Raw genomic sequence first — 72,089 nt, 5'->3', positions numbered from 1 at the left:
TAGGTTTCCAGTCTTATTTTATTAAAACCATATATAATCTCTATCAAACTTTTCTTTAGGACTAGGTAGAATTAATAAAACTTAATAATCAACATATATTCCTTTCCCCATTTTCTAAAGATTCTGGAATTTTGATTGCTACAGAAAAAAAAGAACTACACAAATAAACGAAAACAGAGGTTCAGAGAAATCATAAACTGGATAATTAATTCCTAACTAGTTAATACATCTGGAATTTAAAATGAAATTTGATAAGGGAGGTTTGATAAGCATTCACTGCTCTTTGCAGTAGCAACAAAAGTAACTTATCCCATTGGAGTAAACAAGCTTTTGGCCCAGTAACCTCATTCAGAATATCACAAATTTAAAGGAATTACATGTTAAATGATGTTTTTCTGAGATAATTTTCTAATAGTCCAAGAGCAATTAATACCTAATTTTCAAGGTCAGTGACTTAATGATAAATTCAGTTTTTAAACAAGGCACCACACCACCTAACAAAGACTTATTTGATTTTTTTTCAAGTGTGCAGAGTGTAAGGAATTCATAATAGCATAGTGATCACTGTACATTTGTATGTTAATGTTACCAGGTAATCATCTTGAAAGACTGGAAATGATTAACATGTTGGAGCATATACCAGAGAAAATGTTCAACACTTTATAGAGACAGGAACATTTAAGACAATGCAAAAACGTCTGCCCAGAAAATTGTCTTCCAAACACTGAAAATTATAAGCAATTATCAAGAAATTTACCTGACTATACTCATGACTCTGACTTAGTGACAGCCTAACTGGTATTAGGCTTCATTTTTCAGCACTAGGATTTTGGATAATCACTGTGTGCCTGTAATTTATATTGCTTCTTCTTCCTTTTCTGTACATGCAGAAAATATTTCAGCAATATATTTTTGAGAGGGTAATTAGGTTGGAGTATAAGGTTGGTCTTATTTATTTAAACTGGTGAAAAGAAATTTCGTGTTACTGTGCTTACTTAAAAGTTTAATAACATAAATATGCTCATTTTAAATTTTATTCTTTTATAAAATAATACCAAGCCAATCACTTATCAGTATCCAATGTGTATAATTTCAATTGCACACGTTTGTTAATAGTAATATATAAGACTAGTAAAAAAAAAAAGAAAAATAGAGTGAAGAATCGTATGACAAAGTATAGATTTTGTACCAGACAAACTAATATTCAAATCTTAGCTTCATCACCCACCACATAACATCTCTTAATCTCAGTCTTAGTTCCATCTGTGAAATGGAAAATATTTCTGCTAGAAGAGACAGTGAGATAGTGTATACAAAGTGTTTATTAAAGTGGCCAGCACATGGTAAACACTCAATGAGTAGTAATTACTACTGTTGGCCAACAATGCCCTTTTGAAAAATAAAGGTTATATTCATTCACTATTATTCTTACCAGGACATAATTTATCTGGTGTTTTATTTTCATTATTATACAAACTTTCCATATCAAAAGAAAATAAAAGAGAATAAGTGGTTAATGAAAAGATCAATGAAATATGTGAAAGTAAAAGAACAGAACAACAATCGAAAATATCTATGAGCTTTTAAATAAAACTCAGTGGAGAACACAACTCAGCATCCTTGTGTGTAATGTATTTCCTTTCCAGTTCTTCAGCCTACATTTGAAAAAGTAAAACACAAAGTATTTTTGACTTGAAGCTACATTCCTTCCTCCAATCTGCACAGAGGGAAATTGCATCTGGATAGCAAACAGCAGCATATGCACTTTAATCAAAATGCTGGAGTACTGGTGACAGAGTCCTGAAGGCTGCAGAAAAGGATTTGATGCCTAATACATTTTGAAATTTAAGTCTCAGGAAAAGATAAACCCTAACAAAAATAGATGATACAGCTGCTTAGTATTTTATATCCATCAGGGTTTAATGTCTCTAAGCATAACTCCATACTCTTAATTTTAATTTAATATTACAGAAATAATATGTTAAATCTCCAAGTAAAATGATAAAAATGACACAAAATCAAATACACCATACCTATGAAGCTATTTCATTAATCTGTACTTTCCTGGGAGTCTCTTCTTCATTTGTTTGATACACCCCTGAAACTACTATCTTTATATTGTATTTCAGATTTGACACAAGGGCAAATCACATACAAATTTCAAAATTTAAAACTATACTTAATGATCTGTCATTTATTACAGAATTAAGTTGATTACAAATGCTATTTCCAATGTCAGGAAACACTGAATACATTTTTTGAACAGCAGTATAGTTTTGTAGTTTCTGTTAATAAGGAAAGAATCTGTATAAAGAAAGAGTTTAAACAACTGAATAATACACAACCATCATTATCATCATGATAATAATCAACAGTACCATTTCTAATAACTTATAGTGATATGTATGCTATTAGGAAAGAAAAATATCTGTTTTATTGATAGATAAATTAATATATTGAATGTCTGCAAAATACTTAAACATATTTTGAATCTAAATCTCAAATAAATAGAGTACAAATTATATGACTGAAGCACAACTTAAAATATTTAACTACCTCTCTTCCCATCTTTAGGTGATAACCACTTTATGTATCGCTACAAGAAGAACTAGGTGTGACAAGTATAATAACTGTGATTTTTTTTCTTAATCCCCATTTATTTAATTTTTTCTCAACTTTGAGAAACTTTGGTAGTTGAAAGTGACAGTTGAGGAAGAATGTTACCCAACCAATACTCAATGTATTGGTTGTCCTCTTCTGGAATACAGCTAAATATAAGTAAGTAAGTAAATAACTGAATGACTATACATTTGAATCCTATTAGCTTTAGGGATCACAAAAGAGTCAGCTATAATGTCACTTTCATTGAGCTGCACTTTATGGTGAGAAACTTCACACACTTTTTTTTTTAAGAAAGAGGTAAGTGATAAAAAGAAAATGGGAATACTATTATCAGCAGACAATAATATATTGTTATATTATACTATTATCAACAGATAATAATATATTGTTATATTATACTGCTTTCATAAGGTATTTTCAAAACAATATATTTCTGAACTTTTCCATATATCCTTTACAGTTCAAGTTTAATATCCTAATTATTTTGCTTTACATTAGGAAAATTACGTGTATTTGGGAAATAATATGGCCTGAATGTTAATGTTCTTTTGTCATCAAAATTGTATCTTTCATAGAATATACCTGAAGTTTATCTTACTATATATTTGCATAATTAGTTGACAGAAGATACACTTTCATTCTAATGAATTAAAATTATTTCCACTGCCAACTAGAAATGAGAGCATGGTAGTAAATATGCTTTATTTTTCATGATTTTCCTTTGAATTAGTCTAGTAATAATCTAAACAGCAGCATTTGTTCTCTGAAAGCTGTACATTCTGCTCATAGCAAAATTTTTCTTCAGAATTTTCAAGATCTTCATACTGAAAAATAACCCTGAGGCATTCCTGGAGTTGACAAAGTAACTCATAGTCAAAGGCAATTATATAAATTATCTGATTTGAAGAGATACTATCCTGAAAATATTACCTTACTAAGAGACACCTGACCCTTTCTACAGTCCTTGATAGATTTTGGTGGGAAAATGGTGGGGAGCAGAAAGATAGTCCCCAGTGGAATAATATCTATTGAAAAAGAGTGAATAGAAAAAACCATTTAAAACACTAAACCTATTTGGGAACTTTAGAAAGTTCTTGCTGGCTGACCAGAGACAATTAACTGTTTATACCCTGCAAGTAGACAGGAATGCTGGTTTTTATTTTGCTGCGTGAGGAAACGAGCCAATGTGCCGTGTGCGGACTATTAAATATCTGCATTTCTGTATAAAGATTTCTTGTGTTAGTAAAGAAATGCTGTTTGTAGAATCCCTTGTAGAATACAGAGAAAGGAGACAGAAATTCCACTCAATTTTGGTTGCTAAGAGCCAGATGATCAATATCTGAGCCAAAATAATGACCATGAAAATGAACTGGAATGGCTATACATGACAAATGCTTGAGGACTGATTGTGTGCTTAGATGTCATGAAATCTAATTTAAAGACATGGTGTTCTTTATTTGTCTAGACTCAGTCTATCTTTTTTCTTTCATGCTCTAGTCCAAGTAAGTATTTTGTTTCTGTTTCTCAAAGATCAACTCATTCTATCCTTTAGCCTCTAAGACAATGTTATTCTAGTTTAATGCAATTTGGGGCATTTTACTTATTCTCTCCCTCCATCTTTTTTTGCCCTGGATGCGCAGGCCCATTGGCCATGGCCCACGGGCCCAGCCGCTCCGCGGCACGTGGGATCCTTCCGGACCGGGGCACGAACCCGCGTCCCCTGCATCGGCAGGCGAACTCTCAACCACTGCGCCACCAGGGAAGCCCTCTCCCTCCATCTTTTAAAAAAGATTTTATAAAGATGTAAATCCATTAATGAGCAACTAAGTGTATAGCCCCACTGCTATATGTTGCCTTAATTTCTGAATGCGTTATCAATGACAACATTTTATCTTTGATAATCACAGTCTTTCTTGAGTTTGGCTATAGGATGACGTCTTTTTTTTTTTTTTCCCTTTAGAACTTAAAAGAAGTATCTTTTCCAAAGCCTAATTCTATTCAGTATTTCTTTCTCTGGCAATTATGATTTATGAAATAAGTTAAATCCAGATTGGCATTTTCTCTGATTATTTTCTTGGTCAATGCCTACTGTCTTAGCAATCTTATCTAGCCCCAAGGTGTCAAACCCCCTCTACATGTAAGTGGATCCCAAATTTACATCTCTACATTATTAACATACTGATTTACTTCTCCACTTGAATATCGAATATAGATAGCATAAATTACAACATATTCAAAACTAAATTCCTGATCTTGCTCCAACCCTGTGCCACATGTAGTATTCCCCATCTCAATTGATTTCAAGTCCATCTTGCATTTGCTCAAAACAACAACTTTGGATTCATCCTGAATCACCCTTGATTCATCCCCTCTTCCAGCTTTTACCCAATGTGGCAGCAATTCTCATGGATCATACTTTATCAACATATCCAAAATACAAACACTTGTCATCAATTCCATAGCTACTGTGTTTGAATAAGCCACAATCATAACTTATCTAATTCAACATAGTAATCTCTCTCTCTACCTTTGTTTCTGTGATGCCTCCATCTCTGATTCTGATTATTCAGCCTCTCTCTTATAAGGACCCTCTTGTTAATATGCTGGACTTACTAGGATAATATAGGATGATATTCCCATCTCAAGATCCTTAACCACGTAAGCTAAAATGTTCACATTTTCTTGTGATTAGGATATGGACATCTTTAGGGGAAGAGCACGATTCTTTCTACCACAGTCACCTAGATTTGTTATTAGCCCAATGCTTGAAAATGGACCAGAAAGAGAATAGCTGTGTTGGGGTCAAGAGAGAATCCTCCAGGGATCTGTCATGTTTCTGCATGTCTTATAAAGGAAGACACTGAAAACCCTTTGTTCTGGATTGTTTTGAAGAATGTTTATATAGGAAACAGCTGACACCTTGATTTTGAAACCTGTGAACTTTAAAACTAATAATTTTTTTTGTTGTTTAAAGTCATCATATTAGTGATAATTTGCTATAGTACCAATAGGAAGCTAATGCAGTAATATTCAGAAAGGAGGTAATACTGTCAACCAGATTTTGAGAACTCCCTGTCTGCCCCCTATATATTGAATATCTAACTAAATATGGCTCATAACAATCTACACACACTACAAACAGCACATTTTCCAACCTCATCACCTAAAGCAAGCTCAGCAGATGCATATTTATTTTAGCCATGTCACAGGCCAATGTGGGTTGAGGACCGAGGTCTCTGCTCCATGCATTCATTCAAAGATACAGGCTTGTCTATCTAGTGATTTTCAAATGTATTGTATCTAGCCTCATAAATGGAAACTACTGAAGAGTGTGCATGGAATATTTTATGTAAGGTTTGGAAGTTATATATAAAATTTCTGGTCACGTTGTATTACCCATCATAGTGTCACATGATCCCACCTATCTGCTAGGTTATTAGAAAATATAGTTTAGAATTATTACTAGATAAGAAAGGAAGAACTTGGGTATTGCTGAATGTTAGCGCTCTTTGCCTACAGCCAAGCGTTTTGCTAAGTAATTCATATATATTATCTTCTTTAAATCAAACTACAAACATTTGAAGCAAGGTATGACTTGTATTTCTATTTTACAGTGGAGTACTCTCTGAGAAATACATAACTTATTCTACGAAAAATAAGTAACATTTCCAAATGTTCATAGCCGATCCAATAGAGTGCCAAGGTTGCAATCCAGACAGTATAACATCAGAGTTGCAAAGACTGAGTTTAGAAAGACTTTCTTTTGTGTTTTAGAAGTTAATAGTTATTGTAAATAGAGTCTACTCTATACCCTATATGTTCCATTGTAAATAGTATAGTGCAAATGATATACATTCCACTACCACCCTAAATTCAACTGAGTCCTTTAGTGATTCTGTATGCCTGCTTTGTCATTCCACATATTTGGTCTGTTGGGAGTTGGTGATACTGTATTGCCCAGAGGCCTTTTTTCCTCACCCCCTTTTTCAACTAATAACACTGGATCTCAATAGATATCATCTATGTTATTTCATCACCCTTTGTGAGTAACTCTTGAACCCAGTAACTGGTTATTTTTATTAGCAAAGAACTCTCCAAGCCTTCATTGAAGATTATGTGTCCAAGTTTGTTTATTTTCTTTATGCAATTTAGTGACATAGGAGGAGACCTCCATCATTTGTGTGATAAGTACAAGTATGTGTTTTTTCCAAGACAAAAATCAACCAACTGAAACCAAAAATAAATAAAAGAAACAAAAACTAACTAAATAAATAAGAGTTAAACTACCTTATAAACATATCAAACTCATTAAGCCAGAATGAATTATAACTAAATTACATAATGGAGCTTATTATAATTTAGGTGAAGGGAACTTCTATTATCTCTTACAAATTTAAGGGGCTACAAATTTGGAGGACTCTTAAAGGGCACATTTTCACCAGGATGTTCTGTCCTTATGTCCAAGTTGGGGTTTTGTAACTTTCCTATGTGGCCTCACAATACCAAAGAATTCTCCTTTCTTAGCATTTATCACACTGGATTATAATTTTGTTTACTTCTTTGTATATTACAATTACCTGGTAAATTTCAAAAGGACAGGGGCCATGGGTCTTCTGTTTATTTCAGTATCTCCAGCATACTAATAACTGACAGATTTACATGTCCAATAAATATTTCTTGTTTAAGTGAATTCATGGAAGAGTCACATAAATATCCCTGGACTGCACTCAAACATTTTACATTAAATTTAAGGAAACAATTTTGAAAGATGATGTCTCTTTTCTTAAATACAGTGCAAATCATCAGAGTGTCATGTTTATTCAGTGTTTAATATGTATAAGGTGTTCTGTTGGACGGTTATGGCCAATGAAATACATGTAACTTGACAAAGAAAATACAGCTATACTGGAAAACAAGGAAGGAATCCAGAATCAGCCACACCAGGTATTATAATTCTTCTTTTGGTAGTTTAAAAAAGCATCTAACTCACTGTGAGTTGAAATCTGTCCCTTGACCATTAATTCTAGAATGTGTTCTAAGTTTATCTTTTATTAGAGAATATAGGTTGTATTTATTTAGTTTACCAGATTGTACTTCACTATTCTGAAGTATAGGACACTTTTTCCTTGGAAAGTGTCCTAAATCTATTGACATACTCCATGATCTGTCCAGATTTCAGTTTTGATGGATGATAACCCCCCAAGTCTACTTAGTTGATTTATATGTGTGGATCATGAAGTAACATAAGTACCCTGATGTCTTCTCTTCACTGCAGATCTTCCTCCATCCTTCCCAAATAACCTCATCTTCCCATTTACAAAAATGCTTAAGTCCTTATAGAAAGTTTAAAAAAGAAAAAAGAAAAAAGAAATATCAGTCTCATTTAATTTATAATCCAGATGGGAGATGATAAAAATACTACGGAAGTATAATGTATAATCATAATATACACACGTTTTGTTGAATAGTAATTGAGCCTGGTGATCAGAGACATGAAAGGAAAGAAACTTTGAGTGAGTTGACTATTGAGGAAAAAAGGAATGATCGTAAGTGTAGAATAAGAAATAGCAGTTCAAGAGAATCAATGGAAATAATGAAGCTATCCAGAAAAGAGTGTTTTCCAAAATTTAGTACTAATAAACAACCATTATATATATGCCAAGCACTTATAAGTATCATAATTGATAAAAGAAAGACCTTTTCTTTACCTCTTCCTAACCCCTCAAAGAAAGGAGAAGAATAATTTGGGGTCCAGTTAGTTCTCCACCCATATTTAAAAGATGTCATGTATATCTAAGCTGCCAAATAGTTTTCACTCAGTAATTAGTTTGAGTGTCCTTTTGGATGAACAGCATGGAATTGTTGCACCTGCCTTGCCTGTTAGAAAATCTGTGGGATAAGAGGAGTATACGTGTGTGCAAGTCAGTTATCTGAGGAGAAATCCCTTTGAATACTTTTTATTCATACCACAGACAGCAAAGTTAACCTCTTGCTTTCATGAGACATTTGCTTTTGCAGATCTATTCTAGGTATAATTGAAATCATACCTTTTCTAACATCATACTTAAGGTGGTAGAAAAATTCCTCCTAACTCTTGAAAATACATAAGAAGCAATTTAAAATACTTTAAAAATTGAAGAATAACAAATACGAATTTTAAATATTATTCTCTTGTTTTTAACACATATCTTCTCATTACTTCATTCTTAAAAGCAATTAAACCTGTGAGTGCAAGGCAATAGATTTGACGGAGTAATGGAAAGTTCATCCCTAAATCATCTCATTTTAATAAAGTTGTCAAACTCAATTTTCATAGGTCAGAATATTGCTTCAGTTAAAAAAGATCTGGTGAGAGATTTGTATGTTCATGACATGCATTTCGTAAGTCACAAAGTTCTTCAGTAAGAGGTTTTACCCATTAAATCAGTAATTTTGAGAATAAATGGAAATATTTAAACTTGTTCAAAGCTTTTTTCAAATCAAGTGAGTGTTAGAGGATAAAACTAGCTCCAGACCTGACTTGATTCCATAAAATTAATTCTTCTCAATGGATATTTATTTATATACATTGCATCTGGAAGTGTGAAAATAAAATGTTTATATGGTACTAAGACAGTCTTACAGTGTACTTTGTCATCAGTATTATGATCATCATCTTTGTATTATTAAGGGTGTTTCTTCTTACTCTTGGAATAATCACAATTTTTTCTGGAAGCTTGCCCTCCAAGAAATTTGCTATGGTGATAATCAAATTTAGACTGGATGCATATAGTTAACTTCTCTCATTTTCACGCCTCCTGTTTATATTTAAACATCTTCTGAAAGTGACTTAAATGTGTTTTTGGCAGAGACATCTACAGCTAGCATTTGGACAATATGGAAACCAGGGCAAGCCTGTATGTGGGGCTAAAGTGATACAGGTGGAGTCAAGGTAAATAGACTCTATGAGTATATATGACTTAATGTGTACTTGGTCATGAGCAATTCCCTGAAGTTCCTTTTTTTTTTTTTTGATGTGGACCATTTTTTTGAGTCTTTATTGAATTTGTTAAAATACTGCTTCTGTTTCATGTTTTCTTGTTTTTCTGGCTTCAAGACATGTGGGATCTTAGCTCCCTGATCAGGGATCGAACCAGCACCCCCTGCATTGGAAGGCAAAGTCTTAACAACTGGACCGCCAGGGAAGTCCTTCACTAAAGTTCTTGAGCTTCAGTTTCCCTATGTGTAAAAAGGAAATGTAAATAAATAAATATTTGTTTGGGTTTCAAATGAGATAATAAAAACAAAAATGCTACGCTATGTTCTAAACTTTTTTGAATGTATATGAGAATTTCAAAAGAGGTAAAATGACCACCCATTAATTCAAGTAAACGTGCTATCTCTGATATGCTGACTTTGAAAGAAGAGAGAAAAAATTTAAATAGGAACAGCTCAATATAAGACAGACCTTAGAGACAACCTACCCTTATTTTACAAGTAAAGAAAATGAGACCACAACAGGTAAGATATTTGCACAAGGTCACAGAACCCTGGGGGGGGGGGCATAACTGCATTTAAAAGCCCTTGACCAGAGCCTGAGCCATGATATTCCAGTTTAGAATCATAAATGACTTACTAGCAAAAAAAACCTACATAATTTGTTCAATGTTGTAATTAACATATTACATTTTTCACGTTTTTTTTACTACACTGGCTTGACATAAATTTTGCTTCTGTGCTGATAACTGTTTTATGTGATCTTTTTGTGAATTAAGCCATTTGAAGCCTGCATTTTTACCATTTGTGGGTTTCTAAGTTCTTCTTATAGTCTAAAATCAATGTTTTAGTAATTATAATGTCTAAACTTCCTCCTCTTTGATCAGGAGATGTATAAAAGAAATGGAGTCTTATTCTTGTAATTTAGCAATGGAGCAAGTGAAAGTTTAGTCAGGAAATGCATAATGAACTGATGATATACAGAAACGAAACTAGAACACATTAATGATCTGCTAAGACATTATTCTTCTAAGCTCCCCTCCTTATTATAGAATATGTCCTAGGCTTTTATTTATGGCAGTGAAGCACATTCAAGAAGAAATAAGACATTGTTTTGAAGTGTAAGCAATGTATTTTACAGTGTATTTGATGAGCTCATTTTAAATTTTTAACAAAAATTGTCTTAGAATAACACTGTAACTCTATATCTTTTTTTAAATTCATTTAGTGGATATCTGTTATGTGCTTTGGGCCACACAAGGGCTGAAGACAAAATGATGATGAGCCAGAGGTGGCTCCAGTTCATAGAGCAAGCAGTCTTACAGACAAATCATGATGTGAATTAATTATAAGCCACATTCATGGATTTCAATTGTATCCCCAGAACCACAGGAAGGGGTTGAAGTGTTCTTTCTCTTCCAGGACTTCAGGTAAGTTTCTCCACATCTTTTATGACTGATTCTCCACTCCTTAAGCCTAGAGTACATTTGCCCTTCTCTGTGCTGACACGCACATAGACTAGCTAACAAAACATATTGAAATGTGTCTGGAACACTTGGAGAGATACTAAGTTGTGCTTGTTGCTATAAAAGAATCATGGAAAATAAGAAGCTTTTTATTTTTTTTTATTGGTTTTAATTTCCCTCTTCCAGCTATACTTTCCATCTACCATCACCCCAAAAGAGGGAAATACGGATCTAATTTAGTCAGAGTTTTAGGTTTTGAATTCTTAGAGTTTCCTTTGTGTCAAGAGAAGACTGAACATGTTTTTTAAATTAATTTTTGCCCTAATATCTTAAGTCAGTTATACAAATTCAAATGCCAACTGGAATTAGGTAAGTAAACCAAATGAGTAAATTTGGTCAGATTTAAGAAATGAATAAACAGCTTAAATAATTAACTGTAAAATATATTTGGGGGGGCTTCCCTGGTGACGCAGTGGTTGAGAGTCCGCCTGCCGATGCAGGGGACGCGGGTTCGTGACCCGGTCCGGGAAGATCCCATGTGCCGCGGAGCGGCTGGGCCCGTGAGCCATGGCCGCTGAGCCTGCCCGTCCGGAGCCTGTGCTCTGCAACGGGAGAGGCCCGTGTACTGCCAAATATATATATATATATTTGGGGGAACACTTGGAGATTTTGAATATAGCCTCAGTATTAGATGATATTAATGAATTATTGCTAAATTTTAGGTGTAATAATGAAATCATAGCTATACAGAAAAAATTCTTTTAGTTTTTTTAGAAAAGCACACTGAAGCATCTAGAGATGAATAGCATGATATCTGCATTTCACTTCAAAACATTTTGTCAACAAAGGTAACTAAGGATCAAAAAGAAAGGAATAAAGGATGTTAGGCACTGTGATTAACTGAAGAGAAGTCTTATAAATTAGGAAGTCATTACTCAGCACTCTTCGCATGAAGAAATGTAGGCCCAGTGTTGGCCAGATGTTTAATTTTTCAGAAGAAGCTATAAATCCAGATTTTTATATGAAACCATCTGCATTTTAAATGTTGGCACTTAATTAATCAATCTTTAAACATTCTTTATTCCAAACAAAACAGTCTTAAGACCCTTAAGAGAGTTTGGGGGAATCTCTAGCCTCAGCTCATACACAAATGTGGGAGAAATGGGTTCTGGGATTTGGAAAGTGAGGAGGTAAAAGCAACCGTCCAAGGAGAGGTGTTGAATGAATCCCTCTAAACTGGGACGCAGACTTGAAATGTTCAAGTAGTACATGCTCAAGACATGATCCCATAGAGAGATACGTTTCAGAAAGATGTTAATTTCAAGCCCTCTTTTCTCAAGAATCCTTATGGGTGGATACAAATATCAACCTATGTCTGTCCACTTTGGGATTGTATATGACCCCTAAGACCTTTGCCTGAATTTGGTAGTAGAAGTTTTTCAACAACTTCACTGAGTTTTATACTCCTCCGGTGGGATAAAGTATAGAATGAATTAAATTTTATTAAGTGGCATAAAAAAAATGTGGCATTTATTAAAAGCATTTTGTTGTGTGATGCTCATAACAGAAAGGCAGGAGAGAAGCAGTAAGATAGTCCTGATGGAGTTCCATATTTCAGTTCCACTTTTTCTCAAAGCCAGTTTTTAATTGTCTTGATTGGCTTAAATAAATTCTAACCCAATATTTTCATTTCTAAGAAGTTAAAATATGTAGAGGACTAAAGGCATGAGATCATAGATTCAGGGGCAGAGGGTGGGTTTGGGCTTAGAAAGAGGTTTTTTTTTTCATATGTATATTTATTTACTTTAAATGTAGAAAAAAATAAGGTATGTTTAAATGCCTATAGGAAAGATTCAATAGTAAAGAGGGAATTGTAGTGAATCAAACTAAATCTGTTAACACTCATTCTTAATTACATAACTTACAAATAAGAAATGACTTAGACTTACAGTAATAATAGTTTATCTTTAATATATAGGGCTGTTTTATCAAAGTAATCATAAAAGAAAACATATTTTCCAAAAAAAATGACTCTAAGTGTTCAAAATGAGGAATTTAAAGATTTGTTAACAACAAAGAACATATAATTTTAAATAGTAATCTTGGCATTCAGTGTCTTTTCCTTCGATCTTTAAATTATTTTAAGTTCTTTATGTAAGCAAAGTAATATGCTACTGAAATTACAATCTAATTTTATTGCAATTAGTAGTGTATTACATGTTAAATCTAAATTAACCAATTTCCTCAAATTCGCTTATTAAAAGTTTTTGGGGATTTATCTTTAGCTTATTTTAATCTTTAGATAAAAAACAAACACACACTAAAATTTTATTTAGCATGCTCTGCATGTGATCCTGACACCCTTAACTGATGTTAAATTCACTAGAAGTTTGGACACATTAGGAACCGTGGTAATGTCACAGTATTATTCTAAGGGGGAACTGAGCCATGTAAATAGCCTGAGTTAGGTTGAGTAGTTGGCAAAATCATCAATTTTTATTCCCAGTAAAATTCTGGTAAAACCCAATAAATTTACATTCTCACAAAATGGATTTACGTTAGGAAATAAATACTAGTTTGTATACTGACTATGAGGCTCAGGCTAACACTATAATAGAAAATAATCTCTATTTTGAAGACACCTCAGATAACAGAAGATAATTAGCCTCATTGGAAGTTTTTTGTGGAATTCTTGTAAAGCAGGTGACCAGCATAAATGGCTCTTTCTATTCTCTTAAAGTCATTTGGGCACTTTAATTTCCCACCTGGAAATTATGTTTTTAGAATATTACTATGTCTTATCCCTTTATTTGCTTAGCTATGTTAAGCGACTATTTTAGTTTAAAATATGTCATTACTAAAGAAAGTGATTCACATGGAATTTCATTAGCAAGTAGGAGCATAATAAGATCCCATTTATTTTTATTATTATTATTTAATAAAATTTGTCTTGGCCTTTTTATTTCCTTTTGGACAAAGATAGATTTTACAGAAAGTAGATCTATTATATTTACTACATTTTAGTTAAGAGTCTATGGAAAGAGAATAAAGGTGAATTGTGTTTGTTACTATACTTGTTTTCTATGCACTTTCAACTGAAAGACATCCATTTATTAATTTAAATATGTACCTTATATTCTTTTAATAGTAGGTAAGTAAATGCTCAAACTTAATTTTTTAAATGTGTTATAAACAAACTTCTATTATGTTGATGGAATATACTAGATGCTACTTTTTAAATTTAAAATAAATCTAAGTACCTCTTATGCGTATATTGGCCAATTTGTAATTATGATCTCCATGATGAGATTCTTCCAGGAAATGAGAGATACATTATAATTTAAGCGGAGCTGTAGATCTGGTTGATTTTAATTTGTGACCTAGAGGTCAATATTTACTGGGTGTAATAACCCTCCACTAATGGGGAAATTCGAGGCACATTTGTATAATGAGAAATCATAACTAGTTATGGTTCAGGATGATGATTTTTCTCTTTGCCTTTCTGATCTGCTGTGATTCTGCCTTCATTTTATAGACTTCATACCTCTAGCATTTAAGACATATCTTTACTAAGCAAAGTTATAAAGCTAGTCTTTGATTTATAATAAAGTTTATAATGCTCACTATATTCAATGCAGGGTTACTTTTATATGCTTGCTATTTTTAAATGTATGTTTTTATTATCTTCTCATAACTCTTCTATTAGTATTTGCCTACTACTTTTTTCCTCAGGATTGTCTTTTAGATAATCAGACTTTCCTAGTTTTACTTATTTCTTTTACTAAATTAAAATGCATATTTTCTAGATGGAAGAAAATAGGAGCAGAGCTGTCCTCATATGAAACTTTTTATTGCACATCAGGACAAAAATAAAATTTATTACAGGATTAGAAACTAGCATCTCCAAGTTAAATGAGAATTACATGTAGTGAAATGATGTAAAATCTGATCTTTATTCATCATTACCTGAATCAGTATTTAACCTTGAATTTAGAATAATGCAAATCAAAATATAGTCAAAACTAAAAAGTGAATGAAAAAGATTTTATTGTGTAGAAATGCTTTACTCATGAAAAACAACAATAATAAAGATAAGGATAATACACTTTTGAGCAATTATACTGTTCTTGGTAGATAATTACTCTTTATGCGATTATCATGTGGTCCTTTAGTTATTCTTTGTTAACTACCAGGTGAGATAGATACTGTAATTATACCCATGTAAAAATGAGAAATCTGAGACTTAAAAAGATTAATTGGGTCAAAGTCACTATTAAGTCAATTTAAGTCTTTGTGGCTTCAAATCCCATGCTCTATAAACCACTTTTCTTTGAACTGTTTTTTTTTGACCATCTGTTTCAGACCTACTGAATCAGAATGTCTGGCTGTGGCACATAATAATCTGCATTTTAATGTCAGCACTAGAATTCACTTTTCCTACATATGGAAGCCTGCAGAAGACAAGACGTACCAGTTAATAATTAATTCTGAGTCTACTTTACTTCAAACAATGTACTAATGAACAGGATTGTAGACAGCCCAACAGTAGAGTGGAGACAAACTGCCTGTTTTGGTAGAAAACTGCCTATTTTCAATGATAAATAAAATGGTGAAGCCTTTTGACAGTACTTTTGTTGAATTTTGCCTCTTCTGATTCAGAATGAGTTCTCCATAACCTTAAAATGTGTATTTGGGCACTCTTTATTTATACCTCTGTCAACAATCTGGGTGAGGAAATGTTGGAAGGAAGAATAGCATGTGCTACAAAAATCCACCCCATTCGCAGTTACATGGAATGTTCCCTCAGTGTCCTTTAAGGAGATTTGTAGGTACCACTCTTGCTTTTAAATATATCACAGAGAGTTTGCAGTCATAATTAGAATTTCATTAATATCATCACTGCTTTCCTGGGTTTTAAACAGCTATAACAGGTGAAACAAATATGTTTACTTAAAGTCTTTGATATTTACATAAAACAATTTTTGTTCACCACTTAGTATTAAAAACAAACCCAGAAAAATGATCTATTTGGGGGGGGGAATTTAAAAGAAATTAAAATCTGAGTATATCAAAGTAGGAATTTAGATGTTGAGTGTTTGAAATATGGATGAAAGAAATATTAAATCTGTGTCAGGATTTTAAATAGCTTCAGAGAAATTGTTGAATTTTGGCTTATTGGAATCCTGAGAAAATATTCATATTGTAAGGTAATACTCGGTAATTTATGGTAGCTTCAATATAAGTGGCTTTTCTAAGGGTGAAAATTACACATTAAAAACACAACAAACACAAAATCAAAAAATTGAGGTTAGAAAAAATAATTTCAGTCTTGTGAGTCATACTTAAAATAACAGGCTATTCCCTATCTACCTACCTATAATGGCAATTGACTACTTCCCACTGACTGAAAAGGCTTCAGCCAAAGTAAATAATCCTTTCAGAAAAGACTAATTTGCTCAGCTTCTCAAGTCTTGCAGAAGAACCAGCACTAAAACAAAAACAAAATATTCTTGTATTTTGATATTACAAGAATAAAAGAGGTTCATTGTAGAATAGGTAAAGAAAATATAAGCAAAAGGAAAAAAAATAAAAATTACCTATAGCTCACCAAATAGATGTGAACATCATTGCTTGGTGTATATTTATTCTCCCCTTTTCCCCTCTACCCTCCAGGACTGAAATCATAGTGATATTTGATAAATTCTATCCTTCACTTTATAGTCTGTCTCGTATCTTGCCACATCATAAAATAGTCTTGTGTAACTCTATTTTTAATAGCATTATTCTACTCTCCAATGGAGATTTTTAGAAAAACAATAGTAATAAAATAGCTTATTGTTGAACATAACAACCACAGGTCATATGGAGTGAGCACTGGGTGAGTTAATAAATCTTAAGTACAGTGACAGGAACATGAAATAGCTCAATAAATATTAGGTGTTATGAAGACAATGATAATCATGTGATACCTTCCTAGAAGTAGAATTTCTGAGTCAAAGATAATGCATCATTGTTAGAACTTTTGATGCCTGTCAAGAAATTTCCCAGATTTTCCCAAAAGAGTACACAGATAGCTATCATATATCTACATATGATATCTGTGTATATGTGTGTGTGTGTGTGTGTGTGTGTGTATTTTTTTTTCTCAGATCCAGAGTTCACAATCAAGTTTGACATGGAAATTATCAAAATTTATTTCAGAAGTTAAAAAACGAATACTCCTGGCACAGAACCTAGCTAAGTTTCTTGCTTAGTTCTTTATGTGTTATTTCAACTTGTTTATATCTTTGTGATGGTAAGCAATACAGGTAATCTTTGGATAGTTTTTTGTCTTATCCTCTAAATCCATGCTAAGTAGCACATGTTATTATAACTTTATGATCTGTCTCAATTGAAATGTACAAATAGCCTATCAGTGTTGTCTTAATGTTCATATTTAGTATATTTTTGAGATAAACACTTGCTTCTTTTTTTAAGCTGCTTATCTTTAGAAATGTTTCTACTAGATGCTTGTTTCTGTTTTTTACTAATATATTAAATCTTTCTCTGCAGTATGTTTTGCACCTTTTTTCATAGTTTGTTACTTTACTTATCCTGATATTTTTCCCTTTCATTTCTTCTTCAAAGAAATTGTGTATGGTATGAATGTGTGTGTGTGAGTGTGTGTGTGTGTGTGTGTGTTCAGTCAAATCTATAGGTCTATAAATTTATTAAATTTTTGTTTCTACAGTTGACATAAAATGAACATTTAAAAATTTTGATTAGATATGTGTAGAGCATTAAATTATTATGAATTTGAAACTCAAAAACATTATCTTCTAACAGCCTTCAAACCTGATTTGGCTTCCCTATTAAGCTCCATAATTTCTGCAGTAACTCTATAATTAATACATATCACACACATAATAAATGTCAGACATTCTGATAAGTAATTTGTATGAATTCTTTACTTCATTATCATAAGGAATAAGTATTCTATTAATTGCTTGTTTTTCAAATTAGGCATATAAAGTTTAAGTAGTACCCAGTTCCACAGATCTAGAGTTGGCAAGACTAGGTCTTCTTGCCCTCCTAACTGATCTACAAGATGACCTCTTCTACACTAGAGCACCCTGACACATTGGGAAACCAACATAAAAGTAGTAAAACGTGAAGAAAGGGTGTAAGTACCAGGACTGTGGAGTTGGAAGAAGTCTTTGAGATAGTTCGGCTCAAATGTTTCACTTTCTCCATGAGTGGACTGAGGTGAGGACGAGAGTGATTAAATATCTTGCCTGACATGTCATCTAGATAAAGATTCCAAGAATTTAAATTAGGTTTATTGCATGTAGATATAAGATATATTGGGTTGAAGTTTTTGAATCTGGAATTAAAATATCTGGATATATTTAAAGTAATTGTATGACAATCTCTAGTTTTATTCTTTATGTTTATATACTTTTAATGTTAAAATTTGGCATTTTATCAATATTTGCTCAGGAATCTCTGTTACTGGCTCCTTTAAGTAAAGATACAAATAAGCTATCTAATATCTAAGATGATTATTAGCTTTATTAAACATAGGAAATGATCGAGATATTTGTTTACTGTATATTGTTACCTATACCTATGCTCTATGCTGTGCAATATATTTGTTCACATCTTTTCCCTCTGGCATTAGGTTTGTAAATAATATTAATACAAACATTTTCCATAGATAACTCTTACTTCCAGATAGCTTAGTGCATGCACACACCGTAGCAGGTTTATTTTTCTTCCTTCTTTTAGAATCAGTACCATGGCTGTCAGCAGAGCCTACTGGAGGCTTTAAGAGCATTCATTGCTTTTCAGAGCTGGAGGCAGAGAGAAAATATCAGCAAGGTCCTCAGCAGAACCGTTATTCTATATCTTTTTTATATACCTTGGTTCTCATATATATATGTACTTGTATAATATATACAAGTACAATAAAAGATGTACTTGTATATATTATAAGTGCCCTCACGTAAATTTTTTTAAATCACATTCATTCATTCTATAAGAAGAAGGACTCAAGTCTTCATGAAGCTAGAACATTAAAAAGGTACAACGTGCTAAATGAAAGCAAAAGAGCTATGGACATTTAAAAAATGTATACACTTAATTGTATTTTTATGGCAATTCTTCACAATGAACATTTTTACTTCAAGCCAAAAGTAGGTGTGGAAAAGTCTGCAGAAGTTCCCTTTTCCTCTTCTTTGTTTTAAGTGAATGTGTCAAGAAGAATAACTAAGAGAGGGAATTTGAGAAGTTAATATGGCAATTTGATCAACAGGCATTATGCCAAAATAGCACTTTGTGTGAACAACTGAAGAAGAACCAATAAACTCAAACAACGGGGACAGCTGAAAGCCAAGGAAGGTAGAAATTTTATTTTGGAACATATAAACATGACATTGTTACTGGAGGAGCAGCAAGCCTAGCTGATTATGCTTTTGTGCAATCAGTAGATGTGGTGGTTTAATTTGAAGTAAAAGCACAAAGTCAGCCTGAGGTTAGCAGAGTGGATTTTAGGCTCTCTCCCAAGTTCTAATACTATGAATAAATGGTGTGTGCCAAGTGGGAGAAACAGCAAGGATAATGCCTTTAATAGACAGAAAAAAATATGTTTTTGAGATCACCTTCCCATGGAGAAAACGATCATTATTGGGGAGTGTCCATCTAAAACTGCGATTCAAGATTAAATTTATGTAAAATCTCTGAAGAAGGGGGAATTTATTTCTAAGATCTCCAGCCTCCTCTCTGTAATTCTAAATGCCCTGAGGTGCTATACACTTGAATAAAAAAGAACATTTTTGTCACAGACAATTTGATACAGCTAATATGAGGTACCTAAGAGATGCGAAGGACAACTCAAAATGGAAAAAAGCAAGTACAAACTCAGGAGACATCCCCAACCTTACTTCAAGCTTGTGTCTCACGCCATCTCTCAGAGCCTCCTTATTCCCTCCTGATGAGTAAAGACCATGGGAAGAGAATATTTTTTTTGGCATAATTATTCAAACCCTGGAAGAATAACTGTTAACAAAATATTAAGAAATATGTGTAGCTTTTTTTACTATTTTAGTGTGAAGAATTTTGACGTTAGAAGTACTTTCACAAAAGCTAGTAACGTAAGAAGAGAAAAATGCAACATTAACTATTGTAGCCTTTTTTCAGATAAACTAGGTAAAATATTTGCTGTATATGTTGGAGGGTTTATATCCTTTATATAACAAAAGTGTTTATAACTTAACATAAGCAGGAACCCAACAGCAAGTAAAAAACAAAAATGCACAGTTAATTTTTTTTTTTTTACCGAAAGAGAAAGGTAAATGAAGACTTATGGGTAATTAAAATAAGATGTTCCAAGTTAAGCACATTTTTAAACATGAGATTTTTTTAAACATCAGATTGCCAACTCTGAAAGAACCTTTAATAACAAGATGTAGTGTTGATAAAAAAATCAAGTTTATAGGACAATATTAATAGCTCTCAGTAAATATGAAAATATCTCAATTATAGAAGGTCACACAATTATAAGTATACATGTTTGAAATTCAAATTTGTAATCTATTTCTATCTATCTATCTATCTATCTATCTATCTATCTATCTATCTATCTACCTACCTAATGATCAGGATGGGTAAACATCATACTCTATGTTGACAATATTTACACCAAAATAATCAGTACACACTACAAATTAGGATCTCTCTCTCTCTCCTTCATCTATAGAGATGACTGTTAAATATTTATCAGCACACCACAGGATGGAACCATTATAATTGGTTTAGACACATCAGGCTTTACCCCTGAGCAGTGAGTTATATGTGAGGGATACTATTAGTAAAGTCAAGGTTCTTAGCAATTTAAAATGGTAAATGAGTGTGAAACAGTCAGGATCTGCTATTGTATTACAAAAGTCAAGAACAGTGATAATTTCAATGTAAGTTCACACATTTGAATTACCATATTCAATTCTTGAGAATCCATTTTAAATGTTATACTGATTAACTAGGGGACTCAGTTGAAGAAAAAAAAAGATGCAGTGTCTGGAATCTGTGACACATAAATGATTATGCAAGGATATGTGAATGCTAAGAACGATACAGGAAAGTATCAAAGAGTATGTTCCTCAATACTCAAGGATCCATCTTTTGGAAAAGTGTTTTGGCCTTTTCTAAAGAGCAGGGTTGGAATGTGCACATACACATTCATGGAAACCAAGCTATGTTCTTGATAACTTAGGTGTGATTAACAGAATAATTATTATGGACTTGACTACTTCTAACTCATTAGAAATGTTTGGTTTTTTAAACATGTATAATTTAATAACCACTATCTCTTATTATATTTTTGAAGACATAATACCATCTTTAAATTAAATAAGAAAAAAGGCATAATTTAACTTCATAAATCTCTTTATAATCCTATCCTCAACTCCTGTAATGATTCACATTAATAATTCAATGCATGAGAAAATAATCTTTACACTGTTATAAAAACACATTAGTCCCCACACTTTCTGGTGTAACCCAGTTCCATGTTTCCTATGACTGAATATTTTGCATATTAACACCAAGGAACATTGCAGGTTAGAAGCAAGCATATTTTTACATAGTGTTCCTGTCAGCACAGTGAGAGAAATAAAAATGCTTTAGTATAATCATTACTTCACAAAGAAACCAATGGCACATTCAGGACCAGGAAGGCAGTTCTTTACCCTGGCTTCTCATTAGCTTTTCCTTTGCATTCTCAGAGCAGTAATAGCAAATGCTGATATCTGTTCTCCCTTATTTTGTTTTCAGTGTCTGTCACGCCACTTTTGTGAGAAAGTGAGGCAAATGAAAAGCACAAGCCATAAACATATAGTCTTGCTTCTTAACAAAATAACATCATAACTTCTACTTATTACCCACATTGTGCCATACAAATTGCTTACATTTTGACTAAGCAAAAATACATTTCCATTTATTTGTTTAAGTCATAAGCAAAAGGCAAAATGTATATGATTTATAGAGGGGTAGTCAAAGCAGGCCATTTTAATTAAGAGAGTTTGGCATTTAGATAAGTTTTTACTTTGATAATATATTTCTTCCTCTGTTAATATACACAAATAAGAAAATAAGGAAATATAGCTTTTTTCACCTTTTCATTTTAAACCAAGTAACGGTATGAAAGTATTGATTCTAATTTGGAGCCACATGTGGGTCAGGGACAACAGAGTAAATACACTGTAACGTGTGCTGTTTACTCATAGTGGGTGAGTTCAAACAAGTGCTCTGCATTTCATTTTATGAGAAAATGGAAATTTTTACATAAAACGTATTTAAGCTTTAATTCAACATCTAAGTAAGGAAATGTTGGAGTTAAGAATCAAAAGATCTAGAATCAAGTTCAGAATCTACAAAAGTATGTGAGGACATGACTTCAACACACAAAATTCTCAGCTGCACTATGCAAAATGGAAAAAATATCTGTCTCACCTTTCTTTGAAGTTTGAATATCAAATGAGATATTATATACAATTCTAGTTTTAAAATATAAATGTGATATATAAATCAAAAGTCCTGTTATTATAACTCCTATATATATAAATACACATCTATATCTGTATTTTCTGTACATATATAGAATATCTACCATGTTCTATATATACTATAGGATGTGAATTTTTTTTCTTTTTTTTTGCCGTACGCGGGCCTCTCACTGTTGTGGCCTCTCCCGTTGCGGAGCACAGGCTCCGGACGCGCAGGCTCAGCGGCCATGGCTCATGGGCCCAGCCGCTCCGCGGCATGTGGGATCCTCCCGGACCGGGGCATGAACCTGCGTCCCCTGCATCGGCAGGCAGACTCTCAACCACTGCGCCACCAGGGAAGCCCCCTATGGGATGTGAATTTTGACTTAAATAATAATTATTGAAGATCAGCTTAATACTAAGGTGCTATCCTAACTCATTACCCTGCTGCTTAACGCTTTGACCAACCAGTGAGCAACATACTCTCTAAATATAGATGAGAAAACTGGAGCTCAGAGATGTGATATTATTTGTCAAAAATTAATAAACAATAAAGCAAAATTAAAATTTAATTTAGCAAATTATAGCTCTAGTACTCTTTGGTATGTATATGAGCAAACGCAAGAGAGCATTTTTACCTTAAGAGAGCTTCAATTCTACTTAAAGGAAAAAATATATGAAAAAAACTAATTAAATACCTAAAACAAGAATCTAAGACGTTTTGCTGTATTTTTCTTGTATAGAAATAAAAGATATAGAAGTTTTAAGGGAGAAGAGATTACTAGGAGCTGAAGAGGTCAGGGAAGACTAGAATCTGTGATTCAAAAGTATATTAGTATTTTTAATGGCAACATAAGGGCTAAGAGAGGATAGTTCAGGCAGAGGTAATGGGAGGGACCAAGAATTCAGAAGGACTGTGAGAGGAGGAAATTGTTCATAGATATGTTAGTATAAATTATAATTATTCTTCCACGTGCTTTCTCAAGTGCAACAATAGAAAGGAGATTGCAAAAGTGCACTTTAAAAATACTTCCTGGGCTTCCCTAGTGGCGCAGTGGTTGAGAGTCCGCCTGCTGATGAAGGGGACACGGGTTCGTGCCCTGGTCTGGGAGGATCCCACATGCCGCGGAGCGGCTGGGCCCGTGAGCCATGGCCGCTGAGCCTGCGGGTCCGGAGCCTGTGCTCCGCAACAGGAGAGGCCACAACAGTGAGAGGCCCGCATACCACCAAAAAAACCAAACCAAAACAAAAAACTTCCTGTGTAGGTAAAATTCTAGCTTATAATTAATTTCCCAAATTTACACTTCATAAAATTGGACGGAACTAAAAAGACCTAATAGTGACTTCCACTTACTTGCCTTACAGTCATTCCCCTTTTAAATTTATTTATTTTATTTATTTATTTTTGGCTGCACTGGGTCTTCATTGCTCCTCGCGGGCTTTCTCTAGTTGCGGTGAGCAGGGGCTGGACCAGGGTTCAAACCCACATCCCCTGCATTGGCAGGAGGGCCTCTACCACTGCACCACCAGGGAAGCCCATCATTCCCCTTTCTATTTGCTTTTACACTTGATTCATACACACACATTCTTATGTATTTCAAAGACATTTTCTTAATAAATTCAGGATTACAATGAAAAGGCACAGTTGTTGCCACTGCATCATTTTCCCACTTTCATGCAGCCACTTTGCACAATTATTCCATTCCAAGGATCTTTCACATACTGACATTCAATACTACTATGGTCCTTGCATGCTAGTATGCTGTATGCAACAGCTAAATGCACATTTTGTATTTCATTCATTATTGTAAGGCAATAGTGGGAAACAACAGAGGACAAAGCCATTCGGGGAGTGGTTGATCAAAAAATAATTGATTTTTCATCATTATTTAAATCCTGGGCATACATTGAGAAAAGCAGTAATTGGGTCAATTTAAAAATGCTTACTTGTTAATTGGCTTGGGACTCGTGATCTTAATTTGCCCCCCTTTCCCTCTAGAATTTACAAGTTTGGAAATCATTCATTTTTGTGAATAAGGATTGATATTGATCATCAACAGTTACACTTAGGCCTGGCTTAGTCATCTATACAATGTGTTGAATAATATTTGCCTCGTATCTCACTTGTCCCCAGGCTCTGCTAATTAATAATTAATTATTAACACTAATAATTTTGAGTTACAGGTTAGAAATGCTATTTAAATATATTTTGAAAATTAATATGGGAAGGTTGGCATCCTATATTCTGAACTAAAAAAACCCAAAAAACAAAACAATAACAACAAAAAACACAGACACATTTACCAGGAAAGTATTGTCAATCCATATGGCCTAGGATTCTGGCCAGTAAAGTACTTTGATTGCAAAACACAACATATGTACTTAATATAACATAACACATAAATAAATAATATCCATATAATGCAAACTGCTTAAGATACATTGAGTGGATGGGGAACATACACTGAGGAATACCTTTCACTCTGCTTTTTCTTTATCTTTACACTGTATATGTTTTTTGCCCTCAGGGGAGGGTCTTTCGCATCTGCCCACAGCTTCCCTCCCTCCTTCTATGGGAGAGTGGCTTCTGAATTGCTTTTCAGAGGGTGCATATTATTAGATTACCTTTCCTCATTCTAACTCCCTATCACTATTATAATGAATCTCTGCTTTAAAAAAGAAAAAAAAATAGAGATGCCATTCACATTTAATAACTAAAAAGATATTTATCCCAAGTTTCAAAAAATGAAAAAAAATATATATAGTTCATTGTGAATATAAAAGAATATTAAAACTGTTTCCATTATACGTGTGATTGTTAATGGATAAAGATGTGAAAAAAAAGGAATCAAACTGTTAAAAAGATTTTGTGTTACATATAATTCAGTTCTGTATATCTGTTAAGAAATTAAGAACTTTGATTCTCAAAATAAAATTGAGATCTATTTTGTTAGGCTACTCTGACCACTGATAGGATACTATTTAGAATATTACTACTAGTTCTGGGACTGAGCAACCCAAGATTTATACAGAATTGGCAGTATTTGAAGGAAAGTAATAATGATGTCTATATTTTTAAATTTAATTTCTTCATAGGATGGCATAATCAATTACAGAAAAAGAACCAAAAAAAAAAAAGTAGTGTGACTTAAGTGCATTTAAGTACTTCTTTAAGTACATGAATGTTCATGGCCTATTGACTCTAAAACATGTACACCCAGGAGGAGTTTCAATATTGGTGTGAGAAGAAAATACAATATTAGAACTTTTATCACATTTATTTTGTCTTATCCAGTTATTCTTTCAATTATTATCTACATGTAATATGTATATCATATGTTGATATAATAAATAGGTATATAATTTATAAATAAATAACTAAACGTTTATTTAAATGTAAGTTAATATTTAACCAGTTATAAAGTTAGGAGAGATCACTGCTATAGAAAATCTCCTTTACACACTACCCAGGGCACAGAAAACTCAAGGGAACTCTAGAAAATGTTAATTGTGCAGGAATTAAGCTGAATTTAATCAGTGAAAACGATGGATAAACCATTTACTTCTATGGAGAAAGAAGAGAGAGATGAACATTTCTTTAATTTTTAAATGATATCATAAATATGATTTCGTTATATATGATTTGGCAAATCACACACCATGAATATGATTTCATGATATATGAAAGCAAACCCTGATAGCCAAGAAAAGGTTAATTAAATATATGATGAGATTTTTCTGGTGAATTTTCTTTTTTTTCTTTTTTTTTTGCGGTACACGGGCCTCTCACTGTTGTGGCCTCTCCCATTGCGGAGCACAGGCTCTGCATGCGCAGGCTCAGGGGCCATGGCCCACAGGCCCAGCTGCTCCGTGGCATGTGGGGTCTTCCCGGACCGGGGCACGAACCTGTGTCTCCTGCATCGGCAGGCGGACTCTCAACCACTGCGCCACCAGGGAAGCCCTCTTCTTTTTTTTAAAGTAAGAAATTAGGCCAGTTTCATCTTTTTAAAATGACTTATTTGTGACAACGCCAGGTCCACTCATAGGAAAAAGGTAGGATAATTTATGAGGTTGCTTTGCACTTTCAAAAACCTTTTTTCTGTTTTAAAAATATGAATAGAATGCTGTTACTCAGTCTTAATTTGCTCTTCTTAGTTCTTTGAGTCTTTTTAAAAATAGATGTTTCTATGTCTATGTCTTCCTAGGTAAAGCTGAATAGTTCTTCCTATCAAGTGCTAGAATCTTGGCAGAATTAATTTACGTTATTACCTTTGAGACCTGGAAAGAGTCATGAATAGGCTTGCTAAGGTTGAATTAGATTATTCCTAACTCATCAACTGATCATACTAATTATATTTAGCTTATATTTCTTCTATGAAGATTCTTATTTGCCAGTTTTTCTATATATTTTAGGAAGTTGTATTGATTATAGACATTATAGACAGGTCAAGCAAATGCATTCTACTGTACACTAGGAGTAGCTGCCCTCATTTATCACTGGGAAGTGGCTTCTGTAATCACAAAGAAACAGCTGACAGTTATAGGTATGGCCTTTATTACTTTAAAATGCTTAAAGCATAGACTGTTTAAAGAAAAATATAAATTTTTGAATATATTTCATTTCAAAAATATGTTTACATTGAGGGTAAATAGAAGATTACCCAAATTAAATTTACACTCTCTAAAATAGGGAGAAAAGGTGGAAGGTATTGTAGAGATAAAGTTGTGACTTTACATTTTAGGGTATGCTTTATGTTGCAAGATGGGCATATATTCATGAGCCCAACCACAACTTCAGGGCAGGAGCCAATCTTTCAGTGGACACTGAAAAATGAAGTCTTAGAAATGTCACTTGTATTGCATTTCCTCTTCTTTCCCTTCCTTCTTTTTCTATAGAAAAACTGATAAAAGATATTTGTGAAACATCCTAACAAATGCCATTTATGGATGATTTATATTACAAAAAGTAATATTTCAGTATCAAACAGATTATGGTCAAAGTACATTTTGTGCATTATTCTATTTTCTTTTCCTGAACCATAAATATCAGAATACAAATTCACTAGCTTTTTGAGAAGTTATAAAACTGAATAGCATTCATCAGAGAGTTTAATGTCAGGGATTAGATTACCATTTGTGATTCATAGTTTAGACTAATTCTGCATAGATAACTAGATTGCCCTCCACACAGTATTTCCAGGAGGTCACAGCAATCTCTTTACATTTCTAAGATGTCCCCAAAGATACTGCATCAAAGATCATTCAGCAATGTAGCATATGAAAAGTTAAATCTTGACTTCCAGAGTCAGCGTTTCTCATTATCACTATTAGTGTGAAAGAGTCAATCATTTGCTGCTTAATTCAAGGCTATCAAACTTTCTCAGCCAAATTAACAATGTCACTTTTGGACAACAGCAATCTTATTCGTAGGCCTCACATTGGTTCCTTTGAAAAGCTTATTAATATGCATTCCTTCAATACAGCCAAATCCTACTCTCCTTTTCTGAGTCCAGCAAAATTTCTAGGTATTTTTCTTGAGGTTATTTATTGTGTAAGTGATGTTTCATACTTAAAAGCAAGAATTAGAAATCTATTTATCTATTAATTCACTTAATTAAGAATTATTTTATTATCTACATTATATGTATTACACTGCACAAGGTAAAGGGAAACATGTAAGACCCTAGTAATGACCTCACTGACAGGCAGTTTTAAAATCCAGTCACAGAGAGAAGATGTGTATTAATAAACAACTTGTATCTAACTCAGTATGTCAAGTATCCGATCATAAAATAGTCAATATGTATGAAGAAATTCAAATATTTGCATAGAGAGCTGAAGCAGCTTGAAGGACATTTTATAAAAGGATTTGACAAAATTTAGCCCATTTATCTGACAATTTTAGATATTCAATAAATGTTTATTAATTGGAATTGAATCCTCACCCCCAGTGCCTTAATTGTCCAGAGTTCACAGAATACCCTATTTTCTCCCATTATATTTCAGGAACACAGGGCAAATTACACATGCCTGGCTGTTGAATATGCTGAAAACAGCTTTGCTAATCAGATAGGGCCACGTTCCAAACACATTCACTTGACATTTACCCTGCAGGACTATAACTTTCAGCTTTCCCAGGTGAGTGACATTCACGATGTAATTGGGCATTGAATTTTCTGAGCTCATACTATTTTTTAATGTGGCTATATGAACAGAATAACACAGAAATAAATGTATTTTTGCAAGTTCCACTTTCAGTGTTATTAGATATATCTGTAAATAAAAATGTTATCTCTGTAGGCAAGTTAGCCTTTGCATTTCTGTACTCAAATCTGCAAATTAACACTGTTTTGAAACCCTATAGTATCCTTCTTTCCATTAGAAATATGCCTGAAGGCTGCCAAGTGATTGGAACATCCAATATGCCTAATAAATAATAGATGTGCCTATTGACTATGGTTAATGTGGACCTAGTCTTCCTTCAGGATATGGAAAAACATTCAATTATTAATTTTAAAATGACATTCGAGAAATAAACAGTCTTTTAGGTTTAATCAGAGAATCTTAGAAGATCTATTGTTAAAAGACTATATTATTTATTTTTATTTTTTTGCGGTACGCGGGCCTCTCACTGTTGTGGCCTCTCCCGTTGCGGAGCACAGGCTCTGGACGCGCAGGCACAGCGGCCATGGCTCACAGGCCCAGCCGCTCCGCAGCATGTGGGATCTTCCTGGACCGGGGCACGAACCCGTGTCCCCTGCATCAGCAGGTGGACTCTCAACCACTGCGCCACCAGGGAAGCCCCAACTATATTATTTTCTAATGTGTTTTTCTATATTTGTCTCAACTCCTTGTATTATCTTCTTGGCTTTAAAATTTGGGATCTCCTAAATGCTAGGTCTTTCATGTCCCTTGAAATGGTATCATCTTTTGAATATGCATTATATATATATATATAAATATGTAATATAAATTATATGCATTTAGGTGTTATTTATTTATTTATTTATATTGGACATCTTTGCATTTTGTATTGTGAGGAAGTTGAATTACTTCTTTCTCAGCTAGATATTTTAATATTAATTTTAAAAGTTTACAATTAACTTCTATTTGTGGCTCTGTAGTTAGGTTTGCAAGGTACCCTATATTTTAGATACTTTTGTGTACACAAATAATCAGTTTTTATTATGCTTAAACTTTGTGAGTGGAACATTTATTTTGTAATTACTATATATGCTTAAAATGAGGTTAAAGGCCTTACAACAATCGCAACTAAACACTTCACAATTTGCAAGCCTAAGGACCTCTGTAGTGGCTTCCCACTGCACCTATGAAGCATTCCTCGTGATTGTTAACATACTCCCTGTATTCCCTGTATTTCATGGATCTTTTATTACTACCTTTCTGCACGTCATCACAGCAAAACAGCAATGATTCCATGATTCTTATTCGCCAAACTGGCCTGCTTTTCCCAGCCTGTGATGTGGCTCATAGCATCCCTTCTTCCATCATGCCCATGCCAGAATACAAGTTCCTCTTCTATTTCATCATAATAAATATTTTCCCCTTACTCTGTTCCAGGCACTGCTCTAAGTGCTTTACGTTTGTTAAGACAGTAATCCTCAGAGAAACTGATGAAATAGTTACCATCACCACCTTCATTTTATGGATGCGAAAACTGAGGCACAGTGAAAAATAACAGTTGGTGGTCACCCTGCTGGGTAGTGGCTACCTTAGTCCATTTGCACTGCTACAAACAAACAAAAAGCAAAACAAAAACACATTGTCTGACTGGCTTAAACAACATTTATTTCACACAGTTTTGGAGGCTGGGAAGTTCAAGATCTCACCAGACAGATTTGGTGTCTGGCAAGACAAGTTCCTGGTTCATAAATGGCCATCTTCTCATTGTGCCCCTACATGGGAGAAAGGACATGCAAGCTCTTTGAGGTCTCTTTTAAAGGGACACTAATCACCTTCCAAAGGCCATGCCTCCTAATACTATAATACCTGGTGTGAGAATCTAAACATATAAATTTTGGAGGGACAAAAACATTCAGTTCATAACAGTGGCAGAGTTAATATCTGTGCCCAAACAATAAGCTTCCAGAATTGATACCCTTAAATACCGTCTTATCTCTAACTACCAGCTCCAGCTTAAGAGTAATCTTTTTAGGAAGTATCTTAACTCCTTATGGCCAAAAATACTTTTCCTTTCACTGTAGTGTTTATACCCTTTACATTTCTACTTTTGTTCTTGTAATAATTGAGGTTTTATTGTAATAATTTGTGTATGTGAAATACACCAGTCAAGTATTATTTACCTCTTTCATAATCAAGTATCAGCAGGATTTAAAATTTGAAAGACCTTCTTGGGACCCTTCCCACCCACCTCTCGCCACAAATACTCTTTTACCTCATTAATTTTCTAAATAATAAAAGCTTTATAAAAACTGCCTAAATAAAATGAAATATAAAATAAGGATAGACGAGACAGTGCTTAAAAAGCCTTACTAGGTAAAATGTCTCAAAACTGTATATTTTTGTCCTTTTATCATGAAATAGTCAGTAGTAGAAAAATTCCAAAATCTGGACTGAAATACTTCCTTGACTTTGATCAAAATTGCAATTTTGACCAAATTCATATATAGATATCTTTTTCATATTTGTTCATTTCTCTGGCACCTTTATCTGTATTCTGTACATCTTAGGTATTTAGTACATATGTTCCAAAATTCTTCTCAACTCTAGAAAATAGGGCAGCTTACTTCTCCAGATTTCCCAGACACTCACTGACTTTTATTTTCTGCTTCAAATCAGATTTAGCTTGCACTTCTTGACATTACCAAAACAGATATAGAGATGAAGTATGAGGAATACTTGCTGGTTGCAGACAGACATTTTTTTAAAATATGGTAATATGATACTGATTATCTGGCCCCAGTTGGAACTGAGAGCAATTAAAAATCCAGCAGGTATTGCATAATTAGAACTTGGCAGCATAGAGCATGCAGTAGTAAAACAACTAATTAAATAATAATATATGATCATCCAGAATTGAAGCATACATTAAGGAAACACTGAAAAATCAAGTAGAAATTGATAAAAACTAGTAAACAATAAAACAACATAACACACCTGTTTTAGAGGAGGAGAATATAAGAATTGGGGGTAAATTTCAATATTTACAAATAACCAGAAGAAAGAGAAAGACAAGCTCAAACACCTACAATTTAATCTCAAAACAGACTGAATCCAGGGGCTTCCTAAAACTCTTTTAATTCATGCCCCCATAAGGCTAGAGCTGCCAAAATCCATATGTAAAGTCCTAACTGGTTGTTTGCCAATTCGTAATTGTTAGTAGGATTTACTGTCTCACAGGTTTTAGAAACAAAATTGAGGGTAAGATAGAAGGGGGTACTAAGAATTGGAAGGGAACTCTTGGTAATTCATCTCCCAAAACCCATGGGGGATTGCCACCCGAAGGGCTGATTCCTTATTTTTCAGGAATGGTTTCTTGCATTGCTTGAAGTTTGTTCAATAACTTAATGTAAGCAAATTACATGTGTGGTAAAGCCCATTTTCCTTCTTCCAAAAATCTCCCTTTCTAGCCTTCCTCTTCCAACGCTGCCCCATTACCTCTGTACACACAACTAGAGTCAGGATCTCAGCACTCTGATGGGCGAATTATAAAGTTACAAGCAAAAGTAGAAGACGTGCCTCACAAAAATATTTCAAGACTTTTTTTATATACACAAAATTTGGACAAATATATGTGGGAACGGGTTTTGGAAGTATAGGCAAAGAATATAATTTTAGATGGAGGTAAATTTATAGATATGGTTGGACTTACATGTCATTCTATATTCAAATATACTAAAACATTATTACTAACATGAAATAATTATAACAGTTATAGCTAACATTTATTAATTATTTCTGTGGGGCACTTTAAAAAATATTGTTTTTATTTTACATGCTGTAAAATGCACTTATTTTGGTATATGGTTCATTTGACTTTGACAAATGCAGAATCATGTAAATACCACCACACTAAAGATATAGATCAATTTTAATATCCTCCAAAAGTCCCTCGTGATTCCCCTTTGTAGTCAACCCATCCCCTCACTCCTAACCCATGGTAACTACCCAATGGTTCGATAGTTTTGCCTTTTCCAGAATGTCAGATAAATGTAATCATAAAATATGTAGCCTTTTGAGTCTGGCTTCCTTCACTAGCATGATAAATTATATTGTTGCATCTATCAATATTGAATTACACGAATTACTAGATTTTCTTTTTTAATATCTTCACTAGTTGAAGGACATTTAAATTGTTTCCAGGTTTCGGCAATTACGAATAAAGCTATTATCAACAGTTACATGAAGGTTTTTGTAAACATAGTTTTTTCTCTTAGTTAAATACTTAGTGGGATTTCTACATCATGTTGTAAATATGTGCTTAATAAGAAACTGTAAAACTATTTTCCATTTAATGTAATTGCTGATATGGTTGGATTTAAGTCTTTATTTGTATTAGTTATTTGTTGTTTGCCCTTCTTTTTTTCCCTCTACTCCACTTTCTTTTTGTGTTTGGATTATTTAAATTTTTTTTAGTAATCCATTTTATCTCTTGGATTTCAAAGCTCTATCTCTCTGTATTTTTGTTTTTTGTATGATTGTGTAGATTGTTGTATCTAACCCTCTACTGTCTACCTAGAGTTTATATTTGCCACTTCAAATAAAATATATGAACCTTACAAACATATAAACCCTTTCCCCTGCCCACATAGTATTACAGTAGACATATGTACTATATCTGCATACACTGAAAATGTCAGTAGAAAATATTATAATTTTGTTTCACAATTAAGAGTAGAAAAATAGTATATAGTATTTACCTAGATATTTGCCATTTCTTTTGCTTTTCATCCCTGAAGTTCCAACTTTCCTCTGATAGCTTCTCTTTAGCCTAAAGAACTTAGATTAGTATTTCTTTCAGAGCAGGTCTGCTGTTGACAAATTCTCTTAGTTTTTATGCTTCTGAAAATGTCCTTTTTTACCCCTTCATGCCTGAAGGATATAGAATTTTTGGTTGCTACTTATTTTCTTTCAACTAAAGATATCCTTACACTTCATAGTTTCCAACAGGAAACTGCAATCATTCTAACACTTGCTCCTCTATATGAACTGTATCATTTTTTTTTTTCTGACTACTTTCATTTTTTTCCCCTTAGTTTTGATTTTCAGCAGTTTACTTATGATGTAACTGGATATAGTTTTATTTGAGTTTACTGTGTTTGGACTTTTCTGTTCTTTGAATGTATAATTTTTCCCAAAAACTGGGAAGTTTTGAGTCATTCCTTCAAATATTTTTCAGCACCCTTCTTCTCTCCTGCTGGGACTGTGATCATGCAAGTGCCACTTAACTTCATTTATCTTCAAATTAACCATTGCTTTCCTCTGTCCTCTCCATTCTATTAGGCTATTCAGCTTATCCAAAAATTTTATTATTTCAGATATATTTTTCAGTTAAAAATTTCCATCATGTTCTTTTTTTATAGTTTCTACTTCTCCGCTGAGAACTTCTATCCTTCTATTCATTTCAAGCGTGTTTATATTTATCTCACATTAATTGATTATAACAGCTACTTTAAAGACCTTGTCATCATGGGATTTGCATTTGTTGATTGTATTTTCTCTAGAGAATTGTCAAGAGCTGAACTGGAGAGTGCTGAGCTGCCAGGTATCTAGAAGCTCAATTAAAACAAGCAAAATGAAGGTAACAGTCAAGCCTTTCATCGCTTATTGCTATGCTGTAAACAAAGAGGCCAAACAGGAAAAAGCATTGGTTCTCCCAGGTCCCATTTTCCCACACAGAACAGCACTGGGTGAGGGGCAAGTGGACCAGCTCAGACCTGGGGATTCTTTTCCCTGCTGAGGGAGTCCCAAACAAAGGCTCATGCCCTTTTATGGACCTGAGAGAAGGGAGAGCAGAAGGGCCAGAAGTGGAAAAGTACTGAGTCAGAGATGAAAAGATATTTTCAAAGCTCTACTTCCTCCTCCAGATAAGATCTTGGCAGAGGTACTAGGGAAAGGCCTTGGCTCAGGACTCCCTTACCCCCAATACACTCATAAGGAGGCCTCAAAATGGCAGCACCTGGGTTCAGAATGCAGCTATGTGCAAGGCCATGGGCTGTTAGCTCCTGAGTCCTTGATTGCAATTCCTTTCAAAGACTTCAGTGTACTCACTGTGCACAAAGTCTGGTGTAGGGAGGGCCGTTTTCTCCAGTGAGACCTGCCAGGTAAAGCCTTTGTAACTGGCTAGGGTTGGGCTTGAAAAACCACACATAGGATTTGCCCTGGACCCAGACTCTTCAATTTTCCTGTATGTTTAGCAGTTTTATTTGTCTGTTTGTTTTTTATTTTCTTTTAGTGTTTTATTTTATATTGGAGTATAGTTGATTAACAATGTTGTAATGTTGTATTAGTTTCAGGTGTACAGCAAAGTGATTCAGTTATACATATATATGTATCTATTCTTTTTCAAATTCTTTTCTCATTTAGGTTGTTACATAATATTGAGCAGAGTTCCCTGTTTTTTAATGTTGAGTAATTTTTATTTGTGTCTGGAACATATTGAGTATTATAACAACGTAAGTCTCTGATACTATTTGATTTTCTAGAGGCCACTGATAACTTTACTTTGCTTTTGTTTTGCAGCCTTCCCAGATAGAAAACATTTCTTTCATTGCACAAAGTTTTAGTAGAAAGGGCTACTTTAGAGGCTGTTTGCTTTAATGAATGACTGAAACTTTGATTCAGTAGTGACAGAATGGTGATGTACATAAAGTTCCAGATATTGCTTGATATAATAAAGAGGAAAAAAATCATAAGATGTAAGGAAATATGGGTGCAGAAGTATGTTTAATATGTACAATCTTTTTTAAGCACCTTAAGTTTTCTTGAATAGATCTACAAATTTATCTTTATCAAAGATTGAGAATGTATTTCTAAAAATGAGTTCTAGCCCAGATGGAGTCACTGGTGAATTCTACCAAACATTTAAGGAAGAAATCATACAAATTCTCTAAAATATCTTTAAGAAGATAGAAGCAGAGGGAGTATTTCCTAACTCATTCTATGTGATCAGCATTACCCTAACACAAAGAAACAGACAAAAAATACTGCAAGGAAAGAAAACTACAAACCAATATCTCTCATGAATATAGATGCAAAACTTCTCAACAAAATTTTTTTAAAACAAATCCATAAAACTATAAAAAATATACACCACAACCAAGAGGAATTTATCCCAGTTATGCAAGGCATACTCAACATTTGAAAACCAATTAAAGTTATTCATCACATCAACAGGCTAAAGAAGAAAATCAAATGATCATATCAATAGATGCAGAAAAATCATGCGACAAAATTCAACACCTATTCATGATTAAAAAATCTCAGTAAAACAGGAATAGAGGGGAACCTCCTTAATTTGACAAATTTTAAAATAAAACTATAGCTAATGTCTACTTAATGGGGAGAAACTAGAAGCTCTCTTCCTAAGACCAGTAACAGGGCCAGGATGTCTCCTCTCATCATTCCTTTTCAACATCATATAGGAAGTCTTAACTAATGCAATAAAACAAGAAAAGGACAAAAATAAACATACAGGGAAGGAATAAACAAACTGTTTTGTTCACAGATAATGCATACATAGAAAATCTGAAAGAATCAACAGAAAAATTCCTGGAACTAAAAAAGCAATTATAGGAATGTTGCAGGATACAAGGTCAGTATATTTAGTTAATCACTTTCCTATATATCAGCAATAAACAAGTAGATCAGAAACTAAAAATTCAATGCCATTTATATTAAAACTCCCCAAACATAAATACTTAGATAAAATTTTAACAAAGTATGTACAAGACCTATATGAGAAAAACAATAAAACTCTGAGCAACAAAATCAAAGAAGAACTAAATAGAGAGATATTCCACATTCACAGATAGGAAGATTGTCAAGATGTAAGTTTTCCCCAATTTGATCTATATGTTCAATGAATCCCAATAAAAATCCCAGCAAGTTATTTTGATAATACTGACAATCTGATTCTAAAGTTCATATGGAGAGGCAAAAGACCCAGAATAGCCAACACAATTTTGAAGGAAAAGAACAGAAATCAAAACTCTGACACTATATGACTTCAAGATTTACTATAAAGTTACAGTAATCAAGACAGTATAGTATTGGCAAAAAATAATTCAATGGAAAAAATAGAAAGCCCAGTAATGTACTCACATAAATATAGTCAACTGATCTTCAGCAAAGGGGGGAAATGCAGTACCATGGAACAAAGATGATCTACATGATGCTGGAACAACTGGACCACCACATGCAAAAACAGAAAAAAAGAATTTAGAAACATATGCTTCAAAACATTAGCACAAAATGGATCATAAATCTAAATGTAAGATACAAATCTATAAACCCCTAGAAGATAACAGAAAACCTAGATGACCTTGAGTATGGCATTTATGTTTTAGATACAATACCAGAGGCACTACCCATGAAAGAAAAAATTGATAATCTGTTCTTCATTAAGATTCAAAAACTTCAAAAAACACTGTCAAGAGCATAAAAAAGCATAACATGGACTTGGAGAATATTTGCAAATCACATATCTGATAAAGGACTGTTATCCAAAGAACTATCATCCAATGAACTCTTAAAATTCAACAATAAAAAAAAAGAAATTAAGTGCATATTTCTAAGTGAAAGAAGCAAATGTGAAAAGGATACATACTGTATTACTCCAACTATATGACATTCTGGAAATGGTAAATGGTCAGTGGTTTTCAGTGATTGGGGAGGGGCAGGATGAATAGAGCCTGGAGAATTTTTTTTTTTTTTTTTTTGTGGTACGCGGGCCTCTCACAGCTGTGGCCTCTCCCTTGCGGAGCACAGGCTCCGGACGCGCAGGCTCAGCGGCCATGGCTCACGGGTCCAGCCGCTCCGCGGCATGTGGGATCCTCCCGGACCGGGGCACGAACCCGCGTTCCCTGCAACGGCAGGCAGACTCTCAACCACTGCGCCACCAGGGAAGCCCGAGCCTGAGAGAATTTTTAGGACAGTGAAAATATTCTGTAAAATGCTACAGTGGGGGATACGTGTCATTACACATTCGTCAAAACCCATAGAATGTACCACACCAAGAGTGAACCCTAGTATAAACAATGGACTTTAGGTGAAAATGATGTGTCAGTGTAGGTTCATCACTTGTAACAAATGTACCATGGCGATTCTGGATGTCAGTGGTGGGGAAGGGTGTGCGTGTGTGGGAATAGAGGATATATGGGAACTCGACACTTTCCAATCACTTTTGCTATAAACATGAAACCACTCTAAAAAATAAAGTCTATTTAAAACATTTAAACATTTTTAGAAAGGATCTCCAGATATTTAAAAAGTTTGTTAGTGGATATTCCCTATAGCCTGGAGATATCTGTGAGACACGTGCCACATAATATTGGCTCCCAGGATCCTAGGATGGCAGAGACCAAAATGGACACTTAAGAAGAAGCAGGAGCAAGGTGGACATAAAGACAACTGGTCTGACATGGTAATAAGTCATTACCAAGACCTGAGCCAGTAAAAATACCTTGGAAACCTTTAATGAAGAAAAATCTTAGTACAACCAGGGAAGGATCCTGCCATAACATCATTAGAGTATGTGGTGAATGTTCTTTATAGCCTTCTCTAGGGTTCTGGGAATAATTACCAGGCTACCTTTGCACTAAGGAAACCGAAATACCCAGACGTTTCCAGAATTATGGGAGACTAGCACTAATTCCTGCAGATCCAGAAAGATCCTTTGCTGCTCATTGTGATGGCTTATGTAGGGCAGTTATTAAAAGGAGTTTGGATACAAGTCTAACTCCAAGTAAACCTCACTAGACCCCATAATAACCACAGGCTTATTTCCAAAGTTCCTAAGTTGGGTAGTATAGTTGGAAAAGATATTTTTAGGTAGAATTATTCCATTTATTTTCTTACTATAAATGTAAGTACCATTATTATAGAATAAGCCAAAAGCTATCACAGATTAGAAAAATACTTGTAAAATAAACTATTTAAAGAATACCAGTGTTGGTTCCTATTGTACCCACAAACGCCTTTTTCCAATATGTTGAAATCTTCTGAAAAATGTCCAGAAGGACAGTTAGGATGGGAAATCTTTCTAGTAGGCAGAACTTCAAGGACTACTTTTGTTTTTGTTTTCTCTTTGCCTAGAAGATCAGGCCTGAGAAAAGTATATGCATTTATTTACAAGCTGTCATTTTTTTTTCTTTTTTGTTAGATGGTTATGGACTTTGAACTGGTGTCAGGAGTGCTTGCAAAAGGCATTTTAATAGTCTATAGCACAAAAATATAGGTGGCCTATGAGTTATCATTAAAGTGACTATTTGCTGAAAAGGTTTTTGGAAATCACCAGAAAAACCGACAGATGATTAATTCAACACTTTTTCCTACCTTCTGCCATGTTTGTTCAGTGGGTATATTTACTCACTCAACCAATATTAGGATTATTGGGGAGTTCTAATGTGCCAGGAGCTATTTTAGGTGCAAGAAATATAGAAGTAAACAAATCAGGCAAAATCCTTGGCTTAAAATCTAGCGAATCAAATAGACAACATAAATATATGATATTGTGTCAGAGAGTGCTATGTGCAGAGTAAGGGGATAGAGATTAAATGAGGACAGGTGATGTTTTAGACAGAACAGTCAGGAAAGAACTCTAAGCAGAACTCATATATTTGTGGATTTAATGGCAGGATGGAAGTTATTAAAGGACCTCAATTAACATCTTTCTCTCCTTGTATGAAGTTTCTCTCTTCATATGAACCAATTTCCCTCCAGTAGAAACCAGCCAAGCCCACTGTGGCAATATACACCATGTGACCAGCCTATTCCCTACAGCAGTTGATTACCCTGGAACCTTTTCTGTTATGAATGGGACTATAATATTTCTCAGGAAAATATACACTTATTTTAAATTTCTTTTTGCTTTCCATGCCTGCCTTTTTTTTCTGCAGAATTATTGAAGACTTTTGTGGTTATATTGAACGCCTTTGATTATATCATGGTAGCCTACCCACATTGCTTCACCTTTGGGAACTTATCTGAGAGCAAATGAAAGAACTGTTCAATAGATTTGCTGGTGCTACTATATATAACCTACTACCCAGATGTAATACCTAGCCTTAAAGAATAAGGGATGCCAACACTAAGCAAGTAAGCATTCAAAATATGCTCAGGTCAATGAACCATAGATGAGATGATTTTTTCCAATGCCAAAATGCACATATCTTGTCTCTGCGATGCCAAAGTGGGACAGATTATTTGATTATTGTAATTAATAATCTGTTTTCAAAATAAACAGGAAGTTGTAGTGTTTGCTGGAGGACAAGAGGGAAGAAAGGGGCAGGAATGTGAATCTAGAATGCATCCTTCATTAACAAACACACTGGCATGAAGTTAAGTAAATGGAGGGCCATTTGGGTACTTCCTGTTTAGTTTAAGACCACCAATATAACTTCATGTGCATGTAATTAAGAGCTTACATCCATGAGACAAAATTTTAGGTTCCTCAGGATAAAAAAAAATTATTGCACTAAAGCAATAGTTGAAGATATAGAAAAAGAAAAAGGAATGAATAACGAGAGTGAAATCATTTGTGACAGCCATGCCCTAGTGCCAGTTAGAGAGGTGAAGTGAGAACTGAGAACTGTGTCCTATGCCAGCATCTCTTCCTGTTGTATCACACATATATGTATATCATATATATATCATATATAACCTCTTGTAGTAATATATATCACATAGATGGATGTACATATATTTCAAAGATGTAATACGTATATAGATAAGTATAATATAATACATATTATTCTGATGTATAATCTTATTATATGTTATATCTATTTATGTAGTGAAATTTCTTTCTTTCTTTCTTTTTTTCTTCCTTTCTTTCTTTCTTTTTTTTTTTTTCCAGCTTCATTTCTGAGTCTAGGAAACTAAAAAAAGAATGGCCATCACCTAGATGTATTTAGCTTGGGGATAAATATGGAATTAATGAGCCTTGAGATATAATTTGTATTGCTTGAAGATAATTGGATTATGTTAGTGGGAACATAGTTGGGGAGAGTGAAATGATAGGGAGAAAGGTTTATAATGACATTGTGAAACTAAAGTTGGAATTACTTAGGACATTTTTTTTTTTTCCTTTTTCTTTTTGGCTTCCCAACACATAACCTCATTTCTCTGGGGAACTGTCTATACATATAAGCATAGAGTTTGACTCTAATAATATGAAACCAAAAAAAACTAGATATTTACTTCCCTAGTTGTCCTTTCAACCAGAACACACAAAAATTGCTTAGCCTCAGACTCTTACCTCTGACTTGTATGCAGGATTTAATGATGCAAAGAAGCAGAACCATGAAAAATGCATTTGGAGCCAAATGCTGCCATTAGTGGAAGGAGCAACATGTAGTTTTCATGGGAGACAGCAGCATCATTGCTAATGGTAGCATCCAATATCCATTTCAAATGGTATCCATGGTTCAGGGTGTGCCATCTGGTGTTGAGGGCTGTTGGCAACTGATGCCTTCACTAGACTGTTTGGTGAATGATAATTGACCAATAGCTCTGGCTGGCTAGTTTTCTTTTCCTCCTGCTGACTTTCTAAGCCTGTTTCTCCCTCCTTCTAGAGATTCAGTGAACTGTCAACATTAGTATCAATAAAGTATTTTCTGCTTAATTCAATCAGAGTCTGATTATATTGTTCACAAATAAGCAACAAACATGACTAGTAGGTACATGGACTTTTGTTAAAATTTTGATCATTGTATATGGTCAATTTATTGGGGTCATGAGTACATATTACCCATATCATAACATGGCATTTTTTTGCTTTTAATTTCAATCAGTATTTTTATTGGCTGTGTCTTTTGTCTATCTGTGAAATCTTCTCTGGTCTTCTGTATTACACATTCTGTTTTTCGTGGTATCATTTTTTTCTTAGTGTTGCCAAGATGACATTATAATGGTGCTAATGAGATTTTGAATTTAAAGTAAACAGTTTATGTTATTTAATAAGGAATACTTCTGATTTTCTGTTATTACTTTTAGAAGCCAAGCAAGGTGAACTGAATTCCTCTAGAGCCATTAAAATTTTATACCTCTATACCTCTTATAATACAGTGTAATATACCTTTTATAAAATAGTGTAATGTTCTTTTCTGCTGTCTCTAGTTTTGTTTTTCTGATATTCTGAATACAATGTATGTACAAGTACAATTCTCTGAACAAAAGGTCCAGCACTCAAAGCTTATTATTGGCATGCTATCATGCTCTAAAATTTACTTTTGGAGATGATGAGTCCCAGAATTTTCTAAAATCATTCCATTGTTACTAACTCTTTTCATTTTTATTTTTTGAATTGCAAAATCACTTGTGTTACAGCAAACAATATCATATAAAAATGTGGAGGGGTTATAAATTGGGAGGAATACTTAACCTCACAAGGTAATGTTCTTGCCAAGTCCTACATACTGAAAACATGGAAAAATTGAGGAGATTCTAGATTCCTCATCTGATTCCTGTTTCACAAAACAAATCAGCGCTATGTTGGGAGCTGGTAGATTTTTCTTATCCTAGTTCTATTTGTCTTACATTTAATATCAATTGCTCCCACATTTTTAATCTGTCACTTTTAGTTTTAAATGTTGTGGAGGAGAGTTTTCATCATTTTCTGTTTTTGTGAATATGTGGCAAAACAGTACAACATCTAAAGAAATTCCAGCAAAATGTCCTTTTCAGTTGACAATTGTTTTTAAAAAATTATAATTGAAAGGTTAAAAAAAATAAATAGGGGATATTTAGATGAACTCAGTATCTATTTTTCCAGATTAGGAGCACCCACGCTTTAAGAGAGAAGAACATCACCTTGTATTTAAGCAAAACTAACAGGGTCTCTTACTTCATTATTATCCAATCCTGGTGGCTAATTTTCATTTTTCTTAGGCCTTAGATTGTCTTGAGGTCAGTTTGCTAGGCTATTCCTAAAGCTTCTCAAGTAATATGAAACAATTTAGAAAGGGCTTTTAAACAAGGTATGATTATGTTTGGTTACAGCATTGTTTTTAAATTTGGAAAATGAAGAGTAGTCTTATACTGATTGCAAATTATTGACACTTCAAATGAATTACACACATTCATAAATAATTTTGTGTACTATTTTTAATGTAAAATGTTCATATTTAGTTTTTAGCTCAATTTCAAATGTATAACTTCTCTGTTTTAGGTACCTTAGAAAAAGTCCACCTTGATTGCCATGAACCATTGTGTTTCTCTTGCCGAAGTTACTAACAGTATTATTCTTGTTGAAATTTTACTACAGATAGTATAATTACAAATTGATAGAAAACCTGGCAAGTACACAGATAAAATTAGAATTCATGCTTTCATTGTAGAAGATGCTATAGCTAGAAGAGATGAACAGGATATTCCAATAATCAGTATTCATGTTTTTGCATTGTTTTCAGAATACAGCATATTCTGTTATTATATCATTCTTAAAACCTAAAAAAATATCAGTGACCCTTCTCTAGATATATGGTTCAAGATCGGAGAGCACTTAATGGAATAACTTTGACAATAGTAACTTGGTTTATATACAAGATAAGTCAGATATTCTCTTTGAACAAATGAAAAGATGTTCATTACAGAACTTAAGGCCAGTTATGTTAAAATTGCACACATACATTTTTTGGATATTAGATTTAAAAGGTGTATTAATTCTCATATGGTACTGAAGACAAACATTTGTTAGCAAAATGGATATCCTCCATGAAACTTGTTAGCTATACTACCTGCATATTAATTATAGTAAAATAGTATACTTGTCTCTACGATGCTTATTATTAAAGAGAAAAAATTCCAGAATGAAGTATGTTATGTTGTAGAGTTAGGACAGTGTTGATTAGATATTTAGCTTTAATTTTGGGAACTCATATTATTTTCTTGCTGCTGTTCATTTTCATATCCGTTTCAGAGGGGCTTGATTTAGGAAAATAGCAAGCTGCTGGTAATTAGGAGACCCAATAATACAGTGGTTTTAAAGAAAATAAATTTCTGTCTCCTATAACACTCCTGGAGTGATGAGTCCAGGGTAGTGGTACAGCCCTGCTCAATCAGTGTGCTCATCCAGGGACTCAGACTGCTTCCATCATGTTCTGCCATTCTCTAGGGCAGGGACCTGCAAACTTTTTCTGTAAAGGGACAGAGTATAAATATTTTAGGCTTTCCAGGGTATACGGTATATGGTGCAGCTACTCAACTCAGCCATTGTTGTGCGAAAGTAGCCATAGGCTCTATGTCATGAATGGACGTGGCTATGTTCCAGTAAAAAGTTTTTAAAAACAGGCAGAAGGAGGAATTTGGCTTGTAGGCTACAGTTTGCCAACCCCTGTACTAGGGCATGTTGTTATTGCATGGTTGAAGCTGGGTCACTGCTATGTCTGAGTTTCACTGGCAAGGAGGGGAAAGGAAGTATGGAATTAGCATACTGTTTTTATAACATCCAAACATGGAAGTGACAGATATCACTTTGGTTTACATTCAATTAGCAAAAATTTCCTCACCATTTCTAACTATAAGGAAGGCTGGAAAGGATAGTTTAGCTGAGCAGTAGTATATATCCAGCTACAGTTCTTTCTTTTTTCTTTTCTTTTTTTTTTAATGGAAAGAGTAGAAAAAGGATTTTGGTGAAAAACAAGCAATCTCTGTCACAACCACACAGAATTTGGTGAGAAAAATACAGAAAATTGATATCATAATATTCTCCTCTCATGATTTAGCCGGACAACAAAAAGCATGGAGAATGACATGTTATCAACCTCCTAAATATATAAAATAAAATTGTATTTATTAAGGTTTTATATATTATGAAAGCTATTCCTCATTGTTGTTATCTTTGACACACTGAATAAATTAGCTCTAAGTTGGAATGCTTAACAACTATTCTAGATACTATAAAATTAGTAGTTTTCAACTGTTGGCTCATTTTTTTCTTTGAGTTTGCACGCCGAACACAGTCTTAAACAGATCTATAATTCACAACCTGCAGAAATTGATAAATGTATCTATGCAGTTTGGTGGAGAATTTATGCCATTTGAAACAGCTGACTGCAAACTGGGTTGATGAAGCTCTCCAGCTGTCAGTAGTTTGCTAGGGAATGTCATGCTGCCTACAGATATGTCAGTATTTTATCATATATTTTTCCAAAATGCACATTTTAAATCTATTTTCATTTTTTATCTAAAAAAGAATTCCTCAAAGATACTAGAATATATGAAGTTAGTTGCCTATCTGCCTAATTCCATGAATAAGATTAAAATGCCAAGACTATGCAATCATGTAGTAATGAAATGTGCAATTGGCATTTTATTTTTATGCTTAAACCTAAAGTGTAAAAACCTTTGGCAATTATTTATACCAGGACTCTATTTGTTCCAATCACTTCACATTTTTTCATTAACATAAAATAATAATGGTATTTACTCACCGCCCTCAAATGGCAACTTGTAAGGACAGTTTTTTGGCTGTCATACTGAATATGTATTGGGATCCACCAAGACTTTCATTCTTATTTTTTGTTTCACGTCAGACTCCCTCTCTTTCAGTTATTCATGCATTCATTCACACAGTGTGCATTTTCTCACATTTGTACCTTACTGTTAATAGGTAAACCTCAGTTCCCTGTTGAGATATTTTTAAAATTATTGCCAAATTTTGAGAGCATGGCAGTACAATATCCAAACTTACATTTTTCTTTGTCTCTTAAAAGTTTTCCTGTATTGATATGATTTGTCAGTATATGATAGGTTTTTTTTTTTTTTTTTTGCGGTATGCGGGCCTCTCACTGTTGTGGCCTTTCCAGTTGCGGAGCACAGGCTCCGGACGTGCAGGATCAGCGGCCATGGCTCACGGGCCCAGCTGCTCCGCGGCATGTGGGATCCTCCCGGACCGGGGCACGAACCTGCGTCCCCTGCATCAGCAGGCGGACTCTCAACCACTGCGCCACCAGGGAAGCCCTATGATAGGTTTTAAATTAATTTTTGCTTTATCTGCCTGACTCCACTACCATGATGACATTTTCTAGAGCAATAAACAAATCTAACATAATGAGCTATTAAATAAAATGTGTCTTTTTGGAGGGGAGTAAGATCTGGCTCCTATTTGTATTTGTAAGGAATAACTTAATCAATCATGCATCTGAATTTCTGTAATGTACTTTTATAAAAGATTCTAACTTCTAACATATTTCTTACATTCCTTTTGAAATGTGCATTAAGTTCTGAATTAATATAACACCAGAATGGCAGTTCCTGATTTAATTATTCCTGTTTCCACATCACAGTGTCCTTGAGCACAAGAAAACTATAAATAATACTACCATGGAAAAAGAGTAAGATTATGCAATAAAATTTCAGCAAAGTGTTAAAGGATCTGAATGTTAACCCATTTGGATATATATACGTTTGAGATCAGCATTATTACATTGGAAGTAGAAATAATATGATTTTGGCCTTAACTACTTTTTTCTCCCTCCATTAAGATGAAGATTTTGATGAAAAAATTAAAAACGTGACACTGTCCCTACTCTATCAGTCTTTATTGAGTAACCAAGATAGTATCGTTTCTTAAGCTTCTTTCTCACCTCTTTTCTTTGTCTTATGTGCCATCCATATTTTTATCATCCATCCAGGTACTGCAATTCTTAGGCTATCACCAGGTTATAGTTAAAGAGTGATGTTAGCACTCTGCATGTTGAAAGTTGTCATCAAAGAGCATAAGGTGTTGGTCTGGGTAGGTTGAGGCAGAGCCTGATTAAGAAAGAGTCCTTATCATTACCTGCATGTTTGAAAAAAATTAAGATTTTTCCGATATTTTGGAAGACACATTCTTCTGCTTAAAGTTAAAGAAAAGAGCAGTAAGAGTTGGTGAAAACCTATTCCGATGAACTACATCAATGATTCTCTGCTAGAAGCAACAGAAACTAAAGAATAGACGGAAGGATTCTAAAACCAAGAAATGGATAAGACCAGGCACCATGCCTGGTGACAAACAGTAAATTTTTAGTCATTTAGAAAGATATCAAAAATTGGGCTTATAAGTAATGCTGACATTTGAAAGGAAATATTATATTGAAAACTAAAAAGAACAGCACTTTAATAATGAAGAAAAAATTCTGAGTATATGTATATAATCTGTTCTATGTTCCCAAGTAAGACTAAAGACATGACCTCTACTAAACAAGATAAGGAATAATGAATAAACAACATAATGTGCTGAAGCAAGAAAGGGAGAAGTAAATTAACTGATAAGAAGAGGACCCAGGAAAAAATACTGGAGGGATAAAAAAAGAACACAAAATTATCCACATAGAAGCCAGGTAAACAGAATTAACACTGCAGAAAGTCCAATCAAATATATAAAGGATAAAGTTGAGACATGTTTCTAAAATACAGAATGAAAAGACAGTAACATGAATGACTAGGATGAGGATAAACAATATTGGTGATGAATTCCTTGGAATTATTTATGTATTTATTTTTTAAACATCTTTATTGAAGTATAATTGCTTTACAATGGTGTTAGTTTCTGCTTTATAACAAAATGAATCAGTTATACATATACATATGTTCCCATATCTCTTCCCTCTTGCGTCTCCCTCCCTCCCACCCTCCCTATCCCACCCTTCTAGGTGGTCACAAAGCACTGAACTGATCTCCCTGTGCTATGTGGCTGCTTCCCACTAGCTATCTATTTTACGTTTGGCAGTGTATATATATCCATGCCACTCTCTCACTTTGTCACAGCTTACCCTTTCCCCTCCCCATATTCTCAAGTCCATTCTCTAGTAAGTCTGTGTCTTTATTCCTGTCTTGCCCTAGGTTCTTCAGGACCTTTTTTTTTTTTTTCTTGGATTCCAAATATATGTGTTAGCATACGGTATTTGTTTTTCTCTTTCTGACTTACTTCACTCTGTATGACAGACTCTAGGTCCATTCACCTCACTACAACGCTCCCTAACACCATACACAAAAATAAACTCAAAATGGATTAAAGACCTAAATGTAAGGCCAGACACTATCAAACTCTTAAAGGAAAACATAGGCAGAACAGTCTATGACATAAATCACAGCAAGATCCTTTTTGACCCTCCTCCTAGAGAAATGGAAATAAAAACAAAAATAAACAAACAGGACCTAATGAAACTTAAAAGCTTTTGCACAGCAAAGGAAACCATAAAGAAGACGAAATGACGACCCTCAGAATGGGAGAAAATATTTGCAAATGAAGCAACTGACAAAGGGTTAATCTCCAAAATATACAAAAGCAGCTCATGCAGCTCAATATCAAAAAAACAAACAACCCAATCCAAAAATGGCAGAAGACCTAAATAGACATTTCTCCAAAGAAGATATACAGATTGCCAACAAACACATGAAAGAATGCTCAACATCATTAATCATTAGAGAAATGCAAATCAAAACTACAATGAGATATTATCTCACACCAGTCAGAATGGCCACCATCAGAAAGTCTACAAACAATAAATGCTGGAGAGGGTGTGGAGAAATGGGAAGCCTCTTGCACTGTTGGTGGGAATGTAAATTGATACAGCCACTATGGAGAACAGTATGGAGGTTCCTTAAAAAACTAAAAACAGAACTACCATATGACCCAGCAATCCCATCACTGGGCATATACCCTGAGAAAACCATAATTCAAAAAGAGTCATGTACCAAAATGTTCATTGCAGCTCTATTTACAATATCCAGGACATGGAAGCAACCTAAGTGTCCACCGACAGATGAATGGATAAAGAAGATGTGGCACATATATACAATGGAATATTACTCAGCCATAAAAAGAAACGAAATTGAGTTAATTGCTTGGAATTATTGCCTCCCATATATCCCAGACAGAAGGCTGCAGAAGTCCCCAATCAGGAACTGCCAACAGACACAGGCAAAAATCTCCAAGAAGCTTATGCCTAGGATAATGATGGCCTAAGGACAGGAGACCTTTTTGCCAATACCCGTCCTTCTCCAAACTAATACCAATGGAAACCACCCCCATCACACATCTTCAGGGGGCTGTCCATCCCCCACCTGGCAGAAGCAAACAGTACTCCAATTCCCCTGCCTGGTAGTGTCCATGACTCAAGGAGGGAGAATATATTCCCTCCCCTATCAGCTGGAATAAAGCAACCCTTCTCTGGCAGAGCGGGCTGTGCTCTGATTTCCCTACCAGGGAGTTCCAGAGGGGTCCAGTGGGAAGAAAACCGAATGATTTCTGACAAATATGTAAAAACAATTCATTGGAGAAAGGATACTCTTTTGAACAATGGTGCTAGAACAAATTGGACATCTATAGGCAAAAAAAAAAAAAAAAAAAAAAAAAAGAAGAAGAAAAAAAAGAACCTTGACATAAATCTCACACGTTATAAAAAAATAACTCAAAACGGATCATGGACTTAAAATGCAAAACTATAGAACTTTTCGTAGCAACCATAGAAGAAAATGTTTGGATATTCACTGCAGAAAATACACAAATGCAAGTAAATACATAAAAGCACATCCTATATCACCAATCAGTAGTGAAGTACAAATAATACTGCAATGAGATATTACTACAAACCTATCAGAATAGCTAAAATAAAAAATAATGACAATATCAAATGCTCTAAAGGAGGTGGAGAAAATAAATCAATCGTGTCTTGGTGATGGGACTATGTTCCTCTGAAAAATGGTTTGACAGTTTATTATAAGGCTAAACATGTAGTTACTATATAACACAAAAGTTGCATTTCTGGACATTTATACCAGAGAAATGAAAAGTTATGTTCACTTAAAAACCTGTACATGAATATTTTGAGAAGCTTTATTTGTAATATCCCAAAACAGGTAACAACCCAGATGTTCTTCAATGGGTGAATAAACAACTTGTGCTACATTCATACCATGGAATACTACTCAGCAATTTAAAAAGGAACAGACTATTGATGTATGCAACAACTTGGATGAACTTCTAGAGAATTATGTTGAGTGAAAAAAGTCAATCAGGCTTTAATACAGGCTGCATACTTTATTGTTTCATTTATATTAAAATTACAAAAGTATGAAATGAAAAAGATTAACGGTTGACAGATATGTGGGGAATAATTTGTGTATAGCCAAAAAGGATAATGAGAGGGGTCCTTGTGGTGATGGAAATGTTCTGTATCTCAACTGGATCCATGTCAGTATACTTTTTGTGATACCGTACTATAGTTTGCAAGATATCACCATTAGAGGAAACTGGGTAGAGGTTTCTCAGAATCTCTCTGCATTATTTATTCTAACTGCATTACATCGAAAAACATTTTAAATTATCTCAAAAAGTTTTGTTTTTTAAGTAATATTTCAATTCCTTAAATATGTTTATGAAGTTGTACTCCTTAATTTAACTTCTAGGAAGCTGTCTCCATGTGGTCTTCACTTTTTTCTTGTCTTTTCCTGTGTGTATATATTTATTTATTTAGCATTTACTATGTGGCAGGCATGCTGTTAAGCACATTACATGCCTGACTTCATTTACTCTTTCCAAGCATCCTATTGGGTACTTCCTTCTTAACATCCTTAATTGAAGAATGTGTCTATCACACAACAAGTAAATTATTGCGCTGGGTTTCATGCTCAGAATTATCTAACTTTAAAGATACAATCTTCACTGCTATCTTCTACAGAATTATTTCAATAGCTAAAGAGAAAAGAAACAAAAGGATATTAACCAAATGTTGAAAACTAGGGAAATCATGAAGTTTGTTCTTTTGTAAGATAGATTATTACTAGTAAGGAGAATGGACTTAAAAAGTTTTTTTTTAAAATATACTCAGAAGTGAAAAGATCACTTTTATTTGTGATAAAATTATGCAAAATACTACATATTATTTAGTCAGTAATGAAATAACTTTTTTAATGTAGGTTACCAAACAAAAGAAAAATCATATATACCAAGCATATTTTCACTTTAAAATAGACACTTACGGATTTGACTGAAAAAAACATGAGAATTTTTAGAATTTAAGTTGACTTGTAGCATTGAAAAAGGAGTACAAAAAAAATCGATGTCTTTTTGATATGCAAAGAAAAATGTGGTAAAAACTAAAAAGGAAAAATGAGCAGTCTATTATCAAAGTAACCAAAAACATAAAACAAGGGCTGAATTTAATAAGAAATCCACAGGATTTACAAATTTAAAAAGTCATAAAAATTGAAGGCCACAAGTGAAATTTTGGCTGAATGTCTTACAGAGGATAATCATACACCCTCCCCAAACTGATATGCATATTTAACACAATTCCAATCAAGTTGTGAGTGCAATATATTAATGACTAAATCATTCTAAAATTCATCTGTAAAGTAAATGCATAAGAATATCAGAAAATTCTGAAAAACTTAATGGAAGAGGATTTTTTTCTATAGCATATTAATATGCATTATAATAACACATTAAACTGGCATAGAAATTGACAAATGAAATCTAGAAGACAGAAATATGCCTCAGTGCTTTGCAATTTAAGTAATTCATTAGTTGATAAATGCTTTATGAATAATCACTTGCACTCAATGCCAAAATGATTTTAGATCAATAAGAATTATATTTTGAAAAGAAATGATAAAAGAACTAGAAAAACTTTAGGCAATATATATATGTCTATATAAGTTCATATGATAAGGAAGGATTCTAGAAATTTAAATCACAGATATAAATCATAAAATAAATTACTTTTAAATATTTACTTAAAAAATAAAATATTTTTATAACCAAAGCCTTATAGAAATGGCAAAACTGAATTCAGAAAATATTCACACTAAACATGGGTAGGAAAAAGTTAAGCATTTGTTAATCTTATAACGCTATTTATCTATCTTGTCTAAGGAACACATGAAAATTAATGAATAGAATAAAACAAAATAGGGAAGATGGTTTGGGGATATACACAATAAATTCACGAGACTAAAAATGCAAATGATAAACATGCATATAAAACAATAACAGATCCTGCTAGCAACCAAAGACAAAATTAAATGAGATGCTACATTTTATCTCTCATATTACACAATAAATAATATCCCAAACCAAAATGTCAAGAGAAGACAAGGAGAAAATGTTTTCTTACATACAGGTGGTGAAATACAAATAACCCCAAAAGTTCAGGAAAACAATTTAAAGCTCTAAAACCAATACAATTATTTGACCTCTTTGAATTTCTAATTGTGAAAAATAATTGGAAATAAATACATATCTCAAATTGGAAAATTACTAAATTATTATAGGTCAATATGTCAGAATATTATAAAAAATATTTATGTTGACACGTTTATAAACATAATAAGATGTTCCAAATATATGGTGAATATTTGGTAAGGAAGTTATAGCTCTTCTTCTTACTTGCCTTTTTGTTCACCTCTCCTTCCATTTTTTCCCCTTCCCTTCCTTATAGATTAAGTCTGTTTTACGAAGACCAAGGAAGATGTCTATCATGTGAGAAGAGTGAGGGGCAGCTATGGTGACCCAGTGGGGACTGTCTTAACTGGAACAGAGTAAGGAGAATAGCCATTCAGTAGGTGGGGGAGCAGTGATGGATCTGCAGGGAAATTTCAGAGCCAAAGCAGGGTGAGGGGAACATTTGGGTGGGAGAATGACCAGTCTTGTGTGTCAGAGATCAAGGAGTGTGAGAAAGGCATCTATGGTATGTAGGAGTCCTAGAGTAGGGCATTGGAGCCCAAGTGGGGTGAGGAAAGCAATTATGAAGCAAGGTGACAATGAAGGCCTGGCATGGGATAAGGCAACACCAGTATGGTGAGAAAGATGGCACCATGGGGGTATTTAAAGCTGAACAGTATGTTGAAGTTTGTGTAGAGTACGAAGGTTCTCTGTGGGTAGGGAGGATGTGTTTGTTGGCAGCATGTCACGCTGGGTTGAAGCATCATTTGGGTGAAGAGGTCATTTGGGCAGGAGGTGAAGATAGTAGTGGCTCAGCAATGATCTTAGAACAAAAGTGAAGTGGGAAATATCTTTATGCTGGGATTGGTGGGTGGATGGCTGCTACCTATACAACATCATTTTAGTCATTGATCAAGTAAGTAAAAATAATTGATAATTATAGGAGACAGATTTCTCACTTTTGGATAAAAGAGTTACAAATAAGGGAAGAGAATAACTGAAATGAACCCTGTAGTACTGGACTGACACTGAAGATACTTGCCTGAACTTATGGATTTTAGTATATTGCTATAGGTATAGGTATAGAGATAATAGAAATAAATATGTGTATGTACACATACACACACACATGCACAACATGTTATATATATTTCCAAGCTCTGTGTATTGAAAGGATAAATAGCAACAACTCAATAATGATGAGCACTCCTGATATCTAGATTTCAGTTTCTAATACCATTCTCATTCTTTTTTATGTCCAAAAAAATCCATTTATTGATATATCACATTTTATTTATCTTTTCATCAGTTGAGGAACATATGAGTTGTTTTAACTTTTGGCTATTATGAATAATATTGCTATGAATATTTACATGCAAGCTGTGTGTGTGTGTGTGTGTGTGAACATATGCTTTCAATTACCTTATCTAGAAATGGAGTATTTGGATCATATGATAATTATGTTTATTATTTTTTGAAGAACTGTCAAATTATTTTCCAAAGAGGCTGCACCATTTTGTATTCCCATTAAGAATGCATAAGGCTTCAAATTTCTCCACAATACCACCAACCCATTTTATTATTTGTCTTTTTAATTATAGTCATGCCAGTGCATGTAAAGAGTATCTTGTTTAAGTTTGAATTTCTCTGGTGGCTAATGATATTGAGCTTCTTTTCATGTACTTATTGGCCATTTCTATATCTTATTTAGAGGATGTCTATTTATTTACTTATTTATTTATTTTTTTGCTATTTCTGGCTTGTGAGTGTCCTTTATACATTTTTGGAACAGATACATGTATGAAAAATGCAATGTAGCAATTCTGAAAATCAGATACTTCCCCATCACATTACCTCACCCAAGGATTATCATTGTTATTCTTGTTGTTTGTTTATTTAGAGACTTTTCTGAACTAGTCTTTAAACCTTTTTACTTTGTCGTATGTGGTCACTGAAGTCTCTGTCTGATTAGCTTAATGGTCACATAATTATTCGACAGAGATTTCCTTAAATACCTTGAATTAATAAGACTTCCGGGGCTTCCCTGGTGGCGCAGTGGTTGAGAGTCCGCCTGCCAATGTAGGGGACGTGGGTTCGAGCCCTGATCTGGGAGGATCACACATGCCGCGGAGCAACTGGGCCCGTGAGCCACAGCTACTGAGCCTGCGCGTCTGGAGCCTGTGCTCTGCAACAAGAGAGGCCGCGATAGTGAGAGGCCCGAGCACCGCGATGAAGAGTGGCCCCTGCTTGCCACAACTACAGGAAGCCCTCGCACAGAAACAAAGGCGCAACACAGCAAAAATAAATTAATTAATTAAAGTCTTAAAAAAAAAAAAAAAAGACTTCCAGTCTTTGATAAGGGGCTGTGTGTGTGTGTGTGTGTGTTTGGCTATGTCTTCAATACTCCAGCAGGCAGTTTTTATTTCTTATATTTCATTTTCTGCTTGCATTGAGATTAAGTTGGCTAGAGATATTAAATTAAGGCTTTACAAGTCTTTCCTGGGTAAGTGCAATACCCTCTGTATATACATGGCCCTTTAGATATTCCCTAGAATTTGCCTTATCTTTTCAGAATGTCCTATGGCTATCTGATTCCCATAATTTTCCTTTTAAGTTTTTTGGTCAGTCTCTTGACAGCCCCAGCTGGTAAAGATGCCTCAGGCAGCTGTGATGTTAAATTGCCACTTATTGTTTTCAGCAAATGCTTTTGGAATAAGATTTCTGCACAGAGTAAGCTCTGAACCAGATTAAATAAAGACAAGTCCTGAGAAGGAAGCTTTTCAGCAAGCTGCTGGATAGGTAAAACGGTGAAAAAAATCTGAGGGTAGAGCTTTTATGGAGCTCCAAACTTGTTCTGCCCCTTTCAGCGACTGCTTGACAACTGGTTTTCAAAGTTATTGTTGGGAGGTCTTGGTTTTTAAGGCTATCACAGAGTTGGGGACAGAAAGATAGAATTAGGGCAGGTTAAAATGCCATGAAGATCACTATTCTGAGATTCAGCCATATTTCTTGAATAAACACTCGGATTGTTGCAAGGACTTTTTCTTCTGTCAAGAGTAACACTAAAAATTCATAGGACTTTCAGAATGGATTGAAGAGTAATTTTTAAATTTTTATTTATTTATGGTTTGCCATATATTTTAAATTTCCTTAAACATAAAATAAGAACTTCTTTTTTTTTTTTTTGCGGTACGCGGGCCTCTCACTGTTGTGGTCTCTCCCATTGCGGAGCACAGGCTCCGGACGCACAGGCTCAGCGGCCATGGCTCACGGGCCCAGCCGCTCTGCGGCATGTGGGATCTTCCCGGACCGGGGCACGAACCCGTGTCGCCTGCATCGGCAGGTGGATTCTCAGCCACTGCACCACCAGGGAAGCCCAAATAAGAACTTCTTATGTAAAAAGAGCATTTTTATATATGTGCTATGTGCTTAAGTGCTATAACAGGGGAACAAAATTGCTTATAGTTATTCTGTGTATCGTCCTTTGTACTGGGCACTCAGCAATACAATATCTTTTTACAAGGAGACTTTTTTTTTATCAAGATTAAATTTCTGATAATATTTTTATTAAAATTTCTATTAAATTAAAATACTCACTTAAGCTTTATCTTATCAGTCTGACAAATTAAAGCAGGTAGGTCAACACAGTTAGTAGAGTTTTCCAAATACATATTCTAGTTGTAAAAATGGCACTATTATATTTTGAAATATAAGGAAGGCCAATCTCAATGATCAAGTAAGGTTTTTTTATTAGGATATGATAAAAGAGGAAAGGCAAAGAATATAAAAACTTATTCCATTATGAAAGCATTAAATCTTCCACGTTAGGGTAGTAGAGATGATTTTCAGGTTCTAATTGAGGATTTAATTGTGTGAAACACTGTCTGTAATGTACTCTGCCTGATACACTTGATGATTCAGAAATGCTAGTCAGCTATTTATCAGACTGTCCTCTATGCTGCTTGCTTCATGTGCTGAAAGAACCTCAATAAACATGATATATTGCTAACAGATGCAGGACATATCACTACTGAAAAGAACACTAATTCCATGACGTTTTATTCCCTATTTTAATTTTAGCATCTCTTATTCTTAAAGTTCTAGTTTTTCTTTCTACCAGGTTGCTCTGAGAATGTTTTCCATCTTAGTTCCACATAGTGTTGTGTTTAAAGTGCATAGCTCACTGTCTGATTGCCAGCTCAATAAATGCTTAAATATTTATTCTTGGTAGTAGTATCATCATTTCATTTAATGTTTTTTATGGATTTAACATTCAAAATTACTACTAATAATTTTAAAGTAATTTCAAAATGCATTTGACCTATATATCTTTAAATTCATTCTATAACAGTATATATTTTACAATCTGTAGGGGTCCAAATAATTATTTGATTAGTATAATAATGTTATACATTGATTTTTATTAAAATTATTTAACAAAATAATCCTAATAGTTATTATTGTATTTTTGATAAACAAGGATTTATTTTCTGTTTTTCAAAGACTCACAATGGTCAAATATCTCAGGATTGAAATTTTCTAAACTAGGTAAGAATCATGCTCACAAAGATGCTTACATAATTAAAGATGGCTTTGTTACTAAAACATACTAAATAGATAAAAATCTATTTTATCACTTTATTTGAAAATAAACATTTATCTTAACATAGCTACTTTATGAATACTTATATATTATTTTCTTTTTCAAAAAAATGTGTACATTAAAAATACTAGCCCACAATCCCATGAGAATATTGTTGTAATATTGTTAAAAAGTTGCATAGTGATGTGATTAAAAAGGTAACCAGAACAATATAATCCTTAGCAATACAGTTAACTTGATTTAAATGATTCCTGCATCTATCTCCAGAAAAATAAACCACATCTTCCCACGCTTTTTTTTTTTTTTTGATGTGGACAATTTTTAAAGTCTTTATTGAATGTGTTACAATATTACTTGTTTTTTTAATTTTTTTTGGTTTTTTTGGCCGTGAGGCATGTGAGATCTTAGCTCCCCGACCAGGGATCAAACCTGCACCCCCTGCATTGCAAGGCGAAGTCTTAACCACTGGACCATCAGGGAAGTCCCCCACCCTCTATTTTTTATCTTCTGCTCATAACTTTTATTTTTACAATGGGATCATACACTATATCTTGTCTGTTCTTCAGTTTTTAGTTATAACAATATATTTTGAAAATATATTCCATATCAGCACATGCAGATATACCTCACGTACATGTACTATAGTTTACTTAATCACTCAGTTAATTTATTAGCATTTCAACTGTATCCTAATTTTGCTATTTCAAGCTAATCTACATTATGATACATCTTGGAAAACATTTATGAATATATAAAAGTAAATCACATAAAGCAATTATAATAGAATAGCTGTGTCAACAGTTGTGTGCACTTTGCATGTTAGTAAATGGTACCAAATTGCTCTCCAGAAAGTTTGTACCAATTTTCACTCCCAGCTAATTGTGTTTGACTATGCCCATTACCCCACATTCCACTACAATATGAATATCTAATTTTAAATTATAGTATACTAAGTGAGAGCACTGTGCTTGGAGACCAAAAGTCTCCCATGTCATTAATCTGTACACACGTGGACTGTGACTGCTATAATAAAACATATTCTCACAAGGAGCCTCTTATTTTTCTTTTCTATGCAATCACTACCATTCTGGTATATCCTGTTATTCATTTAGATGATGAGAGAAGTATAAGCAGCAAAGCTTATGAGTTTTACAAAGCTTTCGTTAAAGCCTGGACTGCGGCAAAGCTCGTTCACTTTACAGTTGCTTAAAAACACTCTAGCTTGGGCTTCCGTGGTGGCGCAGTGGTTGAGAGTCCGCCTGCCGATACAGGGGACGCGGGTTCGTGCTCTGGTCCGGGAAGATCCCACGTACCGCGGAGCGGCTGGGCCCGTGAGCCATAGCCGCTGAGCCTGCACGTCCCGAGCAGAGGCCACAACAATGAGAGGCCCGCATACCGCAAAAAACAGAACAAAAAAAATCACTCTAGCTTCAACTGAGTGCGTCGCCTTACATAAATTTCACTTGAATTCCTTTTGTCATCCCTTCTGCTTTCCCAGAATTGCCTCTATCAAGAATATTGGAAAATACCTAGAAGCCCGAAGCTTTCCCAAGGCTGCTTTATACTTGAATGCAAGGCTGTGATTGATATGAGACACAATATTCTCAAAAGCTCTGCAAAATAAAGTTTGTTTCTCCACCAAAATAAGTTTAACTTTCACCAGGGGAGTGCTCAGGCAAGTTACAATAACTTCACCTTTCTCTTCAGATTTTTTTTATGGGTAATTGAGTTATGCAACTATTGGAATGTTGGTGCACTGACTCGCCCATGCCCAAGTTCATTTTATAGAAACTAAAAAGGTCATACAGAGCAAGACACAAAACAAAACAAAAGTTTTGAATTGAATATTACAGCTATAAGATGGACTATTCATACATAGAAATAAAAAAAATTAAAGCCTCGGTGTTCGGGGATGAAATGACATGAACTTTGGTTTCAGAAATAACTGTTTAATTTTATGCATATTTCCATTAAGTTAAAAATCTGTATGATGAGTCCTAAATTAGGTATTGGCATCTTTCAGGCTAGTAGTTTTCCTAAGCATAAAATTCTATTGATCCTGTGTCTGGCTTATTGTACTTCAGGATAGAGTGCAATCCATTATCAAGGAAAGCAAAGCCATTAGATTCCTCATGCATTCAATTAGGCTATTACTTTATCTGTCTTAATTGATACCACTAATAGTATCATATATAATTGCTCTATATAGGCAGAAAGAGGGGTTGTTAATAAGTCTTAGCTAATTCACAGAATGGCATTTAAGCTCTATCAGTAGAACTGTACATACGTCCAAGATCAATATGTGACCTGTCTCCTCAGTCTTACAGGAGGTGGTGGAAAACAGTAACTTAAACTGGGTAAAGATAACTTAAGGTGTGTTGTACTGTATTTCATTTTGTTTTCATAGAAACAGGTTTCCTTTTGCTGTTTTTCTTTTTTTGGTGATTATATAGGGATATAAGCTTGAGGTTTGGATTGATGACCAAACAGTTGGAATCACTGTTATTCACATTTATGTTTAATTATGTCACAAGAAATACGCATTAAAAGAAAACCTTGACTTAACAAATTATAACAAATCAAAACAAACAAAAGGATTAATACTCTTCAACCTACTCGAACTTACAGAAATACACTGCAGTATATAAACCGTGTAGAAAAATGCAGACTAGAGACTGTGTTAAAACATATGACTTTTTAAAATGTTGATCTTTGTTTAATGCAAGTTGCCCCGTAAGTAGAAATTAAGTGATTTTCCTAGCTATTTTAACTCTTTCTATCAATGACATACTACTTAATTCAGCTTTATTCAATAAAAGTTTCTTTCAGAAAAATAACTTATGCAGTCCCTAAGTATCTCAGTACCAAGTAATGCAGAGTGCTCTTTGAATTGATTGGCCTGATACCCTGACTGGAGTATGTTCTGGGTCTGGAGAAGAGAGCTGCCTAGTTGTCTGCAGTAGCTGGCTGTACTACAGGGTACATGGGGAGGGGCAAAGAGTCCCCCTCTCCAAACAAAGTATGCTTTGTTTGAGAAGCACACTTTCCCACTCCCTAGAATTGCTCACTAAGATGTTCACTTAATTCCATTTCATTAAGTCAGAGCACGGATATAGCTGAAAAGAAATTGAGCTGTAAAGAAATGTAGCTCCTAGAAAGATTATCTGACTTGTCCAAGGCCCTATCCAGCAGTTATTCACTGATATATCATTAGATTCAGAATTCCTTAGAACGTCTTTTAATTTTTTGTTGGGTGCTTAGATCACTGAACCATGAACTTAATTTAGAAAAATTTGCATAATATTGTGCTTTTTCAATGAATTTATGCCACGTATCTCACACATTTTCAATCTGGAGAGAGCATATTTACAGTTACTTTGCAAAAGCAGTTTAAAAAAGATTTTACTTCTGACACCAAGATGCCCTCACCTCAGTACTTCATAAATTTTTTCAAGTATTTCTACTAGTTCTTCCCAATGGAAACCATGAACAGCCTATAGCATTTCTACTGACTTTCACTTTCTGAGCAGTATTTTGCAACTAGACTGGAAAATGAGTGAAGAACAAATTGGAAAAAAAGAGCATCTCTCTATTTTCCAGCTCAGTAAGATCCCTTAATGTTACATAAATTCTGAATGGTACAGCATGTAACATTTGAAGAGTGCTTTGGACTTGAACACTAGATAAGTCTGTTTCTTCTTACAGAGAAAATTTGAGAACCTAGAGGACATTTCAAACTGTATTGCAAAACCACAAGTACATAATTATCTCATAGCTATTGTTTTGTTCAGAACAGTTTGGTGATTGAATAATACACATTCATTACGAGAAAAAAATCAGTTTCTCCTTATGAGGAACCACCTCCATGAGTCATCACCTCTTTTTCGGTTTCTTTGAACACAGTTTTCACTGGAATTTAGTTGTTTATCTTTTGGGGAAGGTGATGGAATATCTACGCCATATATAAGATACAGTAGGGACTGAAGTTTTTTGTTGTTTTTTATTTTATTTTTGGCTGCATTGGGTCTTCGTTGCTGCACGTGGGCTTTCTCTAGTTGCGGCGAGTGGGGGCTACTCTTCCTTGCTGTGTGCAGGCTTCTCATTGCAGTGGCCTCTCTTGTTGCGGAGCACAGGCTCTAGGCATGCGGGCTTCAGTAGTTGTGGCACATGGGCTTCAGTAGTTGTGGCTCATGGGCTCTAGAGCGCAGGTTCAGCAGTTGTGGCACACGGGCTTAGTTGCTTCCTGGCATGTGGGTTCTTCCCAGACCAGGGCTCAAACCTGTGTCCCTTGCATTGGCAGGTGGATTCTTAACCACTGAGCCACCAGGGAAGCCCGGGACTGAAATTTTAATTATTTTTCCTTTGTATTGTAGGAGTTGTGAACTTTCACAGACAATTGTGAACATCCCAAAACTTCAATGTATATGCTGGGATCAACTCTCCAAGTCTTTGTCAGAAATGTACTTACAGATAGCTTAGGCTATTCCAAGCCAGAAGAGTTTGGGAAGGTAATATTCTTCCTAATGCACACCCTGGATTGAAATATACCAGGAAAACACCAGTTCATATAGATTGGTAAACATAGCTCTAGAGAAAGAAAATCATATTTTAACATATTTCTTTTGAATCTTCTCTATTCTTTTATGTGTTTTCTCAGTCTGTCAATATAAACTGCATTTCTGATATTTTGGTAGGAATGTTCCCAAAATTTTAGTTGAAATATTTTCACATCATCTGTAGCAGATTTTATACATGCTCAAATTTCTCAATCCAGCCTAAAATATATAATACAAACTTCAAAGAGAAACAGCACATAAAAACTAAATTAAAAAATTCAACACAGATAGAAATAACTTATTTACATTTTTAATCTATAGATTCATTAATGAAAGTATATTTGGAAAACTACGTGACTTTGTGTTGGGTGATGACTTTTTAGGCAAACCAAAATCACAACCATGAACGAAAAAATTGATAACTTGGACTTATATTAAAATTTAAAACTTCTGTGCAAAAGACACTGTTAAAAATAAGTCAAGACAAAACCTGAGAAAGAAATATTTGCAAAACATATAACTGATAAAGGACTAGTATCTAAACTATACAGAAAACTCTTAAAATTCAACAATAAGAAAACAACCAAATTAAGAAATAGACAAAAGATCTGAACAGGGAGCTTACCAAAAAAGATAGACAGAAGGCAAATAAACATCTGAAAAATTATCAAGATCATATGTCATTAGGGAGTTGCATATTAAAACAATGAGATATACATCTGTTAGAAGGGCCGAAATCCAAAACACTGATAACACCAAATGCTGGTGAGAATGTGGAGCAATAGGAACTCCCATTCATTGCTGATGGGTGTGCAAAAATGGAACAGCCACTTTGGAAGACAGTTTGGCAGTTTCTTACAAAACTAAACAAACTCCATATGATCCAGTAATCATGTTCCTTGGTTTTTACCCATGTGAACTAAAAACTTACGTCAACAGAAAATCCTGCACATGGATGTTTATAACAATTTTATGCATGTCTGCCAACATTTGGAAGCACTAAGAGTCCTTCCATAGATGAATAAATAAATAAACTGTAATACATCCAGAGAATGAAATGTTTTTCATTGCTAAAAGGAAATGAACTATTAAGCCATGAAAATACATGCAGGAACTTTAAATGTATACTGCTAAGTGAAAGAAGCCAATCTGAACAGGGTATATACTGTATGATTCCAACGACATAAAATTCTGGAGAAGGCAAAACTATGGAGACAGTAAAAAAATTAGGTGGTTGCCAGGAATTCCAGGGGAAGGAAGGAGGTATGCATTGGTGGGACACACAGGATTTTAGTGTAGTAAAACTAGGCTATATGATACTATAATGATGGGTATATTTCATTATACATTTGTCAAAACCCACAGAATGTACAACACAGTGAACCCTAATGTAAACTATGGATTTTAGTAATATATTAACTCATCAATTATAGCAAATATACCATACTAATGCAAAAAGTTAATAGCGGTAACTGGGAGAGAATTTTCTGCTCAATTTTTCTATAAGCTTAAAATGTCCCCAAGGTAAAGTCTGTTTTTTAAAAATGCATTTGAATTTCAACTGCACTATTAGCAATGTGATCTTGCGCATTATAATTAACACACCTAAATATTGAATTGTTTGGTTCATAACCTTCAAAATGAGAATAATAATATTTACACATTGAATTTTTGAGAAAATTAAATGCAAATGCATTTAAAATATGTGACACTGTGTCTCGTACATACCAAGTGCCCAATAAGTGGTAGCCAGGTCTATTACCAAGGTAATGTACTTACCTAATTGATTTTTTTATGATGCCACAAAAAGAAGTGCTCTCTTAGGGATTAATCATGCTTCAACAGCACATAAATTTTAAAAATTAGGAAAAACTTTTCTTAAAAAAAGTCCCTTCTGCCCTGCTCTTTTACTGTTGCAAACATAGGATTCTCTAAACTGAAGAGAAATGTTCTTGTCAGGGAGAAAAAAAATAGAACTAATCCTGCTGGTAAGATCTAGGCAAGCGAGAGTGAATCCACTCTTGGCTGCCTATATACTGACAAGTTACTTTCATCTCCCTTTTTAGTGTCTTGTTCTCTGTCTTATTTTTCCTGATCTAAGATCATGGGATGGTACCTTCTATTTTTTAGAGGATTTAGTTACATTCTGAAGCAGGAGACTATTTGGCCTTTCCTTGCCTGGACTTTAAGGTCCCTGAACACCAAATCTGAAATTTAAAATTAAAGGAAATCCAAAATCTAATACAACCACACAAGTAACATCATCTTAGCCAAATTTGTTTCTCATTTCTTTTCAATGTCATTATCTGAAAAACATATTTCTGTGCTGTAAGCAGCATTTTATGGTAAGTATTATAAAACTGTTTAAATAGGGAACATCTATTACAATTTGATTTCAGTCTACTTTATCACTGATTTCTGTGTAACTATTGATGACTTAGTAAATTATAGTAAATAGATATACAAATCTTAGATGTCATGACAGCTTCATAAGAATCATAGGTGTGATGAAGTAAAACATATATATTCATATTAAATTTAACTGTACTCTTTTCTTCCTCATTTTAAAATGAAAACATAAAGAAAAATGAATGTGTGTATATATATTTATATACATATATCATTTATTTTTATGATGAGGCATTTTTGGAAGATACCATCATTAGGTTTGCTAAGCATTCTGAACATAATAAAGAAATAAAGAAAAATATTTATTCCTAACATGTTAGAGTAAATATACTTTTTCTATGGTGGAATTAGAAATAATATCTGGTAATATATTATTTGACTTCTGGTTGAATCCTGAAAGAACCAGAGGACTCATTTTTCCTAAAGTAACATTACTGATGTTTTGTTGGATTATGGATTGAATGTTTGTATCTCCCCTAAATTTCTATGTTGAAATGCTAACCCTCCCCTTGCCCCCCAATGTGATGATATTTAAAGATGGCACCTTTGAGAGGTAAGTAGGGTTAGATGAGATCATGAGGGTGGTACTCTCATGATGAAATTAGTGATTTTATAGGAAGAGACACCAGAGAGCATTCCCCCTCTCTTTCCCTTAGCAAGTGCTCAAAAAACAGGCTATGTGAGCACACGGAGAGATGGTGACTGCCTATAAACAAAGAGAAAAGGCCTCTGAATAAAACCTACCTTGCTGAACCCTTCATCTTGGACTTTCAACCTTCTGAACTATGGGAAATAAATTTCTGTTCTTTAAGGACCCAGTCTTCAGTATTTTGTTATGGCAGCCTGAGCAGACTAATATACCCTCCCAATACCCAATTCATTTTATAATTATTTATTCTCTATAACACTTACACTCTCTTATAGCCCGTTATACATTTATTCATCCTTTTTAAATTGTCCCTCTCTTTTTTTTAACCTAGAAGGTAATCTTCTAGGGATTTGTTTCATTTACTTTTGCATATCGAGTAATTAGAATACTGTCTGGCTACTGTAGGTATTCAATAAATTCTTGTGAAATAAATCAATGAAAAATCAAGAAACTTAAACCACCTTCTGCAGAATTAAATTTCTGGCTTAACTTCTGATATTTTACGGTCATTTTTCCTCCTTTGCCTTACACATATATTCTAAGAATGCATTTAACAATGAACAATCTTAAGATTCCTTAAAAAGCATGTCTATGCCTTCTTGCTTTATTATAATGATTGAAGGAGAGAGTGAGCAAGAGAGAGAGAGAGAACACTGTGCTGTTACAGATTGAATATTCTGTGATAATAATATTATCATGAACCTTTGTGAACCCTCAAGTGTGAAAGCTAGAACATCAATGATGACTTTGAAGTTCACCATGTGCTCCCCCCCATCCTAGGTCCCCTCTCCCTGCTTATCCTCCAGATTGCTAAGCTCACGTCATATTTCTATCACACCATCTTTCTGCCCTCTATTCTGATTTATTTCTCCACTTCCGTGCTCCAACTGACAATTCTGTTTTTGCTTGCTTATTTATTATTATTATTATTTGCGGTACACGGGCCTCTCACTGTTGTGGCCTCTCCTGTTGCGGAGCACAGGCTCAGCGGCCATGGTTCACGGGCCCAGCCGCTCCGCGACCTGTGGGATCTTCCCGGACCGGGGCACAAACCCGTGTCCCCTGCATCGGCAGGCAGACTCTCAAACACTGCGCCACCAGGGAAGCCCTTTGCTTGCTTATTTTAATTCTACGTTTAAGTGATTGGATTTAGCTTTCTTACATTCTTTATATAATTCCAAAATCTAAAGTCTTTAAAGATCTAAATCTATAGTTTTTGCTGAAACTCATTTATAAGGCATATTCTTAAATGGCTGATATATATATTTTTTTACACTTGTACTATATATTAGATTGTACCCAATTTGTGGCATTGCTAAGAAACTAAATTTATTCCAGGGCACTTTCGGTTTGCTTCTGACTGGGAGTAAATGCGCACCGATGGGAAGCATTTTAGCATGCTACGTGGGTCCTAGTTCATGCAGGCATCTGAGAAGTGGCTCTTACACATTGCCTCTGACCCCAGGTTTAGTCTTATATCCTGTAAAGCTGTAACTCTAGTTTTATGTTTGCTTATTGCTCACAATTCAGGTCTTGGCTTTTTAGTTAGTTTGTTTTGTTTTTTGCCAATTTAGCAATGATTTAAACAATCGAAGCAGAATGTTTCCCATTTCTTTTTTATCCCAATAAAGTTAACTTTCATTTTTCTGTATTGTAGTGCCCTAACTTCCTTTTCTGTATTTCCCCAATTAGGCTAAGATCCTTGATAAAGTGTGCCCCAGGTCCAGGAAAGAATGCAGGACACATGCACACTCATGTATACATCTTGCAAAACTCTATTTCTCCCAGGAGTTTCTTGAGGCCCTACTCAGGGGAACCCCTGGATACATTTTTGGGACAATCAAAAGACATTCTTTCATTATCTCCCATGAATGTTTTCCCTAAAAGAGCACTCCCTTAAGACCATAGATTGTTCTTGGTGGATCTTTCTCAACCTTCTTGCTTTTCGTAATCACAGTCTGTGGCAGTAATAGAGGCACAGACCTCCCTCTGTGTCCCTGGAGCTGGGAGGATTGAATATACTGCTCCCCTTTATCTTGTCTACTTTTTCCCCTTAGCCTCCTCAGGACTAACTGTGCAAGACTCTTTTCTAAAGAAAAGAAACTAATTCTCATATAGAAAGGACAATTTAATACTAGGTATCTTGGAATTTCACTTGCAACTATACAGGAGTTAATCACTTTTTAAATGCCTACACTTTCATGCTGAAGACGTCTCTGGCGGACATTTCCTCCTTTCATTCCTGACTCACTTTCCTGCCTCACCAATAACATCTCCTTCAGTTCTTAGACCACCAGTTTTATTGCTCTCCTTTGGGAAAACTGGACTTCTTCCACAGGAAGACAACATATTCTTTAAGCACTTTTTTTTCCTCTTTTCCCCTAACAAACTTTCATTTTTTAAAATGTGGTCTCAATTAAAAACTAATTACTGTCACCTTGTTTCACTTCTAGTTAGAGGTCAGGTGTTGGGATGATGAGAAGCATAAATATGGAGATAGAGGTTGTTACGCCCCAGTTTTATGGGGTATATTAATGAGTCTCTCTCTTTGGCATTTCCCAATATTTCTACCACTGAGCACTAAAGCCCTCCACATTGCTTTATAAGTTAACTTATTAAAACCACTTCCTTTTCTCCTGCAGGAATAAAAGCTAATAAATTAACGAAAACAAATTTTCTCTTTTGGTAAAACTCTGTACTTACATGAAGAAAAATAGATTTTTTTTTTTTTTTTTTTGTGGTACGCGGGTCTCTTACTGTTGTGGCCTCTTCCGTTGCGGAGCACAGGCTCCGGACGCGGATGCGCAGGCTCAGCAGCCATGGCTCATGGGCCCAGCCGCTCTGCGGCATGTGGGATCTTCCCGGACCGGGGCACGAACCCGTGTCCCCTGCATCGGCAGGCAGACTCAACCACTGCGCCACCAGGGAAGCCCTAGATTTATTTAATTGAGACAATCACTCCTTCCTGCTCTTTCTGGGGGTTGACAGGGACACAAAAGAACTTTACAAGTTGTAGTGGTGACAATCTTTGTTAAAAGGAATGATGATCTCTATTAATTTCTTCCAAATCCCTCTTTGAAAGAAGAGTGGAAGAGGCTGTTAATTTCTCAAGTGATACTTATTACTAGATAATACTATTTCCTACCTAAGGCCACCCAGTCACAAGTTATCATTCGTTCTCCAGCTCCTCTCCTCTCAGTTTTTGCTTTGTCCTTCTTCCTCAAAACATAAAGCTTTGCTCTCCAAACCTGAGGATTTTGCCCTTCTCTGGTCACTGGATAATCAAGTAACTGGACCCCAACTGGCACAGACAAAACTCTTCTCATAGTTGTGCATGACTCTAAAAGCAGCCCTTGAGGGTAGCTATGAATTAACCTGATTTGTCCCACAACAGGTCTTAAAACATTTCTTTCTAAGCATTCATGAGTGATCACTGACATTTTTAACATAAAACATAATATCCACATTCATTTTAAAATGAAAAAGATCCCCTTTAATAATAAAAAAAAGAACCCTTTACTTCTATTAGTAAAACTATTAAGAATAGACCACTTTGAATTAACGTCCACTCTTTTCATGGTTGCTGTTTGCATTCTGCACGTACTTCCTAATCTTTCCTCCTTTCAGACTCTTGGAAGTGGCATGTGCACGGACTTTATAAATAATGATTCTAGGCACAGAAAAAAATAGAGAGAGAAAAAATATTGTATATAAATAAAACAATAACGGTGCTTTTTTATTCGCTATATTTTCTATAGTTTTAGAGTGTATGGATTTTGTTTTCATTTATTCAGTCTACTTACTGATCATTGGATCTCCCTCAGATGCTTTCTAAGGTTGAAATTTTAAAAGGTCATCAGGGAATGATCCTGATGTGATAGAGTTAGAGAACAGGCACATAGGTATACATGTAGGTAGGTAATATTAAGCCTAATTAGATAATATCTAATATATTTCAAAGTATACAAAATCTTTAATGTTTAATTTTACATTATATATTCTGCCAGATTATTTTACAGCAGTAGTCCTCCATGTGGAGTCCCCAGATAGCAGCATCAGTATCACAAGAGAACTTTCAGAAATGCAATTTCAGTGTCACCCCCGACCTCAGAATGGAATGGAAAATCCACAGACAGGTGCCCAACAATGTGTGTATTAACAAGCCCCCCAGGTTATTCTGATGCCAAAAAACTGAGAACCACTGGTTTAGTGTTATCTTAAGCCTAAATTAATATGGCTTTTCTTCAATGAAGAAAATCATTAATCTTCTTTTGGTTGCTTTTTCTATCCTCTGAAGTCATGTATAATAGAAGATTATCTCTTTTATGAGATGTAGCTTTGAGAATCTATTGCATAAAATCAGCCCAAAGCATTAGAAGCCCTAGGCAGTTATAAATATACCTGAAAACGTGTTTACTTTATTCTAAGAAGTTTGCTTTATAAACTTTCAATTTAAGCTTTTATTTCTACCAAGAACCTTACTTACCCAACGTAATCTGAAATATACCATAATTCAAATAGCACTGTGTTTTCTTATCCCTGGGCTCTTATTGTTAAAGTCTACTCACATAGCTGTTGATTTGGAAAACCTTTGTAGCTATAATTTGTGGTTTCAAGTTAAGGAAGAGTAAATGCATCAAGATGATGATATGAATCAAAATGTCTATTTCTCCTGCCTAATAAAATCTGTTAATATTTTAATATGCATATGGGTATATGCATAAACATATTGAAAAGACAAGAATGGATGATTTCAAGGGAACTGCATATTCCAATAAGTAAGAGACAGAGGATGGAAACTGGTGTAGCTAAAATCCCAGTACAAAAGACCAAGGTTAAGAAATTTTCTTCCAAAGTATACCCCGAAAATTTCTAATCCAGAAGTCGTCAATTAAACAAGGCAGGAGGAAGCTTAGCAATTTAAACAGAATGTCAGTCAAACCATTCTTCTTCCTTTGTTAACACTGAGCAGAGGAAGCAATGACATTTGTCTTCAGAGTAAAAAGCAATCCTAACTTCCAAACAAAGTTCTCGGACTTACTGGGAAGTGTTGTAACATAAGTTTTGCGAGCTCAAGAAAATAAAAGAGCACAATTTGATGTAATTTTGTGAATCACACCCTATCCATAAAAGGAAGACCAAAAGGAGGTAGAAGAATGGCATTCTGTTCCCCAGAGAGGTTGTACTGACAAACGAGACATTAGGAGAGACACTGAAGTCACTTACAATCACTCTGAGAGATGAGGAAGCAAGCTTGTTCAACCCCATATCTTATCTCTCCCCAACAATGACTAGAAGCAGTCTACTGACATCAGTGCTGGATATTAAATACTTCTGTCTCCATCTGAAACCCAATCCACTATCCTGTGCTTTAGGATGTTGGGGCTAGGGCTCCACAAATGACAAAGCTCCCTTGCCAGCTAGTTCCCTTATAGGATTTTCCAATATGGAGTTCTGAAAAGACACCGTAATGCCAGACATTACACAACATGCAATTCCCTTTGAGTTTCTTATTCCAGCCCTTGTCACCCAATTTTTTTCCACTCTGGCAGCAGCATAATGTCCATTCACAGATAACAAAGCCACCAAGGCAGCACTTCCTCCTCAGTGATCTGCGTCCCCCCAACGTGGAAATCCTCCTCCAACTCCACCCCTAGGAGAATGGATTAAAAATTGCAGCAGGTACGTCCAACAGAATACTACACAACAACTAAAAATGTCGAACAACTGCTACATGGATAAATCTCACAGACATTTCCTAGAGTGAAAGAAACCAGAATCTATGATTTGATTATTCAATTTGTATTAAGTTCAGGAATAGACATAAAATAATCTATGCTGACAAGTCAGAATAGCGTTTTCTTCTACAAGTCACGTCAGGCAAAGAGCATGTGGGAAACTTCCAGTGTTCTGAAAATATATTCTATGTTTATCTGCACGGTAGCTATACAGGTACCTTCATATGTAAAATCCACTGTGATCTATGTTTATAATTCTTAGACTTTATGCACTCACCATATATATATCACAAAAGCAAGACAAAATAAAATAATAAAAATGATGATGACGATGATGATGATGATGATGGTAACTAGTGTGGTTTATGTTTTCACGCTGGATTACTAATACAAATGTTTGGGAAAAGTCAATACTGTGAAAAAGTGGTTCCAAACTCAAAATCCCAACAATGAGAAAAGTGAAATAGTATTGAAAAAGTAAAACAACTGAATCAGAAGAATAGATAAAATGGGAAATAAATTTATAAATGTAACTAAAGAAAACAAAAAGAATTATTATTATAGACTCAGACATATTCAAGTGGTTATTATTTCTCTATTTTTATTTTGCCCTCACTCTTGAATGCTAGTTTATAATGGATATAGAATTCTTTGTTCAAAGCCAGATCAATTTAAAATATTTAAAGGAGTATGATTTTGAAACAAACAAAAACCTAAAACCAAAATATGTGTTTTATAAGAAATGGTGGTGAGAAAATACCATGGAAAAAAAATCAAAACATATAGTTAAGATTACCAGTTGCACAACAGTCCAAAATATTAAAAACAATAATATATTACTGTTTATGACAAAGAAGTAGGTGGTGGAGTGGGAGAAAATGGAGTAAAAGGAGGCTATAGTTTATAGTTACTAATTCAAAATACTGGAAGAAAATAGAAGCTTAAACACATATAACTCAAATAATAATAATAGATATATACAGATTTTAAAATACACACAGAGAGAGAAGGACTGAGAAAAAGACATCTTGAAAAATTCAAAGAATAAGTATGGGAGATGGTGGAAGAAAGACATGAAAAAATAAGAAAAATATCCAAAATAATCTCAAAAACATCATAATATGTGTGAATTGGTTATATTTTCATATTATATTCTGAGAATACAAGAAAAGTTAAAAATGACTGAACAGACAAAAGCCAGCTCTATGCTATATTTAAGAAATATGAGACAAACAAAATGACCCAGAAAGGTTAAGAATGCAGAACCAGACAAAATATGTATGAAGCAAATATTAAGAAATAGAGGGCAAGTGTGTAAACACTATCAGATAAAGTAGAAGTCAAGGTCAAATCTTGAATAGCATATTCAAAGTGCAGAAAGATAAAGAGAAAATCTTAGAAGAAACAATCCAGAGTTGGAAGACACCTATTTATAGAGGGACAAGATAAGAATTATAGGAGATTTGCTGTCCAAAACCATACAAACTAGAAGAGAGTAGAGTGAAACATCTAAAATGTTGAAAGAATAAAACCACCAACCTAGAATTCTATATGCAGTGAAATTATCCTTCAGTAATAAAGAATAAATAAAGAAGTTCCCAGGCAAACAAAAACTGAAGGGACTTATCATTAGCTCACCCTCCCTGAGATAATCAGGTAGAAGGAAAATGATATAGATCTGAATTCAGATCTGCCTAAAAAAGGGAAGAGTATCAGACTAGGAATAAATGAAGGTTAAATAAAAGATCTTCTTCTTATTCTTAACTGATCTAAAATATAACTTTTTGCTTACAGTAATGAAAGAAAAGTGCACTGGACAATTATGGCATGTAGATAAATATAATAAATTATACCAATACCACAAGGAACAGGAGAGAAAAATTGGGAGTACTTTCTTAAAATGATAGTACCACATATAACGTGGTATATAATGCTATTTCTTGGTGAATTTAGACTAGTTAAAAATGCCTATTGTAAACCCCAGTACAGTCATTAAATTTTTTTAAAGCATAATATATATGTTAAGAGAGAAGATAAGATGGAGTCATATAAGTGCTCAATTAAAATTGGAAAAGTCAGATAAAGAGGGGAATGAAAAACAAAGACCAAACGTAACAAATAGATGACAGTTACAAATATGGTTGATATTAATTCAACTGTTTTACTAATCACTTTAAATGTGGATGGATAAATACACCAATT

Source organism: Pseudorca crassidens, chromosome 4 (assembly GCF_039906515.1).
Source record: "Pseudorca crassidens isolate mPseCra1 chromosome 4, mPseCra1.hap1, whole genome shotgun sequence".
NCBI classification, from domain to species: domain Eukaryota; kingdom Metazoa; phylum Chordata; class Mammalia; order Artiodactyla; family Delphinidae; genus Pseudorca; species Pseudorca crassidens.
The sequence above is the reverse complement of the archived record's forward strand: the minus strand, read 5'-3'. Positions refer to the sequence as shown.